Here is a 56,156-nt window from a genome sequence, read left to right on the forward strand (position 1 = left end):
CACATTTTCCTCTTTTGATCAAGATCTTTCGCAGAAGGCATTACTCATCAATTATGCCATTCAGGTGTTTTTGTTAATTTTTGTCTAAGGTATAGTTCTTTAAAAGGTTTAAATGGTTTCTCTTTAAATGGTTTGTAAGCATTAAATTAAAGGCCACTCTGGTGGATTCAATGTCTATAGGGAGTCCAGAATTTTGTTTAAAGACAATTTGGAGTCTGCTGTAGTAATCGTGAACATATTTGGCAGGCTTTTGGGTGCACACCTGAAATTTGTTCTAGTTTAGTAGTTTAGAGAAAGCCCTTGGAATGGCGAGATGCAACCTTTGAGTATGGTATGAGCTTGGTCATATAAAAAAAGCTGGTGGTTGGCTTAATTGGAATTCTAAAGATTGTTTGGGGCTTTCCCAAGTAGCAGTTTTCATCCAATGCTGGACCTGACCTTCTCCAGCAAGCATGTGGACTGACTGATAAAGATTGGAGAAGCCAGGTTGATAAATTTGAATTGTAATACTGAACTCTTCAGCGAATCTGAGGATCCTCAGTTACCTTGGGAAAAATCTTTTATTTTAGCTCTAAATTCAGCTTTGGTCCATGGGATTTAAGAAATCCTCAGGAGGCCTAATTTTATTTATTTATTTTTAATTGAAGTACGGTTGATTTACAATATTGTACTAGTTTCAGGTGTACAGCAAAGTGATTCAGTTATGTATATATTTTCCAGATTATTTTCCATTATAGGTTTTTATGAGATATTGAATATTGTCACCTGTGTTATACAGTAAATCTTTGTTGCTTATCTATTTTATGTATAGTAGTATGTATCTGTTAATCCCATAAGGCCTAATTTTATTTTTTAAAATGAATTTATGTATTTAATGTTTTTTGGCTGCGTTAGTTTTTGTTGCTGCCTGTGGGCATTCTTTAGTTGCAGTGAGGGTGGGGGGAGCTACTCGTCGTTGTGGTGCACGGGCTTCTCATTGTGGTAGCTTCTCATTGTGGTGAATTCTCTTGTTGCAAAGCATGGGCTCTGGGCACACAGGCTTCAGTAGTTGTGGTGCACGGGCTTAGCTGTGGCATGTGGGATGTGGGATCTTCCCGAACCAGGGATAGAACCCGTGTCCCCTGCATTGGCAGGCAGATTCTTAACCACTGTGCTACCAGGGAAGTCCCAGGAGGGCTAATTTTAAAAGGGAATGTTTTAGCAGGCTCAGTTGGTTAGTTTCAGCACTAGAGAAGAAAGGGAGTTAAGATAAAGGAAGGAGATTAGAAGAGGGCAAAGGTGGATATAGAGGAGGCAGAGTAATGGGATTAGGGAAACATTGCCTGGTGCTGCTGAAGAAGAGGCCTCAAATGCTTTTTAAAAATCTGGGCTAAGTGAAATAAGTCAGAGAAAGACAAATTCTGTATATCACTCTTATATGTGGAATGCAAAAAAATACAATAAACTCGTGAATATAACAAAAAGGAAACAGACTCACAGATATAGAGAACAAACTAGTGGCTACCAGCAGGGAGAAGCGTGGAGGGAGGGGCAAGATAAGGGTAGGGGATTAAGAGATACAAACTATTAGGTATAAAATAAATAAGCGACGAAGATATATTGTACAACACAGGGAATATAGCCAATGTTTTATAATAACTATAAATGGAGTATAACCTTTAAAAGTTGTGAATCACTATGTTATACACCTATAACATAATATTGTACATCAACTATATCTCAATAAAAAAAACCAGAAAAAAATTTAAAATCTCCTTATTTATTTGCTTCTGTTAACTTAGAAATAGTATTCTGTAAAGAAACAATTTTAGAATTCTGAATACTTTAAAAGTCTTTAGTTACCAAGTAAAATTCCTTTCATATGTTTAGTTCTATTGACACAGTCTTCTAATTTAGTCCATAGAAAAACAAGTTTGGAGAGATCTAAGGTTCCCCATAATGGCCATTGAAGTTCTAAATTATCTTTAGTAAGGTTGGTCCAGTTAGTCAAAAATGCATCTGAGGAGAGACCATAATTTTTTAACATAAAACCAGCCAGGGTCCTTGAAGGAGGGCCACTCTTAGAGCATTCAGATGACGGGGATCACATATCTCAGAGGTTTTCTTCAGAGCAAAAGAAAATTCCTAAATAGCCTGAAAGGGGTGGTTTCAGAGTTGGGAGTTGTGTTTTGTTTCACAGAGTACCTTTCATAGGATTCTCTCTCTCTCTCTCTCTCTCTCTCTCTTTTTCCCCTGGCAGACAGTCTTTGTCTCAGTTGTTTGTCTCATGACCAGTTATCCCTTGTTACACAGAAATTGTCTTGCAGTTGGCAGGAGACCTAATGTCAATCTGGCCTGTCCACAACCAACTTAGCTCTCATGGGAGTCTTGCTTCAAGATCGAAATCTCTCATAACGAGGAGCGGGGAGTGCTCTCATAGTGTTTATTTGCTTGACCTGTGCCCACTGATTATTTATTTACTTATTCATACATTCATTTTTGCTCTCAAGAATTCCAAAGGAATTATACCAAAATTCTAGTGTGCTTCCAATAAGAAAACAAACAAGTACTCACCAAAAAGGACAAAGCCTTTAAATAGAGCCCAAGTAAAGTCATAAAGTCAGAGAACTCAACCAAAGGGAGGGACCTCAGAATCTTAGCGGAGACTCACCAAACTGAAAGTCATGGGTAACACATGGAAGCGATGAGTACAAGGGGCTCGGTGCAGGCACCTGGCTGGATTCCGAGGGGCTTCATCCTTTAGAGGTCGTTTCCTTTGGATCTTACTTCAGACACCAAGGAATGTTGACCTAAATAAAAAGGTAAATGAGGCAAGCTCAAAATTGTCAAAAAGATGAGTTTATTCCAGAAGAGCAGAAGAATTGCAATTGAGGACACGAAAACTGTAGCAAGCTACAGGCACGTCTGATGAGGATTTGGGGTAGGGACTGTAGAGAGTTGGGGACTCAGTTAGAATTTGCTAAAATAAAAAACAAACAGAGACCAGCTTTGAAAATTCCCCAAGCTGACAAAACCAGTCCAGTCATACAAACGAAGCTCAGTTCAGCTCATTTTGCGAGACCAACCTGACCTGGGTCATTTCTTCTTCATGCCTCTGGAAACTATAAGCATCCTGGGATGCTCCTCAGGCCCTTCTCTGCAATTTCCCTCCTTTCTGAGGCTTCCCTCAGTCAGGACAGTCATTCTGGATTCCAGTCAGGTACCCAAAGGATTTCACCTACATTCCAGGAAATTTGGGTGAGTCAGCTGCGAGTACTTCCCACGTTTTTCATAGTGCCATGCGAGCTGGCAGCACCAAGCTGCTAACACCTTGTAGGAGCCCTGGTTTCACTGCCTCATTTACTCTTATTACCACTCCTTCCACGCCCACACCCGGGCTGCATCCTCAGGGGCTGGACTCCTGATCTGCCTCAGTCAGAACAACCATCTTCCTGCGTTCTGGGGACTCTGCCCACAGTAGCCCTTTCCCCGTGGTTCAGTAGTTCAGGGTCTGGCCTGGATGCCTGAATCAAACCTGTAAATTTGCTCAGCTCTCCCCTTCTGGCCTCCACATTTTCTCCTTGCCTTCCTCACCCGCTGTACTCATCTGATGAAAAGCTGTACTTTAGGTCCTGAGAAGGGAAGAAGAAGTCGTTGTTTTTTGTTTGTTTGTTTTTAATGCGTTAGTCATTTATACAGAAAGGCAGACTCACGGATATGGATAAAAGCACCAGTGAATTTTGATTTTGCCTCTCATTCTTGCCGAGGGCTGGTGGGGAAGGAAGGAGAGGCTCTAACCAAAGAATAAGGGTTTGGGTTTCGCGTTCTTCATTTTTTTGTTTTTTCCTTTGCTTCCAGTTTATTTTGACATCTATAGTGACAAGAGTCATAAAATGGGTTTTAATTATATACCATAAAGCAATTGGAAAGAAACAACTCCCTTAATTGTTTTACTGGTAGAAAACCCTCTGTCAAAAATCTCACCTAAACTCAGACACATATATCTGTTGTCACCCTGATATCTTCACTTGAGTATCTCATCGGTACCTCCTATCTCAATACATCCCCAAACTCGAATGAATGACTGTAGGTCTGATTTGCCAGGTACAGGCTCAGTTTATGTTGTTGTCTCAGTTGCTCCAATGGTGCCTCCTTTCATTTTCAAATGTGTGCTGCTCGGAACAGAAACAATATGGTCACCCTACCGAAAAGAGACTCATGTCTTCCCCTCCTGCAACCTCCCTCCATGCCTCCAACTTACTGCTCCACTGATGTTCCCTTTCTCAGTTACTGGCACCATCCTCCTTCCTGTGGCTCAAAGTGGAGCAGAACATTGACCCTCTCCCATCAAGCCTTGTGGGTTCTATCTCTGAAACCTTTCTCCAGCCAAGCATTTCTCCACCTCCCTGCCACTGTACTTCTCCATACACCATCATCTCTTGCCTGGGCTATTCTATGAGGCCTCCTCTTTCATCTAGTCTCGCTCTTTCACAACTTGATTTCCACCTTTTTGGAACCAAAAGTCGAATCACGTCCCCCCTGCTTAAATCCCTGCAATGGTCTCATTGCCCTTGGATGAGGAGTGCCCAAAGGAGCAGCCTTTTGTGATAGGCCCTAGCGTGATAGTCTAGCGCGATAGGCCCAACGAACCATGAGTTTCATGTTCTTAATCCTTTAGGCAAAGTACAGTGATCTTTACTCCTGATGGCATGGGGTGGGGGGGTGGGGGTGGGGCCTCTGAAAGCCAGGTCCTTGCAGGTGTGTGCCTGCTCTTGGCAGAGGCGCAAACTAACCAAGGGTGGTGGCCTAACTATCTCAAAGGGACCAGGGGTTTGGGGTTTGGCTGCCCAGGACTGTCAAAAGCGATCAGACATTCAGGGGCTCTCCAGGCAATAACAGTCATGAAACCTTTCAAAGCATTTTTTAAATTTTATTTATTTATTTATTCAAAGCATTTTTAGAAAGCCAATCTCACACTTAAATTAGGCTAATACGAGAAGTATAAATTATATATACTAGTAGATCACATATCACAATGATTTAATAATTATACAATATATATTATTTATTATAAGATATTGGAGCCTACATTTGAAGTCCCGACGTACAGGTTGCATCCAGGGCCTGCAGGCTTTCACTACTCTGTGAGATAGTCTAGTGTCAGAATAAGAAAAAAGCCCTCAAAAATATCCTTCCAGGACTGGCTTCTTCCCTGCCCTGGCAGAGTGGTGTGTGGGTGTGTGTGTGCGTGCACGGGGCAGCAGTGGGGGGCGGGGAGTGGGCTGACCAGCCCAGCTGCGGAGCGCCTGATGACAGGGTGGGGTGGCTTATTTTTAAATACATTGTCCTGTCCCTCACCCCTTGCCCACCCTTATTTTCTTCTCCACGTTGAGAAGGAAACCAGGAAGTGTGACACCTTCACTCAGCTGTAGTAAGCCCACATTGGAGAGCAAGTGCAAGGCTGAAATCGCGGTGGGGGCGGGCAGGTGCGGTCGGCTCCAGCTGGGCCCTGCTCTCCTGCTGTCTCCACTTCCCTGGGCAGTGGAGGGTGGTCTCGGCATGGCAGGAGGACTCCAGGCTGGGGGCTCCTGGGTCTGCTGCCTGCCCAGCGTCCCCCACCCCCGGGAAGTTAGATCAGGTGATTAGTCCCGCCCATTTCCCTGGGTCACCCAGCCTGGCTTGTGGCTCAAGGGTGATGAGGGCAGGCGTTTGAGGATTTCCAGGGCCAGCCCGGGGGTAAGTGGGCTCACCTGCCGGGCTTCCCTGCGGAGGCCATCTGTCCTCTACCGTAATGACCCACACGTACCCTTCTCAAGCTTTCTTCAAAGAGGTTTTATTGGGCTGGATGAGTGTCCCCGCAAACTCATGTCACCTCAGAATGTGACTGTATTTGGAAATACAGTCTTCACAGATGTCATCAGCTAAATTAAACTGAGGTCATACTGGATTAGTGTGGGCAGTACTCCAGTGACTTTTGTCCTTATAAGAAGAGAAAAGAGACAGAGACACACAGCGGGAAGATGGCCATGTGGTGACGGAGGCAGAGACTGGAGTGATGCAGCTGCAAGCCAAGAAATGCCAAGGATGCCGTCAACCACCAGACGGTAGAGAAGGCAAGGAAGGATTCTTCCCCGGAGCCTTTGGAGGGAGTGTGCTTTTGCCAACAACTTGATTTAGGATTTCCAGCCTCCAGAGCTGGGAGAGAATACATTTCTGTTGTTTTAAGCCACCAAGTTTGTGGTACTCTGTTACGGCAGCCCTAGGAAACTAATATGAGAGAGATCCTCTTGGACTGCCCTCAGTGAGTCTGTTCCATTGCTCAACGTACACCCAGACCTCAGGACCGCAAACCCAGAGGGCCCATCAGTAGATGCCCCTTCCCCCATGTCTAGATCCCTCTAGATTGTGACCCTGTGAGGGCAGGGGCTATATCTTATTCATCTCAGCATCCCCTGTGCTGGGCACAGTGCCTGGCACACAGGTTCACAGAATAACAGGGCTATTGGAGTGCCAGGCTGACCCTGAGTTTTGTTGCCTCCACTGTACACTGGGGAGCAGGGCTTGCTGGGACTCCCTGGCTCTGCTCCCCTTCCCTCCCCTTGGCTGACCCCTCCAGCTTCAGCTAGTTCCTCTCCCCAGGGAGCTGGGGAGAAGGAGAGGACCTCACTTCCCAGCTAGGTTTTGCTCCAGGACTATTTCCATTTTCTTCTTCTCTGATCCTCTGGTTAAATTCCTCCACCCCATCCTCTTTCAAATTCCTCTGGATTATTTTCTCTAGGATATCACCTGGACTATGTATCAAGTCTCAGGGTTTTTTTTTTGAGGGGTGGAGCTCTCACTGTTGTGGCTTCTCCCGTTGCGGAGCACAGGCTCCGGATGCACAGGCTCAGCGGCCATGGCTCACAGGCCCAGCCGCTCTGCGGCATGTGGGATCTTCCCGGACCGGGGCACGAACCCATGTCCCCAGCATTGGCAGGTGGACTCTCAACCACTGCGCCACCAGGAAAGACCCAAGTCTCAGTTATTCAAATGAGAGTCCTGGCAGCTGGTCCTGGATCAGGGCTGGGAGCTCACCCAGGAAGGCATCCTTGAGGGACTCCACCTGTTTCCCAGTCCACCTGCAGAGTCCTTAATCCACCCATCATTTTAGCTCACCTGACTAATGATCTCATTTTACTGTTGGTTTTGCCTCTACAATTAGACTGTCAGCATTAGACCTCAAGTGTCTGAGAATACGCTCACACCCTGTAGACTTAGCTAATTCATGTTCATTGACTTCCTGCTGTAGGAGAAGGAAGATCAGAGCAGTGTAGCAAAACATACCAGTCCTGATTCTAGCTAAAGGAAATGAACTTAAATAGGAAATCATCTCTGCACTACTAGTAATAGGGACAAGTAAATAGCCCATGTCCAACTTAAATAAATTATATGGCAGTCCACTCAATGGAACATTATACTGATTTCAAAAATGTGTGCGTGAAGTGTTTCATAACAACGAGAGGAAATGTTTAGGTGTAAAGTTATGTGGTAAAATAGAATCCAAATTTATCTGTGATGTGATAGATTAAAACTATGTATATGAGCTATTCCTGGAGAAGTAGCTAGAAATCTATCAGTGTATTAAGAGGGGGTTTTCAAACGTACTGATGATGTTTTTCTCCTCTCTACTTTTAAACATTTTCCATATCTGCTATTGTGAGCATGTATTACTTTCATAAGGGGAAAAAAACAGCAATGGTAAACTTTATTTGAAAAAACTCTTTAAGGCCTGGGCTGGGCTCTCTGCCAGAACCCTGTGTTGGAAGTCTCTGCTGGCCACCCTGTCTGAGAGGGCAGGAGGCCCCATCATGACAGCCCTTACTGAGCATTGCCTGTGGACAGAGGTTTAGGCTAGAGGCAGTGGGTCTGACTGGGGTGCTAGGAGTGCACAAGACAACCTAATAACCTTGGGAGGAAGAGCGCAGAGCAGAATAAACACTGGAGCCGTGGGCGCAAGCCCGTATCTGCCGCTGACCAACCGTGTGACCCGGGACCCTCCCTTCTCTGTGGGCCGGCACCTCTTCCATGGCAGAATGAGCAGTGTGGACTCCACGATTGCTAAGTTTCTTCCCGTTCTAAAATTATGTTGAGACTCTTTTTCTTTCAGAATTTGAGATGGGAAGCCTACCCATAGGTCACAGATGGTGAATCTGAGCCCCTAGGTGCTGGCTTTTTGACCCAGCACTGTTGCTAACTTCCAGGACTGAGTTTTCTTCTCCTTAAAGTGGAGTGAATGGATAAATTTAGACTCCTGGGCCTCAAGTCCGTCTGCACCTTCAGCCCTGCCTGGGCACTCAGCACGGAGCCTCCTTCTTGGGGACCCCAGGCCTGGAAGATGTTGCCTGGGGAGGCATTAGTCCCCCTCTGCCGCAGAGGGAAAATGAGAAATGAACTAACTGGTGTGAGAACGCAGGGCACTTTTAGAGAGAGGGCCTTGAAGCCCAATCCTGGGAGAATGCCAGGGGTCTTTGTGTGGCCCAAACACCAGGGCCCCAGCCTCCACCACGGCCTTGGAACCAAGATCTCATGAGCAGAGCTTCCCCTTTGTCACCTCGGCTCCCTCCTCCGCAGTGGCCTGGCACCAACACATAGCACACTCCCGTGGCAGGTCCAGCCGTGGGGGAGCCCCCGCCCCAACCGGGGTCAATCCCATCGGTCTGTATCTTTTGCAGCCTGGGAATCTTGCCCTCACAAGCAGATCTCCCCCTCCTCTGTGTAGCAGGAGCCACGCCCACCAAGACCATAACCACCACCCCCTCCCCTTGCTGGACTGTTGAGTACAGAGCAGTGGTCAGAGAACTTGGAGTTGTGCAGATCTGGGTTTGAAACCCAGCTCAGATGGTCAGTCTCTATATCATAAAATGGTCATCCTCTTTTAAGTGAGTGTCTCAGGTTGGGTCATGCTGGAAGCAAACGCTGAGATGGAGTGAAATGGAAACGTTTATTGGGAATAACACCTGTGAAAGGAAAAGGCAGTAGGCAGGATTGGGCGGGAGCCAGCACAGCTGACAAAGCCATGAAGTCCCTACAGATTCTGTGGGATGCTCTGGGGCACAGACTGCCTCTTAAAGGAATCCCGTGGGACTGGAACTAGCCAAGTCCTTGCACCACTGCCTTGCTCAGTCATTAACCTGAGGGTCACCATGAGAAGAGAGTGCTCTTGGCTTGAAAGTTGAGGTGCGCCTGAAGGAGCTAACAGCTGGTGCTACCAACTAACCACTCTCCTTGCAGCCAACAGTGTATCCATTCTTAAAGGCGTATCTCTGCGTCTACCTTGGGGAAACAACAGTTCAGCATATAAGCCCCCACCAGCAGAGTATAAGCGCTCAGGGCATGTTAATTCTATTCTTTGGCTTTGGAGCCAGGCAGACCTAGGCTCGAATTCCAGCTTTGTGACTTCCCTGTGTGACCTGGGCAGGAGTGATTCAGGGCAGTTAGCATTCCCCAGTTCCGCCTGATCACACAACCCGGACTGTGACTCAGTCATGATGAGAGTGCGTGTTCACCTCCCTGAACATCAGTTTTCTCAGATGTGAGGTGGGGATCGTGATACGTACCTTGCAGGGTTACGGGGACATACACAGGGCCTGGCACTCTAGTTCAAGTCTTAAGATTGAATAAATCAGGATGAATAAATATCTGACTTCCTGCCCCATCTCAATCTAGGTGTTTTAAGGCTGGCCAGGAGTGACTTTATTAGCAGCATGAGGGTCTATCAGGACATAAATTATATGGAGGTAAGCAATTTTAACCCCACCCCCAGATGAGAGTCTCCCACTTTGGGTAGCCTAGGAGATAAGTCTCCTTTAAAGATTTTGACACGCTGCCCAGAACCCAGGCTGAATCTATTCAAGCCACATCTCTATCTTTCTTCCACGTGAAAATATCATAATCTTATCCTTGCTCCAGTTTACCGATACCCCAAGTCAAGACTGAACTCTCTGGCCCCCCATGGAATATCAACCTCAATTTGGCTTCAGATTCTTGCCCCCAAGTACGCCCAGCAGTCCGCAGGTTTAGGAGGTCTCCACCAGACAGACCTCTGGGAATCTACTCATCTCTTCCCTTCTCACTCACCCCTCTCTGTCCCCATCAGGTGCCTCGGGAGGGGAGAAGGAAGGACAAACAGATAAAGAGGGGCATTTGTCATGGAGACCCAGAAGCATACCAACCCTGGGAAATGGGCAAGCCTAGAGGTAGCTGGGCTCAAAGGGAAATGGGAAGGGAACTGGAGGCGGGCAGGGAGAAGATGAATTAGATTCACATGTGCCAACATCCTAAAACCCAAAAGGGATGCAAGAAAGACTTCAGTATGCAAATGAGCCTGGAATTCTTTTCCAGACTCCTCTTCATGCCCTGCTTCCCTCACTTGTTTCTACCTTCAGGGATGATGTCAGGATGAAATGAGAGGCCAAGTGCCTTCTACAGGTGTCTTCACAACTATAAAGCACTTTTACATGTTTGAGCTCATTTTATTTTCACAACCTTTTGGGTAGGTGTTATTTGACAAAGACTTTTGTTTGACTGAACTTTAGTCAGGTTCCTAAACTTCCTTCTAGGCCCGTCTGTGCACTTCCCTGTAAAATCCAGTTTTAGCAAGAGCTCTGCCAAGTCAGTTTAGCTAGAGTGTCCCATCCTCAATATCTGGAACTCTCAATGTCTGCTCAGGCGCCTCATCCTCCTCCATCCCTCCAAGGTGATGTCTAATCACCCTGGCCTGTCTTTGGCCAAAAGTCTTGTTAGGTTGGTTTAGCCAGAATCCCCTCACCCCTGATGCTTTTTCTTAGTAATTTTCTATCCGCTGACCCTTACTCTGCTTCTTGGCTATAAATTCCCACTTGCTCATGCTATATATGGAGTTGAGCCTGGGTCTATACTGAGGTCTCTTTTCTCATATTGCAAGAGTAGTGAATAAAATCTGTTTTTATGCTTTAACTACACATCCAACTCTCTTTTTTCTTTGACATATTATCCTTTTTTTTTAACATCTTTATTGGAGTATAATTGCTTTACAATGTTGTTAGTTTCTGCTTTACAACAAAGTGAATCAGTTATACATATACATATGTTCCCATATTTCTTCCCTCTTGCATCTCCCTCTCTCCCACCCTCCCTATCCCACCCCTCTAGGTGGTCACAAACCACCTAGCTGATCTCCCTGTGCCATGCGGCTTCTTCCCACTAGCTATCCACCCTACGTTTGGTAGTGTACATATGTCCCTGCCACTCTCTCACATTGTCACCGCTTACCCTTCCCCCGCCCCATATCCTCAAGTCCATGCTCTAGTAGGTCTGTGTTTTATTCCCGTCCTACCCCTAGGCTCTTCATGACATTTTTTTTTTCTTAGATTCCATATATATGTGTTAGCATACGGTATTTGTTTTTCTCCTTTTGACTTACTTCACTCTGTATGACAGACTCCATGTCCATCCACCTCACTACAAATAACTCAATTTCGTTTCTTTTTATGGCTGAGTAATATTCCATTGTATATATGTGCCACATCTTCTTTATCCATTCATCTGTCGATGGACACTTAGGTTGCTTCCATGTCCTGGCGATTGTAAACAGAGCTGCAATGACTATTGTGGTACATGACTCTTTTTGGACATTTAGGTCTTTTCCAGTATTTTGTTATGACAAACAGTGCTGCAGTAAATAGCACATTTTTCACATGTGTGTTATTTTCTGTAGGATAAACTTCTAGGAGTGCAATTGCTGGATCAATTCTAATAGTATTCTAATAGGAAGAAACGACTAAAATGTGGCAGGTAAATGTAGGCAGATTAGGGCTCAAGAAAAGACGGAAGTTGCCTACAAGCTGCTAAGTCAGGAAGGCTGGATTGAAAGACCTCTGCCAACCTGGAGCTGGAAGCACTTCCTGAGTGCATCCCCTCAGAGATCAGCCTCTCTGCAGCCTTCTCCCGGGCTGGCCCCTCTCCCAACAGCCCCATCCGGGCCTCCAGGCCTTGAGAACATTCTAGATCCACTTTCATTTCTCCTTCCTCACACTACTCTTTTGACATCTCCAAATGTGGATGGGGCCTCTAGCCATCATTTCCTTCCCTCTTGTTGGGAAGACTCTACGATGGGTCCAGTTACTGGAGAGAAGGAATCCTTTCTCTTTGCAGTGAATAGAGGTAAGATCCTATGTGAACACAGACTCATTTACACACGAGTGTGAGCACACATATGCAGCATGGGGACAGAGACCGGGTAGCACAGTTCACATCTTGATTCCTGAAATGACTTACCCATATTTTCATCTTCCTACTGTTATCAACTTGCAGGTGAGGATGGAGGCTTCCTCCTCCTGAGGTTGAGCATGGCCTCCTCAGAAGACCTCACCGCCCCCAGAGTGGCAGAGAGGTTGATGCAGCAGGTGAGTGGCACTTTCTGTGCCAGGGTGTAGAGGAGAGTGAGAGGTTCTTGGATACCCTGGAGAAGATCTGCAGGATACAGAAGATGCTGTACACTTGGGAGGGTCTAGTTTCTTACGGAGTATTAGGAGTGAGATCTAAAAATCCCTGCCTGGCTTTGCTTCTGCCTGTTTTTCCTGAGTTATGTAAAAAAAAGATTCTTTCCCTCATCCCAATTTCCTCAGGCTTTAGGAAGATCAGGCTTTCTGGCCCCTGGGAGAAGGTCAATGTTATAAATGAGCAGTTAGGCAGGACTTTAGTTGCAAGTGGCGGCAACCCAACTCATCGTAGCTTATACAATAGGCAAGGTATTGGCTGAGAACCGTAGAAGTGGCTGTCCAGCTTCAGTTATGGCTGGATCCAGAAGCTCAAACAGGATCATCAGGATTTTCTCTTTCTCTCCCCCTCTTAGCTCTGCTCCCTTCATTCCTCAGAGTCTTCATATGTAAGGAAAGGTGGCTGTGAGAGCCCTAGATTCACAAGGCACTTACCTCTCCCAAGATCTGCATATCATACTAGGGAAGGATGAATCTCATTGACCTGGAAGGACCACCATGACTGACAGCCCGACCTGGACCACGTGGAGTGGGAAGGAAAGGCCCCCAAGGAAATAGGGATATTAGACAGAAAACAAAAAACAAACAAAAAAACCTCCCATAGATATACGCTCTAGATGGGGACCAAGATTATATTTGTAGAAGTTGGGAAAATTCTCTTAAAACCCAGATCCCTGGACAAAGCTCCTGGTGGTGGAATTCTAGGGTTAGGGTTTTGGGGGATGGTGTGAGTCATTGGAAGGTTAGAATGAATCAGCTCAGCCTATAGCTCTTGTGCCCCCATCTTGCTGCCAGGACATGATGGGAAGAGGAAGTATTTGGGCCCTAGAAGTTCTCCTAGTGGAAGGGGGGCCCATCAGGACTCCCATAATAAGGAGGTCCCTGAACATGGCATATGGGGTTTTTAAGCGGGAGAGCCAAATAAGTCACAAATTCCCACCACACATGATAATCCAAGTAGCAACTGTGAATTCTGGTTGAAGAAGGAAGCCGAGGATATGTCAGATCTGAGACCCTCAAACTGGAAACTATTTCAGGGGTCAGAAAGAAGCCAGGGAGATAGGAGCAGATCAGGAGCTGAGGTGCAGGAACCAGGCCATGCAGGTGTTGAGTATCAGTTCTTGTTGGGAGCTGGCCACTGGCGAAAGGCTCAGGGGTCAGACAAACAACAAGCATTGGCACCACGTAGACCTGAGTGTGAATTCCAGTTCCTAACTGTGTGACCTTCAATAAGGTACTCCGGATTACTTTCCTTCCTTGTAAAATGAGGCTGGTACTCCCTGCTTTCTAAGGTTACTGTGAGGTTTAAATGGCATGAAGGACCTAGCCTATGCCCAGCCTGCAAGAGGCTCAGAAAGTGCTGCTGGCCTCCTAATATGTTCCCTTTTGCCCACCAGCTCGACCGTAAACTGCATGTGTTTATGTCTTCCATCCAAGTCTCCCTGCTGCGTGTCAGGAGGGGCTGAAGAACATCAGCTGTGACCAGGCACTGCCATGTGCGGAAGCGGGCAGTGCAGCCTGCGGCCTGGGCCCCAGCACGACTGGAGCCAGGTTACCTGGAAGGTTCCCAAGTAGATCAGCAAGCCACGGCCTTACCCAGTCATGGCAGTGGGACCCTGGCTCACATATGCCTGGGTGTACGTGTGTAGGGAGGGGGTGGGGTCTTCGCCTGTTCCAGAGATGTCCTTGGACTGTCCCTGGCATGTGTGTTGTGTTTCAGTAAATAGTGACCTGATCACCCATCTGTTACCTGCTGTGTGCTTCCATCCTACATTAAAATTACACTCAGTGTGGCCCAGGGTCACGTTTTTATGGTACAGGAATTTTGTGCACCCTCACTGCTACCTCCCTCCTTCATGCTCCCCAGATTCTCAGTTTGGACCTTGATTACAGCACTGACGAGGCTGGCCCTAGAGCCTCTTGAACTGTGAGCTCCTTCAGAGCAGGAACCACATCTGTTTATCTCGGTGTCCCTGGAACCTAGCAGAGCACCTGGCCTGTAGTAGGATCACAGAGGATGCTTGTTGAATGGACTTGAATTTCAAGTTTTCGACACAAGCAATACTCAATTATTCCTCCCCCATAGCTCATAAGTCATGTTGTTTTCAAAAATTAAACTTGGCTTATTGTTTTTCTATTGTAGAAGTAAAACTTGCATTTAAATTTTTGAGAAATTCGAAAGAACCAAGGGATGGGGAGAAAGGAAATGAGAAGGGAGGGAAGAGAAAGAAATGTCTAAAATCCCACCTCTAGTTCTCTGGAGTTGTCTAGTTGTATGTAATACAACCATTGTTAATATATATGTTCAGCCTCTCCACGTGGGTGGCTCTGAGTGGATCTCCACCAAGAGGTACCTTACATTCAACATTTCCAAGATCAAAGTACTAACCTTACCCTTAAACCTGCTCTGCCTGCATCTTCCTCATCTCAGTTAATGTCAGTTGCATCCTTCAGTTTGTCGAGCTCGAATCCTTGGAACTATTTCTTATTCCTCTGTTTCTTTTTTTTTTTTCACATGTTATATCCAATTCATGAGGAAATTCTGTTGGCTCTATCGTCATCAAAATATGCCCAGCACATGAGCCCACCTCACCATCTCTACTGACTGCTCTCACCCTGGTCCAAGCTGCCATCATCTCTCACCTGGTTGACTAGTATCTTCTTATCAAGCCTCCCTGTCTCTACCTCCCCTCCCCCCACTCCCTATCTAGTCCCAGTACATCAGCCAGAACTGTCTTTTTATAATGTAAGGCAGACTGTACCACTCCGTTGCTCCAAACCCTCCCATTTCATTCAGAGAAAAAGCCACGTTCCTACAATGCTGCAAAACTGTCCACGATCTGCACCCTCCACCAGCCTCTTGAACTTGCTCACTGCACACGAGCCACACTGACTTCCTTGCTGTTCCTCAAATGTGTCAGGCCCTGAATGCATGCTGCTGCTTCAGGACCTTTGCATGCACTGCTCAGTCTGCTTGAATTCTTCTCCTCCAGATATCCTCTTGGCTAACTCCTCCACCTCCTGCACCTTCTCAGTGGGTCTACCTAACCACTCTCCTCTGCTTTGATTTTCTTCATAACACTGATCACAACCTAACATAATTCATGTTTTATTTGTCTTGTTTATTATCTGTCTTCCTCATCTAGAATGAAAGAGTTTGCACACTGCAGCATCCCTAGCATCTAGGATAGTGCCTGGTACAAAAAGGCTCTAAGTAAATATTTTTTGAGTAAAAGAAGGAAACAACAAGACAACTTGGATATTGCTTTGAATAAGGGGAGTGTGTGTTTTCAGTTGACTCCCTTCCTCTTGCAGAGTGGGGCAGAATGAGTTTTATAAAGTAGATTGGACAAAAATAATTCAAACATTCATCGCGGCATATTTATTCAGCACCTACAACAGAAGAAAGACTATGTTGTGTGCCTTGGGGGATTCAAAGATGTCTCTTCCCACATGGGTTAAAGTTAGTAGGGGGAGGAAAACTCCTACTCATGCTTAGAAGCCCAGGTCATCCACTACTTCCTCATGGTGGCTTTTCTCAAATTCGCTAAAGGGGAGCTAACATGCTATGTCAGTTTGTTAAATCAGGACAGAGCACCATATAGTATCCATCCCTGTAGCCACAGAACCTAGCACAGAGCCACGGAGGGCACTCAAATGTTTGCTGAATGACTTAGAGGACGGGCCGTGTGAGCAGATGACCATAAAATATGGGCACTGAGCTCCGAAAGGTAAGAAAATGACATTCAGCGTAGAAGTAACAGAAGATAAATTTAATGATATAATTATTAAGCTGCACTATAGTCATGAATTGAGAGCAGTTTATATAACACTGCTGTTACAGAAACCCAATTTTTAAATAGTTTTTCTTGTTTTGCACTTATTCAAACAGATGATACCTAATAAAGTGGATAATTTAATCTTAATTACATACCTAAAAGACATACATGTACATACGTTGCTGATTACTGTTATTATTGGAAGCCAAAAAAATCTGTATAATATGGGATACACCAATTAAAAGCATTTAGGAATTAAAGTGTATAATTATGCTTCTGTGTCTGTGTGTGTTTATGTGTGTGTGTGTGTGTGTGTGTGTGTGAGAGAGAGAGAGAGAGAGAGAGAAAATTACGGGAAATGACCGAAGTTAGCAGAAGTAATGTTACCAAACCAGCAAGAACCAGAAGTGCCTGGAGAAAATTCTCCAGTTATTTAAGATTCAAGCGTGTATATATATATGAGATGAAAATGCCACATATTTCATAAAGACAAAGGTGGGCACGGACCTAAACAAGACAACCTGTCTAAAGTCTCCTGTGACTCAGCACAGACTCAGAAGGCAAAAATGCAAGGCCATTATGAGGACAGCGTGAGGTGGAACTTTTCTGACAAGAGGCTTCAACTGAAGCTTCTGCACAGCCCATCCTTCCTTCATCCCTTGTGAGGGGGACTGGCCCCCAGTTAGTGGAAAGCAGTGAATGGTAACTAATCCCGTGGGTGCACCACAAATTGAAGTGAGTGGGCACATTTTTTGGTATCAATAAATAAGTACGTTGGTATATCATACCAGTGATCGATTATGCATCATCCTGGTCATTAAAAGCTGACCCAAGGGTGTTTCTGAAAGGTTCCTTTGAGAGCAGGGAAGGTTGGGCAGGGGAATCTGTGTCTCTGGCCAAGCATCTCCCCAGACAGCTCCCTTCGCTCCCCCAGTGCCCACTGAGGGTGTCTCAGCTGCTTGCCACCAACCAGGGGTAGGGGTGTGTGGTCTCTCCTTCCTCTCTGCTAAGCCAACACGTGCCTGGAACCCTGAAGCAGAGCCCATCAGTTCTTTATTCCAGGTGCATAAGTGACAGAATCACAGAGCCGGGGAGTTGATGAAAATGTGCAGCTGTGTCCTTGGTCTAAACGTACCATTCAGAAGAAGCCTTTCCTTCCCAGCCAGGAGGCCGTCCCCCTCAGGCGCCGTCCTCCTTTCTCATGACTCCCTCTCTCTATATGCCCAGAGCCTCAGCCGTTCTGACCAGGTTGCCAGATAAAATACAGGACACCCAGTTAAATTAGAATCTCAGATAAACAATGAATGCTTTTTAAAAATATATGGATATCCCAAATATTTCATGGGACATTCTTATAGTAAAAAATTGTTTGTGGTTTATCTGAGATTCGAATTTAACTGGGCTTTCTGTATTTTTTTTTTTTTTTTTTTCCGGTACGCGGGCCTCTCACTGCTGTGGCCTCTCCCGCTGCGGAGCACAGGCTCCGGACGCCGCGCAGGCTCAGCGGCCATGGCTCATGGGCCCAGCCGCTCTGCGGTATGTGGGATCCTCCCGGACCGGGGCACGAACCCGTGTCCCCTGCATCGGCAGGCAGACTCTCAACCACTGCGCCACCAGGGAAGCCCATCTGTATTTTTATTGTTAAATCTGACAACCCTACTTTTTATGCCTCCACTTCCACCAGTGTCCCCACCTCTTCCCTTTTCCCAGTCTGTGGGTTTCCTTCTGCTGCGGCAAGCTCCCAACCTTTTCTTAGGCTTACAGACAGCTCCACTGCCTCTGGCAGGATTGTCCATGCCACATATTCTGTCTTTCTGCTCCACCTCCATTTCTCAGTGGGAGGAGAAGGAGCTTAGTGTCTGAACATGGAAGAGGTGAGGAAGGACTTCGGGTTTGGGAGCCTTGCTCCCCATTTCCACCTTGCTTTTGTTCTATCAGGTTTCCCTTTAGCAGGTTTGATGACACAAAGTATCTATAATAATCATGTCTTGCACAGCATGGGTCAATCCCTTGCCAAGGGTCCTCACTGAGTTGAGGATGAGACGTAAATTCTGTACCTTACCCTAAAAGAGAGCCTTCCCCTACCTGACCTCAAGTCACCTTACAAAGTCCTCATCACCTAGCTTAGTTTTGGGATTGCAATGGTCAGGGCACGGCAGTCTCGCCAGTCCACCACGCTTCCGTCATCCCTCCCTCCTTGTTTTACATTCTCTTCTTTCTAACTGTTGGACAACTCCCCACCCCCCCCTGCTGTCTCTCCTCAGTGCCATATGTGCTTAATTCTTTTGATTTACATTTTTATTATTTTTTAAGTTAATAAAATTTATTTTCAGAGTAGTTTACGTTCACAGTAAAATTGAGCCAAAAGTACAGAGAATTCCCACATAGCCCCTTCCCCCCACACACTTACAATCTCCCCCACTATTGACATCCCCCATCGGAGAGCATCTGTTACATCTGTTACAATCAATGAACCTATGTTGGTTGACACATCATTAGCATCCAAAGTCCATAGTTTACGTTAAGGTTCACTCTTGGTGTTGTATGGGTTTTGACAAATGTATTATAACATGCATTTGCCATCGTAGTGACGTACAGAATAATTTTACTGTCCTCAATATCCTCTGTGCTCTGCCAATTCATCCTTCCCTCCCTCTTAAGCCCCTAGAAACCACTGATCTTTTTACTATCTCCATAGTTTTGCCTTTTCCAGAATGTCATATACTTGGAATCATAAGCTATGTTACCTTTTCACATTGGCTTCTTTCATACAATAATATGCATTTAAGTTTCCTTCATGTCTTCTCATGGCTTGACATCTCATATCTTTTTAGTGCTCTGTAGTATTCCATTGTCCAGATGTACCATAGTTTATTTACCTATTCATCTACTGAGAAACATCTTGGTGACTTCCAAATTTTGGCAATTTTGAATCAGGTTACTATAAACATACATGTATAGGTTTTTATGTGGATATAAGTTTTCATTTCTTTTAGGTAAATACCGAGGAGTGCAATCGCTGGATCATATGGTAAGAGTATGTTTAGTTCTGTAAGAAACTGTCAAACTGTCTTCCAAAGTGGCTGCACCATTTTGGAATTCCCAGGAGCAGGGAATGAGAATCGCTTTTGCTCCACATCCTTATAGCATTTGGTGTTGTCAGTGTTCTGGGTTTTGGCCATTCTCATAGGCATGTAGTGGAATCTTGTTTTAATTTGCAATTCCCCAATGATGTATGATGTTGAACATTTTTTCATATGCTTACTTGCCATCTGTATATCTTATTTGGTGAGGTCTATGCTCAGGTCTTTTGCCTATTTTTTAAATCAGGTTGTTTGTTTTCTTGTTGTTGAGTTTTAAGAGTCCTTTGTATATTTTGGATAACAGTCCTTTATCAGATGCATCATTTGCAAATATTTTCCCCCAGGCTTGTCTTCTCATTCTCTTGAAAGAAGTTTTTAATTTTAATGATGTCCAGCTTATCAATTCTTTCTTTCATGGGTCATGACTTTGGTGTTGTATCTGAAAAGTCATTACCATACCCAAGGTCATCTAGGTTTTCTCCTATGCTATCTTTTAGGAGTTTCATAGTTTTGTATTTTACATTTATGTCTTGATCCATTTTGAGTTAGTTTTTGTGAGGGGTGTAAAGTCTGTATCTAGAGTCATATTTTTGCATGTGGATGTTCAGTTGTTCTAGTACCATTTGTTGAAAAAGCTGTCTTTGTTTCATTGTGTTGCCTTTGCTCCTTGGTCAAAGATCAGTTGACTATATTTATGTGAGTCTATTTCTGGGCTCTTTATTCCATTCCACTGATCTATTTGTGTATTCTTTTAATAACACCACACTGTCTTGATTACTATAGCTTATAAAGTACTTAGCTTAAAAGTAAGTCTTGAATTAGGTAGTATAGGTCTCCTGACTTTGTTCTTCTCCTTTCATATTGAATTGACTATTCTAGGTCTTTTGCCTCTCCACAGAAACTTTAGAATCAGTTTGTGAATATCTATAAAAAACCTTGCTGGGGTTTTGATTGGGATTGCATTGAATCTGTAGATCAAGCTGGGAAGAACTAACTTCTTGACAGTATTGAGTCTTCCTATCCATGGACATGGAATATGTCTCCATTTATTTAGTTCTATGATATCTTTCATCAGAGTTTTGTGGTTTTCCATATATAGACCTTATATATATTTTGTTAGATTTATACCTAAGTATTTAATTCAATTGGTTAGTTGCTAATGGACATGGTAACGTGCTTTTAATTTCAAATTCTATTTGTTAATTGCTGGTATATAGGAAAACAATTGATTTTTGTACATTAACCTTGTATCCTACAACCTTGTTATAATTGCTTAATAGTTTCAGGAGGGTTTTTTAGAATCAATTCTTTCAGATTTTCTACATAGACAATCATGTCATTTGTGAAAAATGACAGTTTCATTTCTTCCTTCCCAATCTTTATACCTTAAAAAGAATTTTTTGTGTGTCTTATTGAATTAGTTAGGACTTGCAGTGCAATGTTGAAAAGCAGTGGTAATAGGGGACATCCTTGACTTATTCCTGATCTTAGCTGGAAGGCTTTGAGTTTCTCACCATTAAGTATGATGTTAGCTGTAGGATTTTTTTGTAGAGTGTGTGTGGGGGGTAAGGGGTGTGTTTTATCAGGCTAAGGAAGTTCCCCTCTATTCCTAGTCTGTTGAGAGTTTTCATCATAAAATGGTGTTGAATTGTGTCAAATGCTTTTTCTGCATCTATGGATATGATCATGTGATTTCTTCTTCAGTCTGTTGATGTGATAGATTACATTAATTTATTTAAAAATGTAGAACCAGACTTGCATACCTGGGATAAATGCCACTTTATTGTGGTGTATAACTCCTTTTATTCATTGTTGGATTCGATTTGCCAATATTTTGTTGAGGATTTTTGCATCTATATTAATGAGAGATTGGTGTATAGTTTTATTTTCTTGTGATGTGTTTTTCTGGTTTTATTATTAGGAAAATGCTGGCCTTACAGAATGAGTTAGGAAGCTTCCTTCTGCTTCAGTCTCCTGAAAGAGAGTATAGAGTTGGTAGAATTTCTTCCTGAAATGTTAGGTATCAATAGAATTCACCAGTGAACGTATTTGGGCTATGCTTAATTCTTTTTTTTTTTTTTTTTTGCCATGCCACCCAGCATGTGGAATCTTAGTTCTTCGACCAGGGATCGAACCCTTATCCCCTGCAGTGGAAGTGCAGAGTCCTAACCACTGGACCACCAGAGAATTCCCATGTGTTTAATTCTTGATAAATAAATGCTGGGATTAAATGAATGTGGTTCTATATGGAGACTTGATTACACTTGGGGGCATTTGAGGGGAAAACGACAGACTTGTACATATTGGGAGGCGCTTCACCTGCTGGGAGAAGTCGTTCTCTACGTAAAGCAGACAGTTTGGAGTCTCTGCTCAGATCAGAAATCATGTTTCTCTTGGAACTTCTTCCAACACCACTTACTCACCTACAAGTCTGAGCCTTAATCACCAGGTTTGTATCATGTGACCTCTTTTCCTACTCTGTGGTTACACTTGATTGGATCAGGGATGGACAACTGACATAAGCTGGACCAATCAGATTCTCTCTTCATGGATTTGGGATATAGGACCAAAAGGCAACTACCCAGCTTCTGCACAGGATTGAAACTGAGGTGCTCTGAACACAGGAGGTGTGGACCAGTTGTCGCTGGAGTTGTTATACCAGATATGTGTAAAGTTCTGCCTGCTAAGAGAGAAGGATGAGGTGGAAACTGATCAGGTTCCTGGGAAAAGCAGAGAGAGTGGGGCTGAGGGACTATGGGGTGGAGCAGCTCAAAAGACTCCAACTGGGGCCTAGGAAAGGACAGAGAAAATGTATCAGGGGTTGGGTACCCTAGATCTAAGGATGGGCTGGCTACTGGAAAGAGAGCTGAAATGATTTAATCCTCCCTCCAGGGAGCACTCCAGATAGGAAAAGGCACTGCATACTTATCCTCTTGAAACTGATGGGCAGAGACCAGCAAGGCAGGGAGGGGTCCTGGGAGAGAGTTGGGGATACTCCATATGGGAGTATCCTTACCATCCTCCTCAGAGGGCCAGGCCTTGGCTTGTGTTGGGGGGAGGGGAAGAAAGGGATGTGGAGACTGTAGCAAAGATCCAAGTCTGGGCTGGAGTAACCAAGCTTCCCAACATGGAGTAACTGAGGGCTGAAGCAGGACTAGGTCCAACCGACCTCTGCTCCCTCCACCCTCTGTATCAGGCCCTTTAGCCACCAGAGGAAAATCATGAATGAAATCCATGGCTTTGGGAACACAAAAAGTCAGAGGGATTTTACTTAAATAGACTTTAATTAGAAGTAAACAGGAGACTTTTGTGTGCAAATGTATTTTGGTTTTTAATTTAGAGCCATCACCCCATCAACTCTGGTGTGTGCACTTAGTGTTTCTGGTAGGTCAGTGTCCTCTGTGTGGGTATGTCTGTGTGAGAATCCATCTATTTATATAGTAGGCCTTTATGGCCTCTTCCTGTCAGCCTCTGTGTCTCCTGTACTGACAAGGTGTGGTCTTCATTATTCATTCCCATTATTCATTCTTCTTAAAGAATCCTGAATCCTCATCAGTCACCTTACTTTGTCCAGTCTCCCTAAACCACGACGCCTGGGAGTGTGTGCAGGTGAGGCTGGGGTAGCTCCTGAGGTATCAGAGGCCACCGCAGCCCGTTCGGGGCAAGGCCTCAGCTTTCGGAGCCCAGCAGGTAGGAGAAACGGCTCCCGTAGCAGCCCCAGATGCGCAGGAACACAAACAGCACGACCCCCAGCAGCAGGAGGGCGCCCAGGGCCCCGAAAAGGATCCCGAAGAAGGCGCCGAGTTTCAAACTCAGGTGCTCACAGCGCTTGCCCCAGGGCGCGTAGATGGAGAAGGGCTCACAGCTGGGGACAGAGAGAGGGGACACGGTCAGCAGGGTGCTCAGCCTCCCCATCCCTCCTCTCTGTCGGGCCAGAGGAGGTTTTCCACGACAGGCTCGACTCCCCTCTAGCGAAGGGGCGGAGTCAGCCCAGACTTGGAGAGGAGGGGAGGCCACTGGGCTACCAAGGTGGGTGGAGATGGGTGGGGGGTGAATTCATCTAAGGTCGCCTCCACAGGGACTTCGGGGAGGGGGAGGGGCTGGCAGCAGGTGAGCATGCGCAGTCACAAACCCTGCCTGCACCCGGAGACCTGGGGTCCAGTGCTAGGCTCCTCCCTCCCCCTCCTCGGACCCGGGAGCGGAGAGGGCTGGGCCCATCTGCAACTGCAGTGGGAACAAGCGTAGGCAGAGGGCACTGATGTGACAAGAGGGCCCAGGTGGCGCTGCCCCTCTCCATGGCAGGCCTGCGACCTAGTGCACTCCCCTCACGGGAGCCCCTCAGACTGCTGATGAACCGGTGGGACAGAGGGCGCCAGTTTGGGAGGGCCTCCCCTGACTGTTACTCTTAAGGAGGGGCAGGGCCAGGCCTAGACACAAGACAATGGGTTCCTTTTCCACAATGAGGCAGCAGGCTATCCACCCAAGAAGCAAAATCAGGTGGGAGAGTCTGGCTTTGGAAACCCGATCCTGTTACTTAACTTGCTGGGTACCTTAGGCAGATTCTTTATCGTCTCTAAGCTGCAGTTTTCTCATCTTTAAAGTGGTCATAATATCTACCCAGTAGCTGGTTTGAGTTACATAGGTAATATAGCAACTTTTTCATCCGCACAGTTTAGGCATGCACACATCTTCTTTTCCATTGTCCCTTTTCCCTCTGATCCCCTTTCTCTTAAATTACAAACGGAGCCATCCTAAATTTTCAGACACCATGAGGTACCACGGCATTTCCGGACCCCTTGCAGCTTGGATTCCCAGCACTTCCCTCCGCCTCCTGCCCCCAGCCCCGCCCACCTGCAGCGGGGTCCATCGGGTAGGTGCTGGCACTGGCCTCCGTGCTCACAGTAGCCCTCACTGCAGGGGGACACGCAGGTGAAGCCGCTCTTGGGGCGGAAGACCAGATGGTAGCCCTTGTATCCACTGCATTGGAAGTAAGTTTCCAGCGTGCTCACATTCACTGTCAGGTAGGATAAAAGTGAATATAGAAAGCAACCGATTAACACCAGATCCATACCTTTTGGATCAAGAATTCCATTTTCAGGCACTTATCCTGAGAAATAATTGGAAACACACATGAAAACTACATATGTTCATGGAAGACCAGAGCAGCATGGTTAATAAGAGCAATAATGTTCAACAGGAGTGGTTTTGTTAAATATTGTGGAACTGATAAGCACCGTGGTATGAAAAATGCATTGGTTAAGAGCATATGCTTTGGAATCAGCCAGACCTGAGTTGAAATTCAAACTCTACTACTAACTGGTTGTATGATTTAGGGGAAATTTCTTAACTCTTTCAGCCTCAGTTTCCTTATCTTTAAAAGGAAACTACCTTGCTGTAAATTTTAAATGAGATAATATATGCAGAGTATTCAGTACAGTGCCTGACACAGGAAGCCCTCATTAAATGGTCACTATTAGTATAACATTCTTTTAAAAATCTATTATAGCACACTATATTAAGACATATTGTAAAATAATATATGAAATTGGAATGTGTATACAATATACAAGATAATATGTTCACAGTTATTTCAGTAATGAGGAGGTTAACAAACATTAGGCATGATTTGATCCCTTTACTGTAAACAAATTTATATGTGTGAAGGTTCCTATGCATAAAAGAAAATTCAGAAAAATAGGTGCAAAATGGATTTGTCTCTGGGGACTGGGATTACAAGTGATATTTTTTCTTTTTTGTTAATTTGTGTTTCCTAAAGTTTCTACAATAAACGCATTGTACTTGTATAATAAAAATTGTGGGATGTTTGTTTGTTTGTTTGTTTTCTCTAACAAAAGGCACAATCAGGTCTGAGGTGTCCTCTTAACCCCAACCCTACCCCCCTACCACCCATATGCATAATAGTTTGGAGAATTTCACATCGTTGCCCCTGGGATGGAGGAGGCTTAGCCTGGATTCTAAAAGAAGCTCTGGCTTGGTCCTGGACCCAAGTAACACAGCAGCTTCTGTTGGGTTTGACATACTCACTGCCCTGTTCTCTGCCTGACTCACAAAATATGGTGGGCTATTCCTTTCCTTCCCTGGCAAGCTTGTCAACCTATCTCATTCCTGTTCCAGGATAATTAGGGGCTGTCAGAGTTGAAAGGGACCTCAGAAATCCCATCTCATTTTCCAGATGGGAGTGTGGAGGCCTAGATTGGGGATGGCTTTTGCATGGGGTCACACTCTTTCAGAGAGGAGATATCTCTGCCCCTGGGCCAGGTCTCCAGACTTCAACTTAATATCTCCAGCTGGAGGGCAAAGACAAAAAGAATGTCCTTGTTTATGTTTATAAAGTACAATGGTCTTTTAACCAAATCATCAACTTTTTTTTTTTTTTTTGGTATGCGGGCCTCTCACTGCTGTGGCCTCTCCTGTTGCAGAGCACAGGCTCCGGACGCGCAGGCTCAGCGGCCATGGCTCACTTCCTGGACCGGGGCAGGAATCCGTGTCCCGTGCATCGGCAGGAGGATTCTCAACCACTGTGCTACCAGGGAAGCCCAAATCATTAACAATTTTGTGGAAAGAAAACCGTTAGCAGTGATGGTCAGGAAAGCAGCAGTTGGAGTAATTGCTCTGTGAAACTGTACACGTGGGGATTCATCAAGCAGTATTTTGTGCGCCTGTTCTTGAATTTAGAAGGCTGGTGGGTAAAATGTTCATAATTTCTCTCAAAACTTACAAACGAAAAAACCTAAATTGACTTAATTTTTGTCTGTGGCTTGCTGTAGAACACACTTCAGCCATAGATTTGTGTGGGCTGCAGATCTGTGACAGGTTTCCTCTGCTTACCTCCCCCCTCAGCTATCCCAGTAGCTGTCCCCAAGACAGTGACTCACGAGCCATAATACTGTACACGTCCCCCCTGGAGATGGGGTGGAAGGTCACGTTGTTTCTGGGCCCCGCACTTCTCTTCCACCTCCTCCACGGAGTCAAGAACGCCTCCACCACTGCGTCTAGCAGCTGGGTATTCAGGAAGTCGATGACAGGGCCCCCAGGGCGGTACTGGAACTCCGAGATGATGTTCCAGCGGTGAAGGGAGCTTCCTGAGGCCAGTGCTATTGGGGGTTCACTGTATGGGAGGGGCACAGTGAGGGGCCAAGGGGTGAGGAGTTTGGGGGAGGACCCGGCGAACAGGTGGGGACAGTCCCACTTACATTCGATCCACTAGTCTGTTCCAGAGAAAGGCCCGCACATCCAGGTTCCTCAGTCTATAGGCCACCTAGGGCAGAGGATGGGAGTCGGGGTGGGAGGGTGGAAGTGAGGGTGAGGCCCAGTCCAGAGAGGAGACCCTTCCCACTTTAATGCACATATTCATCCCTTTCTGTTTCCTTCTCCCCCCCCCCCTTTTTTTTTCCTGGACACACCCCACGGCTTGTGGGATCTCAGTTCCCTGACCAGGGATTGAACCTGGGCCACAGCAGTGAAAGCCTGGAATCCTAACCACTAGGCAACCAGGGAACTCCCTGTTTCCTTCTTTGAAGATGAGGACCCAAGACACCAGAATGTTTCCTATGCATTTCTGCAACCCCACAACCCAGCCTAGCCTGGTGACTGGCACAGGTCCCTGCTTAATAGAAATTTGCTGGTGAGTGAAGGACTTTACATATCCTCACCCTCACTTCCTATTACAAGGGGAGAATCTGAAATGAACGACCTCTACCTTGCCTCTGATCCCCGATTTACCCACTCACTCTCTCCCCACGTGTATATTGAACAGAGATTATATTTAGCCAGTCCTCAGGGATGGTCAGGTGCGAGGGATGTCAGTGTGACTTGGGAACAGTCTGTTAAGACCCATAGTCTGGCGCAGTAGACAAATGTCAACAGATTTTACCATACAGAGTGTGGAGTGCTGTAGTAGTAGTAGTAGCAACAGTAGTAATAATCATTTGTATATATTTTTTAATACATTGTGTTTTAGGCACCGTGCTGAGTGCTTTACCTACATTATCATTTAAACCTTGACACAAACCATCGACATAAGTACTGTTATTACTTTTATTTTTACAGGTGGGAGTTCAAATAATTTGTCTAATTATTACACCTGCTCTAGTGAGTGGTAGTGTCAGGATTTGAACCTGGGTAGGATTCTAGAGCCTCAATAACTCAACTACTGTGCTACTTTGCCTGTGACTGGGGAATGGACAAGGGCATGGGAGCCAAGAAGAGGGAGGCCCAGTTCCCTCGGTGAAGTCAGGGAAGGCTTCCTGGAGGTGAAATGCCCTCTTGTGTTTCCTCCATATAATATCCAAGGGCAGGTCTTGAGGGATGCTCGGAAGGAGAGGTTGCATTGACTTGGCCACCCTGGACTCTATTCTTCGTGAGTTGGTCATTCTAACCCCCTTGGAGGTCTCTGTCCTAAGCCTTCCTGTTTTCCTCACCCTCAGCCTTCCCTGGGGCAGGAGGCTCCAGCCTCCTCTGGCAGTTGAATCTAGATGGATTATGAGATGCAGAACGCACAAGCCATGGCTAAGACCCCTCCCTGAACCTGCCAAGACCCGCCTCCCCACCCAGAGCTGGCCTGCAGCACTCACCGAGGCGTTGACATCTGCTTGGGAGGCACCTTCATCTTCAATGAGCGAGAGATGGATGATCCTTAAGGGAAGCTCTGGAGATGGGAGAAGGAGGTTCATAATCACCTCACAGGTTTACCAGAAGGATCAGCAGAAGTGGCCAAGTCTGCTGACCCTCACACAGATGCATGTTGGACTTCGGTCAAGGCTTCCCTGACTCTTGTCTTGCTGAGCTGTGAGGTCACCTTCGGTCTTTCCTCAGCAGACTGCTCAGGCCCATGGTTCATGCTGTGACAGCTGCCCCCCACTTGCTCCCATAGCCTACAACTTACCACCACCTGAGGGAAATTTGGAGTTGTGTCCTGTGAGTTTGAGGGACTTAGCCTGGGCCCCAGAGCCCCATATCGTCCCCCAAGGAGAGAGAAGTGGAGATGGTGGAGTATCTGGTCGTACCTAGACGGACGGTTGGAGTGAAATTGTTCCCAGCCAGGAAGCAGTGGGTGTCGGTGAAGGCTGGGGGGCAGGTGCAGGCGGGCTGGCAGGCCAGAGCCTGGGAGATGTAGCAGTGGCCGTTGTTGTAGCAGTAATTCTCAGGGCAGGACTTGTTCTGACAGAGGAAAGGGTTCTCCAGAGCTGCAGGGGAAGCAGAGAGGTCAGCAATACCTCACTCAGCTGCAAGGGGTGGCCCCCGGCCCAGGGAAAGCCGCTCCCAGGACAGGCTTGATTTCTTTCCCGCAAAGCCCACTTAAACTGCATTCTGCTTGTGGGCCACTCTGAACCCCAAACTATCCTTCTTCCTTTTCCAGACATTTCTTTGCCGGGCAACACTTTTTCCCCTGCCCGGTAAGGGTTCTCCCAATTCTGCTGAGGGAATGGAGTCTTTATCAGACCCTTCCCATCAGGAAAGGACCCTCTTTCATGAAAACCCACCAGCCTGTTTTCTTCACTTCCATCCCCTTTTCTGCCTTTAGAAGGCTGTGGTTCTACCTCTCTGGTGTCTGCTCAGAAGATGCAGTGGTCTCTAGATTTCACTGGGGCGCTTCAGGGGGCTTAGTGGAGGCCTCACCGTCATGCCCTCATGACTCTGATGGCTCAAAGGTCGAGCAACAGACGGTGGAAGGAGGACTCAAAGGGAAGACGAGGCACCCCTGCCACCAGATGCCCATGGCAGCACCCCTGCCCCCCATCACCCCCTCACACAATGTCCTGACTAGGGAAATGCAGAGACCCTGGGCCTTGCATCTCTGAAAACCCCCGGGAGCCTGAGCACCCCACCCCAGCTTACTTCTGGCTCCCTGGCTGCTGTTAAAAGTTCCCTCCCCTCTCCAGGCCATCTTCAGTCTTTTGCCCTGGGTTTCCCCCAACAGTGCCTCAGGGCTGCTCAGCTCTGGCCCCTCCTCCACGCCCGTACAATCTCTTCTCCTTCAGCCTCACACCCTGCCATACCCACCTTACATCCTTACCATACCCACCTGTATTGAACATTCTAAAGACTTGCTGGAAAGGGGGGAGAAATGGTTCGCCCAGTGTCTTAGGCCCTCGAGATGTCACCTGTCCCCAGAACCTCCTCCTGCCGAGGCCCTGTCCCCAGCTCACGTGCACAGTGACGTCCATCCCCAGTCAGGTTCGGGGGGCAGGCCTCGCAGCCCTTCCCGGAAATGCACTTCACATTCGGGAAGCACTGCTCGTCACAGGGGTCCTTGGAGAGGTTGCAGTAGCGGCCTAAGGTGTTCCCGTCACACTTGCAGTCGGCCACCTGGAATGGGTTGCTGATCACTGGGCAGCCAGGAGGCTGAACCATTAAGTGTTTCTGGGGTGTTGCTGTACCAACCTCTCTGGTCTGAGAACCCATGGACCCTGAGTCCTTGTCTTAATTCTGCCAGTATCCACTGAGCAGCTTCTTGAACAGGCCCTGGGCCTGCACGTCCCTGTCAAAGGCAGACCGTCCTCCAGGCCACGTGGCCTCCCTGGGCCATCCTTTTCCTGAGCCCTCTGCCTGGCCCCTGCCCCGGGATCCCAGCCTCTTCCCTCTCACAGCAAATCTCCTTGCCTGAAACCCTTCCTAGAGTAAGACAGGGACTAAATAAATAAATATTCTACTATCCCTGGAAAACTGGATCCTACGTAAGCTGCAGTTTCCTGCTTTCTCTTCCCTTGCTGACTCCCAACCAAGAAGAAGGAGGCTCATTGCTGAGCACAGTGAGAGCGCGTAACAACCAGAACAAGGGCACAGGGAGGGGAATCGTCCAGATCCTCATCAAGTTTCTCATCTCTCTTTTCCATCTCGCCTACTGAGATGACGCTGGAAAGCTCCCTGAAATGCAACCCTTTAACACTTTGTACTGCCAAGACTGGATATCTTGGGATATCTAAAATAGTATATTGATTTTAATCCCTTTTTCCCCAACTCTGTATTATTTTTTTCCTTTTCTGCCTCCTGGACTCCTCCACCTCTCTCCCTTTCAAGTAGGAATTCTCTGCTCATGCTTCAGGAGAAAGGTGTGTGTGTGTGTGTAAGAGGTGAAGGAGGTAGTGGGGTATTGCCAGCCGAACACTTTTCTTTCTGACTCCCCCCAAAAAGTAAAAAAAAAAAAAAAAAAAATAGCAGATGGGGCCAGATTCATGGACTTAGGCCAAGTATCTTGGCTAGAAACTTGAATGGAGAAGGATTTTCTTCAAACTGCAAAAGAGATGCTTCTTTTAGTTGGAGGAAGAGAGTAAAAGTGGATAAAAAAGGTTTTGGGGGGACCAAGATCAGAGGGATCTGTACTTCTCTTCCCAACACCATGAAGACGAAGCCCCAGAGAAATGTCTACGCAGTGCTTCCAGGCAGATGGGACCCTAAGCCACTCTGCACAAGGTTTCCTGTGTCTGAGCAAGGCACAGAAGCCACAGAGCACTCCCCTATGTCTGAAGGGAGGGTGCATGGAGCTGTGATCCGTGTAGACTCAGGCCCAGGGACCACACGGGCACCTTCCTACCCACATCTTACTGTCTTACTTCACTGTCTTACTCCAGAACCATGGAGCTGGGAACCACTGGGCAACTCTAAGAAAGACTGAGGTGGAAGTTTCCTGCCAGCCTGGCTAAATGGAAGCTGGGAGATAAAAATTCAGTTGAGCTATAAGCAGTAAAGAAAGTTCTATTTCTTACACTTGTAAGTTTGTGGCCCGAGATTGGTATCTGCTGTCCTCACCTACCACAGCTCCACCCGCCTCCCATTGCACACATTAGCACAGAGGAGCTGAAGGACGACATCCTTTCGGTTCGCACTTCCTTTCCCTCAACTTGGAAACCTCCCCCCAACCCTCTTCACCACTCACCTCCAGGTAGGAATCACCCACCCTGCTGGTCTGGTTGTATAAACACTGGCTCTCTGCCTTGCACGCACAGACCACCGTCTTTGGCTTGAGTACAGATGACAAGTTGTCCTTGGCACTTCTTGCTAGAATCTCCAGAGTAAATGGTCCCAGCAACTTTGGTATCCATAGCAATGTCCCATTCTCTGCCCCAGGGAAGAGGAGACTGTTGAGAGCTGGAGGCCTCAACTGCTGTGCTCTCCGCCACCCCAACTGCTGATGCTGAACTTCCCCATCCCCTCTCAGAACACCCCTCCAATTTTTTCCAGTATTTCGTTGAGCAAGGCTGGCTTCCTGGAGTGATCCTGATCACGCTCTGAGCTGGAGGTGGCACCAGCCCAACTCAGTGATCGTAGGGTAGAACCTCACAGAGGGGGAGGCAGCTGTTCCCCCTGAAAAGACCCCAAAAGGCCACGCTGCCTAGGCCTGCACCAGGACGGGACATCCAGTGGGGATGGAGGATGAAGGCCAGGATCCTCCCAACACTTCCCCAGGCTACACTGCAGGCCAAACTGACTTCAGCTTCATGGCATCCTCATCCCTCGCCCTGATTTCTCACCCACTGCTCTCATTGCCTGGACTTCTGACCAGCCACCTTCAGATACCAGACTACAGTGAAACACTACTACCTATCAATAAGGACTCTTCTGATCCAACCTGTCTTATGTTTTTCAAGAAAATAAGAACATCTCCTTAAAACAGTAGATTGAGAAGAGCTGATAGTAGGGAACAAACGAGCATAACTTCCAGGCCAACACTCTTCAGGATAGGAGCCCAGTGGAGGAGAAAATCTCCTGATACTATTAATTTGGCACCTGGGAGGATGCTATATGGAGCAACAAGGTACAGCCAAAGCAGTCCCTTCTTATGCACAGAGAAAGAAAATGAGTCAGAGAGGTGCTCAGAGCTCAGAATAAGGTCCCTAAGGGCTTTGGTTTAGCAAAGAATAGTCACCAGCTTAATTAGTTCTGGCAACAGAAGGCAAGCTACATCCTGTGGGCTTTGACTCTTTTTTTTTTTTTTTTTGCACTTTATCTTTTTTTTTGTCCGTGCCTCATGGTTTGTAGGATCTTAGTTCCCCAACCGGGGATTGAGCCCGGGCCCACGGCAGTGAAAGTGCTGAGTCCTAACGACTGGACTGCCAGGGAATTCCCTGGACTTTGACTCTTGACCCAGATCATGGTTACAGGCCTGAAACGTGGTCTTCACACCATTACTGGGAGGGAAAGATGAAGCTTTGCTTGGTCCCAGCGCAGAAAAGCAGATAAAGAGAGGCAAAGTGAGGTAAACATGGTTGACAAACATAAAAATAGTGAGAAAGGTACCAAATGAAGTTATTTGCATTTCTTTAAATCTCGTTCCATATGATATCCTTCTTTTAATAGATATGAAAATGTTTTAAATTAGTATTTGTTAATTGTTATATTTATTCTAATAATTTGTTGATTGCATAAGGATGATTGCATATTATAAGACTGAGATGAAATGATCTTTGAATCAGTTGTACATGCCCAGAGGCAGTCTAGCTAGCCAGCCAAATCTCCATAAGCCCATCACTACTATTCACTGGTGGCACTTATTTGAATTATAGGGATTATTCCCAAGAAATGTTGGTCCTGGATATTCCAATGGAAAAGTGACATGAAGTTGCACAGGGTATAATAATGCAAAATTACCCAGAGCTTGACTCTGACCTCATCTGCTACAGCCCCAGCCAAGGATTCTTACCAAAGAGCTTGAAGTCAGTGTAGTTGTTTCTGAGAGTGAATGTGACGTCCTTAGTGCTGCTGGTGTAATTAACCAGCTTGGCCTGTCTCATGTAGGCTTCTATCACATCAGGACCCTCAATAGAGGGCGGGTACTGATCTGAGACACAAAGAAGGAATGCAAGGTGTGAGGCAAGATACTCTTTTGCCTTCTGGGCCTCCTGTTTCTTCAGTCCTCTCTCTTGTGTGAGGCGTTGCCCGGGCTGTGACCTACCTCCAGAAGCAGGAATTATTCTGTGTACCTGCTCTCAGACACGTGCAGAGAAGGCTGTGGTTGTATTGCCCACACACCCAAATCTTTATTCTCTCTTTTATCTTCTCCTCAAACAGGATTCAAGTTCTTTCCTGATCAGAATGCTATTCTGGGCATGGTATGAAGTGAATCAGAGGTCAGCGTTGCTCAGACCATTGTGGAGTTTTACCTTTGGAAGAGGGCTGTAAACCATGAGGGTAACATCTGATGGGCTTTGCATGTGTCAGGAAATGGAGAGGGAGTAAAACCTTTGCACTGGTCTCTGTGTTTTGGAGCCCTGCTATTTCCATACAATTGTTTATTCATTCATTCAGTCAGTCAGTCATAACAAGTATTTACTGAGCATCTAATCTATGGCTGGAACTGTTCTAGGTAGTAAGGATGCAGCAATGAACAAATAATAAAAAAGATACCTATGAAAATTAGAAAATATGTTAGATAGTTATAGATAACAAGAAGAAAAAATAAAGCGGGGAAGGCAAATAGGCAGTGGGGGTGAATGTGAAATTTTAGGCAGGCTAGCCAAGAAAGGCACTGCTGAGAAGGTGACATTTGAATAGAGACTGGAAGGAGGCGAGGGACGAGCTTGTGGCTCTCTGGGGGAAGGGCATTCCAGACAAAGAGAAGAGCACGTGCAGTGTCTCGGAGTCGGGCGTGAGCCTTGCATGTTTGAAGAACACAAAGAAGCCAGTGGGGCTGGAGTGGAATGAGTGAAGTGGGAAGTCCTAGGAAAAGAGTTTGGAAAGGCAATGGGGCCAGATTGGATAGGGCTTTGAAGGTTACCATAAGGACAGGGCTGGGGAATCATGGGACGGTTTGAGCAGAGGAATAACATGAGCAAAAGAATCTGTTAAGTTTTTAAAATGTGTAGCTTAAAGGAGTGTCATGGAAGAGGGTCACCTCATCTGCCCCCTAACTCTGCACATGCCTCCCTGGGCCTCATACCACTTACTCAGGGTGGTGTTCATCTCCTGGTATCTTCTAAACAGCATCCCAGTGGACAGTCCAAGGCTTTTGTTTCCTGTGGCCAGGGCATCGTAGATGCATTGTTTATCTCCATTACACTTCGAGGTCAAATTTTCATTCAAAGATTTGTTTCCCGACAGTTGTGAAAAGAAGACAGGGGTGAAGTTGGAAGGCAAATGGTCGTCCCTCTTGCCAAAAAGGCTTGTTCCGTTGATTTCCCCTAAAACACACGAGGTGCAATGGTGGTGGCACTAGGGTGGGACTCCAGCTATATTTCTGCTGTGTCCACCCCTTACCCTTACTTTATATGGTTTGGGTGGGGGAGGGGTATGTGGAAGGATAGAGTGGCTTCCAGCTTCTGAGTCTGGAAGTCCCTGCCCTCGTGAGTGAGGGCCACCCAACTTCCTTGTCCTCTCTTCCAGGTAGAGAGACGCAGGTGGGACAGAAGTGGAGGGGACAAATCTGGGGTGGAGGGGACAAATCTGAGGTGGCACCAGCATCCTCAGGTCTCTTCCTTCCTACTCCCCTCTCTAGAGGACAGAGGTCTGGTCCCCCCAGGCCTGAGGGAGACAGTGCGGCAGCTTCCTTCACCCTGGCCTTACCCCATCTGCCTGAGGACCCTGAGGCTCAGACTCACAGGCCATTCCATAGTGAAAAAGCATCTCCTCGGAGCTCCCCGGGGGAAGGGTGGAGCCATTGGGCATCCTGAAGTCGTCATCTGGGTTGCCGTTCCAAAAGCCTGAGGGACAGAGCAGGAGTCAGCCACCCTGGGACTGTGGCCCTCCCCTTCCCTGGGGAGCATCCAACAGGTCACATGGAGATGTGGGGAGTAGAGGGCTTGTGAAGCCTCTTTCAGTTGCATCTGTTGTTGGTTCGGTCCTCCAGGAGGCCAGGAGAGGACTATAGCCTCAGAGCCTGCCCCTCTGCTTCAGGGAAGAAGGAAATGAAGGAGGAAGTGGGGAAAGAAGGGAGGGAATGTGGGGGATGGGGGAGGGTGGGAAGGTGTGAAGCCGGAGGGAGGGAGGGGAATGGTGGCTGCTGGCCCCATGCTCCTCAGAGCCCATCCTCGATGCCCCCTCCGCTGCCCTGGACCCAGAGCTTCAGGAGGATGGGAAGTGAGCCTCAGAGGTAGCTGAAGAGCTACCTCCCTCCTCCTTCCCTGCTGCTCTGTACCCTCAGGCTCTGTTCCAAGGAGGCTGAGAAAGGAAACTCCACCTGTGATGTCCACAGGCCCACTGGAGGTGGAGCTGCTTACGGGCTGCGGGGTCTGAGCTCCTACTGCAGAGGCAGGCTCCTGCCTGCTCCTTACCCATGAGGCCCTCTGTGTGGTTCTGATACTCCTCCGGGAGGCTGCAGGAGGCGTGGAGGATGTTGGAGAGAGCAATCACTGAGATGGTCACTGCCCCATCAAAGTTGGCTGATACCATGGAGCCATTGCGGATCATTACAACTCCAGAGGTGTTGAACATCTCCTGGCCTGGAATGTTGGGAGACAAATGAGGAAAAAGCCAGCGTTGGAGCCCTGGAGGCCCAAGACTTGGCAGTAGTGAAGTTTCAAGATGCAGAGAGGAGGCTAAGAGCATCTGGGAGATGCCCTGCAGGGTCCTACTCCAATGGCCCCAAACCACACTCACAGGACACCTTCACGGCCCACCCCACCCCCTTCTCCCTGGGGACTGAGGACGGGGCTGTCGTAGAGAGGCTGTCATGGCCTCAGGGGAAGGAGAGAAGTGAGGAGGGAAAGTTTAAGGCCCAGCTCTGGTGAAGAAACTGCTCAGGCACAGCTGCTGGACGGACAGCAGGGGTGGTGACCATGCTGCTCTGCCCTGATGCCACTGCCTCTCCGCCCCAGCTCCCTTCTCCCTGGTGCTGGGCACCCTGCTGATCCTGACCCAGGGTAGCAGGAGAGGGCAGCTGATGGCTGTCCCCAGCCTACCTTTTGCACCTTCACGGTTAGTCTCAAATGTTACAATCTGGTTGTTGAGCCGAACGTGGATTGTGTCACTGGGCTTAAGGAACCATTGAACCTGGAAGGGAATTGGCAGAGGCCTAAGCCCGACCTGCAGGTGGGCCCAGAAACTGAGGAAGGAGGCTGCAGAGAGCTCAGAGCCTGGGGCTTGGATGAAGGTGAAGGTGATGAGGAGTGTGACCCTGAGGTGATGCTAGCTACCATGTGTGAGGCGCTTGGCATGGGCCACGCTCTTGAGAGAGGCACGTTTCATAGATTAGCTTTTAAATCTCACAACGGCCCTGTGAGGTAGGTAATATTATCATCCCCATCTTACTCTAAGGAAAAAGAGGCACTGGAGTTAAGTTGTTTTTTCAATCTCACAGCCAGGACCTTAATCCTGTGTCTCCCGGGTGGACTCTTTTTTTTAAAAAATTATTTATTTATTTTTATTGAAGTATAGTTGATTTACAATACCATGTTAGTTTCAGGTGTACAGCACAGCAATTCAGACATATATGTATATGAAGAATATATATATACATATAATTCTTCAGATTCTCTTCCCTTATAGGTTATTACAAAATATTGAGTATAGTTCCCTGGGCTATATAGTAGGTCCTTGTTGGTGATCTATTTTATATACAGTAGTGTGTATGTGTGTTAATCCCAAACTCTTATCTGAACCACTATGCTGGCAGGATGCGTCCTCCCTCCCTCCTCCTCCCTTCCCTTCTTCTTTCTCTTTCTCCTCCGGGGCCTCAGTCTCCAGCTGAAGGTCCCTGAGCTAAAGGCTCCCTGCGAGGGGAGCGCCCCGGCCCCACTCACCGTGATGGGGTCCAGGCTGCTGGAGTTGTATTCAGCGGCGAAGGCAATGAAGTTGGTGGCCTGGGCCGAGCCGGTCTGGGCAGTGCGGCCCTGCAGCAGGAAGGAGGAGTTTCTATCCCAGGTCCGGACCAGCAGGAAGTCTCCCAGCCCATTGAAGGTGTAATTGGCACCATCCAAGGTGGTGATGTGAGGGTCCCCAAACATCCAGGCTGGAACAAAGGAGGTACCAGGTTGGCAGGGCAGACCAGGGAAAGACCTGGGAGGCTTCAGCCTGGAGAGCTGCTCATAGAGCATTTAACCCTCCCTGCAAGCCCTCTTGTGCTTGTGTGCCCCCTCACGTCCTCTCATTACCTCCCCACCTACCACACCTCCCCCTCCCACAGGGCCGTGTGTGAAGTCCCTCCTCTGCCACACTGCACACACCTCCACATTCCCTTGTGGTCACAGCGCTGCCCCAGGAAGCTTGTGCCGCCCTGGTCCAGACCCCGAGAGGCTACCCCTCCCCAGATCTTCCACTTCAGCCCTGCCCCAGGGTTGGGCTCCGGCAGCCTCACCTGGCCTCGGGGGCTGGTACCCAGCGCAGCTGACGGGGGGCCTCCTGAGATGGTACAGGGTGCAGAAGTAGGGCTTGTCGTTGAAACGGCAACACCAGTTCTGCGGCTCCAGTTCTTGGTCTGTGGGGAAGAGCAGCGGGTTGGGGGAGATGAGGGACCTGCAGGACCCAGCTGGGAGGTTTGGTCAGGATGATGCGGGTGGCAAGGGCATGGTTGGCAAATCAGGCCCACATGAGTTCAGATCCCACCCTGCTTAATGACCTTAGGCCATTGACCAGTTATTATCTCCCTGTGGGCTTGTTAGAGCCACGTGGAGCAAAGCCCCTGGTGGGCAGGCACCGGGTCCTTCCTTTCTTGGAGGTGGGGGGACGCTGAGTCCCACCGCTCTCCAAGCGCTGGGAGTGGAAGGCTGTGGCTGGTTGTCTGGGGACTAAGGAGGCTGCTGAGATTGCAGGGAGGAGGTGGGGAGCACATGCTTACCCTGGGTCCCCAACTCTGTCCTCTCTAGCTCCTTTGGAAGGTCTCTGTGGGAAACAACTCCACGTCTTCCCCCAGACAGCCTGCTAATCTGGGTCGGACCAGGCCCCTCCCCTTCCCTAGAAAGATATCCCTACTCTGGGCTGGGGCTATGGGCCAAGTGGAGATGGGGCAAGAGGAACTTAGTCAGAAGTCCCTAGGATGCCATCTGGAAGGGATGTCGGAAACTTCCTAATGTTACAAGATCAGGAAATTGAGGGGAAGTAGCTGGGAGGAAATGGAAACAAGAGACTTCATTCTGTGGGTCCCACTGCTGATGTGGAGCCCAAGCTGGTCTCTGACAGTGAAGAACAGAAAGCTCCAGAAAAGGCGGGGTTGAGTTTTCCGTGGACACACTTACCGAACTGCCAAGGACTCTGCACTCTCCAGCCTTGGAGAAGCTCTCCCCAGGGTCCGTAACTGCAGCACACACCCCCTCGCCAGGAGGAGAAGCTGCACAGCTGCCTGCTGCCAAGGCCCGACCAGGCTGCAACAAGCCCAGAGACACTCAGGCCAAGGATGCCTGTGGTGGTGGCGGCAGTGGGGTCGGGGTGCTTCCAGGGAGGAACTGAGGGTGCCCCGGAAGGGAAAGGTCAGCCATGGCCAGAGGGAGGGGTGGGCTTGTGGGGACCCTGGGGGTGCCTTGAGAGACAGAAAGGGGGCGTCACCTATGTTGATGGGCTGGAATCTAAAGTCCCTTAGTCCCTGCCTCCAGGAACATGGGCAAGAGATCTGGTTCCAGCCCCAGCTGGGCCGCTGAGACTGTCTATTCAACCACTGCAGGCACTGGAGACGGTAGTTGGGCTTTTCTTCCTTGTGTAGCTTGTAGATTTGCAGCCCTCGGAGGCCTGGGAGAGCAGAGGAAGAAAGGGTTATCCCAGGGCCTGGGGCCACAAGCTCTGATTTAGCTTTAGGGACAAGCAAAACTCATAAATGCACCCTCTGTATGTCATTCCCCCAACTCTGGACAACTCTTCCAAAGATGAACCCAACTGAGACTGGCAGGGATTCCTCGCCAAAGGCCCCTTTGATGTGATGTTCAAAATCCCAAAGCTTGGATCTTAGGGTGAAACCCTGGGACAAGTGCTGGGCAGGGAGAGCTCACCTATACCCAACTCAGAGCCAACCCCTGGCCCTGAGCTTCAGTCCACCCCATTCTCTACCCTCATGTCTGCTACGCTAAGCTCCAATACCTGCCAATCCCCCTCATGCACCCTATATCTCAGTGAGTGATGCCACCAGCCACCAGCCACATGCTCAGACACTTGCACAGACATGTCAGTGGCCAAAGCAGCCAGGATAGAGGCTGAGGCTCAGAGGCCAGCTGGGGAGCCACAGGGAAGGAGGCACATGAAGCAGACGCTTGCTCCAACAATACAAGGCTGAGGAAGCTTCCTCTGTGCCCAGATGCCATCCTTGGAAACGAGAAGTAATTGGGAGAAGAAATCCTGAAGGGGGTTTGAACTTTAAATAGACCTTTAATTAACTGTAAATCACTTACCACCCACCCCAGCTGCATGAGTGAGAAATGGGGCTCCAGAGTACAAAAAAATGCAATAGGACATAATGTATTAGATTTTGATCCTGTTCCCACACAAAAGAAGAAATTATCAAGATAACTACAGTTTGATAAGGTTTTGAAAAGGATAATCATTGTTCATGATTACCTGTTGGTGTATCTTCTTCACAATGGCCTGGTATCAAGGGAAACACACCAGATACTCTCCCCCAAAACACACACACATACTATCACATTGCGCCCCTACATCACACGCAGATGCACCTGGATAGAAGGGACTTAATCTGATAGGATAGCTTTCTCCACAAGATGGCACTCATGATTTGATTCAGCTTCTGTTTACCAGAATTTCTTGCCACAGAACAAATAGAACTGGATTTATGCTTCACAGTTTACATGGCTAATTTCTAATGCCAAAGTATCTTTTGTTCTATCACATTTTGGAAACTGTAATTTCTTTCCTTTGGGGCCACCAGACAGTACAAGTCATGGAGGAGGCCCATGGGACCTAAAGTACCGGCCTTCTTACCAGAGTGAGAGCTCTCTGAGACCAACATAGTTGGTCTTTAATTTTTTCATACTTGTAGCTCTTAGCACTGTGTCCAGCACACAGCAGGTACTCAATAAATGATGTCTGAATGGATGTCAGATCCCCTGGAACTCCTTTTTGGTAGATCCATTAAGGGATCTCATCTGGGTTCTCACCCCAGCTCTGGGACAGGACACTTGTAGAATTGTCCTAACTGCTCATTCATGTCCCCACCTCCTGCTGTACCCCGTCCTCGCTTTCAGGATCTGGGCCCCCTCTCATAGCCCTCCTGGGTTTGGCTCATTCCAGGGAGGAGACTCTGTACTGCATGAGGGTGCAGGAGGTACGCTGATCCCTGGGCAGTGCCAAGTCTGGATTCCACCTGTGGGAGGTCAGATTGTGCTGGAAACACCCTTTGGGATGGTGGAGATACAAGGGAGCTTGCTCCTCTAGGACTGTCATGGCACACGGAGTGCGAGACAGAAGAGGACTTGAATCCCTCCAGTGTGCTAAGGTGGCGCTTTTACCTGAGTTGGAATCCAGGAATTGGTCTGGACGGTACTTCTCCCACACTGGCTGGAATGTCAACGGGCTATTTTTGAAATACCCATCTCCGCTGCAGGCAAAGGAAAGAATCTCTGGCCTCTGTCACACACACAGTCTTTCCCCTCAGTCAGCAAGTTACTCATTCATCCGGCTGGCCAGTCAGCCAGTCACCCACTCGGTCCAGCCAGTCATTAGTTATCAGCTGGTTTCAGTCAGTTGGTCAGCCAGGCAGCCAGAATCACTGACTCCCAGCGCTAAGCAGGAGAGGGAAGGAGGCGGATGGGGCAGGGGTAGGAGGCCCTAATTTATTCCACATCAGATGGAGAACTGCAGCAAACTGGTCCTGAGACAGGGGTGTGAAAGAAACAGCTCTGGCCTCCTTCCTGTTAGTTTCCCTTCTACTAGGGGTTGGAGAGGGGGCGCTGTAGGGGACAGTTGGTTGTGAGGGTTAAGAGCAGTCTCTGAGTTAGGAGGACCTGGGCAATGGGTGCTCCGCCCCTCCACACACACCCTGGGGTGGTGTTTAAGCTCTGCTCCAGGAAGGAGGAAACCCTGGAGCAGAACCTGCAGCCTCTCTGGGTGGACACCTCAGAGCAGCGACTCCGGATCCTTTCTCCCCTTTGACACAGGACAGATGAGGCACATGGGCGTGACACCTTCCATGGGTGCACTCAGAATGGTGTGAAATTCCTAGCTAAGTTGGATAATTCCGCTACTTTCTCCTCCAGGGCACATCAAAAAGCAAGTGAAAGCAATGTAATTATAGGGGTGATCCTGAACACACTCTCGGAGAAAAACCCTTGCAGCAATTACCAGTAACAAATTACATGTGACCTTCACAACTGATTGCACACACACCATGGTTCAGAACTGTTGTGTCAGAGAATGAGCCATCTCCACACTTGGGAACCCACGGCCGCATCCACGCACCATCCATCTCTCTGCTCTCCATCTTTGCCACTGACCCCACACAAGCTGTTGGTGCCCCTGGGCGAGAAGTTAATTCTCAGCCCATCAGAAGTCAGGAAGGCAGATTTCAGCATTATATTTTGGATTCAACTTCCTGCTTTGCCACTTCCCAGCTCTGTGACTTTGGGCAATGACTTGTCTATTTGTACCTCAGTTTCCTTACCTGCAGAATGAGTAGTAAATAGTATCTCCTTCATGAGGTTGTTGTGATAGTCAAATGAAATAATGCCTATTAAGTACTTGGTGTAATAAATGTTGGCTGTTATTGTGATGATATTTGAGAAGTCAAGGGAGGTCAGCTAATGTCAGTGGAAATCCTAGAAGTCAAAGCTCTGGGAATTATTATCACTGTGCACGGGGACTGGGGTAGGAAAGAGAATGGCAGGGTGAATAGGGATCTTTTAATCTGAAACAGCATAGGGATCTTTTAATCTGAAACAGCAAGAAGTGGGAACTGGAGTCCGTGTGAGTCAAAAGCATTGGTAAGGAGGAATCCTGCCTTGTCCTGGGGGTATGGAGTGTGTGTGCAGCGCAAGCCCTGCTCTGCGGGGCTCCAATTATCTGCTCAGTGCTGACAGCCCCTCCCTGTCCTACCTGGAGAAGCCCATCAGAACGGGGTTGCCTGGGCGCTGGGTCACATCCCACTGCATACCACCACTTTGGTAGAGAAACAGGGCGTAGGACCTGCTCCCGTCTGTGGAAAGGATGGCCTGGTAGGTGTTGGTCTGGGGGTTGGTAGGAGACAGACATAGGGATGCCTGTGAGAGATCTGGGATGTCCCACCATCCATCCCACCCCACCCCCGACACCCATGTCACCTTTTCCTGGCCTACCCAGAGCAAAGGCATGGGCTTAAAATATAAGCAAGTTTGGAATTATGCACAGATTTCACCCTAACTTTCAAAGCACCTGCCATCGTGGATTTGCCTTCTTTGTGACTTCTTTCCAGGGAGGGAAGGTAAAGGACTCTGGGTTAGAATCCAGTTAGAAGATGGTCTGTATGAGAAAGCTTCAGCAACCTGAGAGGTTAGCCAAGACACTCGAGAGCTGGGAGAGGCCTGAGGAACTTCCTCTGGGATATTTAAGGATATTGTCCCAATGTCCCCTCAACCTAAATAGCGTGGAGGACCACGCAGGTGAGACTGAAGGTTCTCTGAAGGTAGGTGTCAAGCACTGGGCTTGTACAAAGTAGGTAAGCAATGAACTTGTTGAGCCAATGAAGAAATGAGTGACTTTTTAGACCAGACACAAGGAATAGCTTTGTGACTGTCCAAGCAGTGAGGCCCCAGAGAGAAGATTAAGGAGAGCCTGTGGTGTGCCCCCTTCCACTGGATGCATTTCGGTTGAGAGCCAGAGTGTGGAGTCAGAAAAACCTCAGTTCCAGGCCTGGCTTTGTCATTTGCTAGCTGGGTGACCATGAGCAAGTTGCTTAACCTCTCTAGCCATCATCTTCCTCATCTCTAATATGTGGATAATAATATTAGGTTGAGCCATATAAAATTGCCAATAGGCAGCCACTTTTGACTAACAGAAATTTCATGTCCCATGTTTCAACTCCTAATATCCAGTGCTCTGGGCTGGTGTGATGTCATGTAAGCGAAGCCCTGAGGCACAACTTGCACATGGTAAGTGCTCAGGAAACAGGGTGGGGGGGTGGTTGGAGGTGGAGAGATGGGGGATGGGGAGGCGGGAAGGTGGGCCGGGAGGGGAGTGCTATAATCAGCCACCTGTCCTTGAGTCAGAGAGGAGATTAGAAGAGTGGGGCCTGCCTAGGATTCTAGGATATCTGACTTCCAGATGGTTCACAGGGAAGTGCCCATTGGTCCACTCACCCCAATGGTCCACCGGGCAGGATAGGCGGGGGCATGGACCCACGTGACCTTGAGCGTCCACTTGGCTTTGTAGTTCCAGGTGTTTGTTAACATTTTAATCCAAGACTCCACCTCCCTCACTAGCAGGTTGTATTCATCATAGAGAGTCTCGTATTCCTAGGAAAAGAAGGCAGATACAGACAAGGAAATGAGGGTCCCAGCTCAATACTCCTGAGGGACCCCCCACTTTCTGCTCACTTTAGTCCACCTGTGTCTCCCATCCTTCCCCCTCCCAGGCTTACATTTTCACAGTTAGTGCCTGTGACCTTAAGATAGATCCAAATTCAGGCCACGGGGAATCCTGGGGTGTGTGGAGTGGAGAGTTGAGGCCCAGAAACCCAAGTCTTCTGGACTTGAACTTGTGCATCTCTTAGCATAAACTGGCTCTGACTGTGCAACCACCTGCGCCCATTTGTACCTCCCTATGTCCAGCTGAAGGCTCCTTGAAGACAGCCATGTATTTCTTCACCTTTGGACCTTCTACAGTGCCTTGTCCATGGCAGGGGCACGATCCACATTCGCCTGGGGTAGCTTTCATTGTGCTGGTAGTTCCCACTGATTGGAGTCATAAACCCCACCCAGGAGCACACGCAGGGTCCCTGCTTGATTCAGCCTCGTTCGGATGGACCCCTACAACCTCATTCTAAAATCAAACCATGGATCGCTGCACCCCATCTCTGTCACCTGCTGTCTTCCCGTGGTTGTGTCCTAGTCCGTTTCCTTCCCGCCCTCATATTTAAGCTTCAATCCCTGCCCACACTGAGCCCGGGCTCTGACAGCTGGAGCACTTTCAAGGCCCTCCACACAGCCCTTTGTCTCTCCTTGACTGATGCAGGACCCTGAGTGCTGAGCTTTGAAAGGCCCACCTGGTAAAATATGGTTCCCTGGCTGTTGGAGAAATCAGCATCGTCCCAGAATGGAGCCACCAGGGCCACAGGATCCCAGGCTGTGAAACCTCTAAGGAGAGGGTTGGGGTAGGAGAAAATCTGGTACTCTGACTCCGGAAAAATGATTTGGCCATTATCTGTGAACTGAGCACAAAGGTTCTTCTGGTTAGCATTCAGGGAGGGAGCATCCCAGCCTTGAGTCAGCTCCTGGGATGCATGAGGGTAGAACTTCAGAGATTTCAACAACCTCTGGAAGGTCTCATCCATCTCCCTGCCTGCTGGGAGAGGCCCTGTACATAGTTCTCCCACAAATACTCTTCATCCTTAGTCCATTCCTCATGTCCTAAGTCCTTCCTAAGGTGGTAGGTTTTGTCCTGTTTCAGTGGTAGACCCACCTATAGACCAGCCCATCATCATAGAGCAGACTTTTCCAAGTAAATCCCCTTAGCCCCACCCCTGAAGCTTGTGCTATATCTGTTAGAGCTAAAAGAATGGATACCCTCACCCCATCTCTGTGTCACCCTTTCACAGTGTGTTCTGACTCAGCCCCCTCACTGAGGGCCACAACTGCCATTCAGCTCTCCTCTGGGAGACATGGAGTATCAATACGTGGACCAGGGAACCAGGAAATAATTATAGAAAATGTGAACAGCATCAAAGAGTCAATTTTCCCAAGCAGAGAGTCCTACTCAATAAAAGGGCCTGTGAAAACGGTGGAGAGCTTACTGGGCCCCGGCACCTCTCTACTGAGGTGCCAACACTTCTGTGCACCTGGGTGGGGAGGTCTTGCCTAGTTCCCTGTCTTCCTCAGCTGGTGCCTTATCATTAAAGATGGTGCATGCAAACTGAGCTAGTGGCAGGGACACAGGAGGTGCCTGACGAGTGCTGCTTCCATTCTCCTGCTCTGTCATGGTCATGGTTGGTCATGGTCACAGGGGTGTCTCTGAGGCTTGGAGGGAGAAGCAAGGCCAGTGGAATGCAGATCATGGGTCCTGCCCTTTGAGCTTCAGTTGGGGACTCACGTAGAGGGAATCCCGGAGAGAGGAGCCGAGGGGGAAGCCAATCTGGGGTTTGAAGAGTGGTGAGGTGAAGTCCACAGTCCTCTTGACAAACTCCTGGTCTCCAGCGCGCAGCCCGTAGGGGAAGAGGGAAACGCCTGGGTCGGTACAAAGAGGAGCAGGAAGTTCTCATGGGCCCTGATGTCATCAGGGCTTGTAGGGGCCCCCAAGAGTGTCCCCAAGCTGCTCCTCCACCCTTGTCCCCTGTTCCCCTAATTGGGAGCCATCAAGCACTCCTCTCTCCACTTGCATTCAACCCATCTCCTCATTTTACCCCTGAAATGGTACGCTCAGCCTTCCCCAGTTTGAAGAAAAACATATTCTGCTGCCAGAATACCAACAAATTATTCTGTACCAGTTATGGTACTCAGAATTCTTTTAAGGGTGAAAAGACAAAATTCCTCCAATGTAGTGAAGATGAGTAATTGAAAGATCATTTCATAGAATGAGACTTGTTCCCCAAGATGGTATTTCTCTAGATAAACTTAAAATCCCCATAGAATTTGTCATCAGATCCCCCATGGAAGTCCTTGGGCTCCAATTTGAGAAACCTTGTCCTAAACATTTCTCAAATGGGCCTCCTCCTTTCCATACTGGCAGCCCTCACATGGTGTTGCTTGGAATACTGCAGAAGTCTCTACACTGCTCTCCTGGCCTCCAGCAAATTTATCCCCCACCCCAGCCACCATGGCACTGTTCATAAATGTAAATCACGTCACATCCTCCCTGGTGCCTGTTACCTACAAGATTCCCTCACATGACAGCCTTGCTTCTCAACACCCTTCCCCTCACTTCTGGTAACCCCAAATGCTTTACAGATCTCCTCCTCATGCAACACTAGGACTGCTTTTCCTGTCCATGCCTTTATTTCAGCTGTTCAGGCCTTCCTGCCTGCCTGGGGCACTTCTGCTACTCCAGCTCCTATTCACTAAGCCTCCTCTTCAACCTGACCCCACCCCCCACCCCTGACATTCCCTCGGGCCTTCCAGTGTGTGCACCTAATATCCTGGGCTATTCCTCTAATGGCAGGTACTGAGGCAGCAGCTCTGTCCCTTGCTAAACAGCACCTTGATCATTTCTGTATCTCTAGCTCCTAGCCCAGCACCATGTGCAAAGCCAGCCCTCAGCACCCAACTCTTATGCTCTTGCATTGCCCCTGTAAGGCCCTTCTGATTCAAAACAACAGTCTATGAGCAAGCAGGCTGAGACTAAGCACTCAGTTACCCACTCCTATCAAGGGGGTATGGAGAGCAGCTGGACTTCCAATGGCCCATGTGGGCCAGTGGAGAGATCCACAGAACTGGTTCTCCCAACGACCCATGAGGGACCTCGCTGGTAGATCCAATCCAGCTGCCACAGCTACAACCTCCACATCTAACTCCATCCTCTCCCTCCCAGGGTGGAGAGGCTCCAGCTCTATGGAATCACTTGCCTTTCTCGGGCTTGATAGAGACTGGGGCAGCTGTTGAGTGGGTGCCTCTAGAATTGCCAGCAGTGGATGTGGTAAGGGTCTGGGAGGTTGCTGAGGGTAGTGATGTTGCTGTGCTTCTCCCACTGTCTGTCTTCTGTGAGGTTATGATTGTTCCTGGGCAGGCAGGGAAAGAAGACTGGTGTGGGCTTTACAGAGAAAATAGCAGAGTTAAAGAGAGTCAGAGACTTTAGGAGCTGGGAGAGACAGCTAGAAACCTGTCTGCCTTCTGTTCACACCCAAATCACTCCCTGCAGAAAAGCAGTTATCTCCTGGGGTAGAAGGGATGATGAGCCTGTCACCTACCATACCCACCACTGACTTCATCTTCTCGTGGACCTGACCTCCAGCCTGGCAGTGCTAACTCACCTTCCTCTCTCAAGCACTCCTTGAGGCTGAACTGAGCCAATTGGGCCACTGTAAGAGACCAAGACCCCAGAGTCCCCACCTACCTGATGTCTCAGGCTTCACGGTGGAGCTTAAGGATGCTGTGGATGGTGGAGAAGTGCTGGTAACAGACAGATGAGTGGGGTGACCTGTGAATAGGGTGGTGGAGCTCCAGGTGACTGCAGGGCCAGGGGCTGATTGAGAGAATGAAGAATTACTGGTTGAAGTATAGAAACTCGATATGGTCTGAGCTGTGCCCACATTACCAGAAGAAGTAGAGTCAGAGAAAGAATAGTCTATGGATGGCTGTAGAGTAAGCAATGGACCCTTAGAATACTTACATGCTGAAGAAGTATCAGGAGTGGTCTTGATTGAAAGGTAGCTTGTCAGTGGAAATGGTGAAGTCATTGTGGATCCAGCTACACTGTTATAATTACTTGTAGAAATCATATCTGTTTGCTTTGTAATAGGATGCATAGTAGAAGCTACTGTCTGAACAGTTGCAAGATGCTCCGAGGTGGGTGTGCTTGACTCACCCACTGAGGAAGTAGGGACTTGTGTGGTATTTGTCAAGGAGTTATTGTCAGAACCTACAGGGGGAATGACCCCAGCATTTGTAATTTCATGGGTGAATGAGCCTGGGGTTGTTGTCAGAACTTCTCCACTTGTGGACAAAATTGTGGAAGGAGAACGAGAGGCTACATTGCTCAGGGTGATAGAAGTGGCTGTAGCTGTCCCTTTAGTTGCCCCAGATGACATGGTTGGCATTGTTGTTTGCGTCCTGTGGCTGTCGCTGATTGAGTCTGAGATAAAGGTTGTGCTGGTACCTGAAGGTGACAGTGTATGGGTAACAGTTTGTGGAGATGTGTGTACATTTGATGTGGATGAAGGAGGTGGAGATGTGACTTCTGAGAAGGTTTCAGTCACCTGGGAGACTGAACTGACAGTTTCAGATCCTTTGGTGGTTCCTGTACTTTGAGCCTGAGCCATCTGGGAAATGGCTGATGTTTCCTGCGGAGAGGTGCTGGGAGAAGCTGGGCTTGACTGTCCTGTAGATCTCCCTGTTGTTGAGACCTCAGAGATGATGGTTGAAATGGTGCTAGAGACAATAACGGACCCCAGTCCTGTGGTTCCTGGAGTAGTGTCAGGACTGGTTGCAGTGGACAGTTTGGTCGTTGACAGAGTTGGATGGCTTTCCCTGGAGGAAGTTGGTGAGAAACTCTTGATCTTACTTGAGGTAGATGTTTCTGAGGGAGCACTTCCTGAAGTTGTTTGGCTGCTTCCTGTTGATGACAAAGCAGGAGCTGTGCCCCCCAAGGCGGTGTCCGTCACCAAGGAGGCCAACATACTGCTGTGTGGTTCTCCAGTGGTCGCTGTGCCTTGAGTCTGATGGGTTTGGGAAATGGCTGATGTTGTGTCAAGTGAGGCGCTGGTAGCAGGGGATGTTGATTGTCCTCCTTGGCCTCCCGAGGTTGAGACTACAGAGGTGGCCTGACGAATGGTGCTTGTTATGGAAAGTGATGAGCCGCCTGAGGTTCCCAGGGTGGTGTCGGGGTACGTTGGTGCTGTCCACAGTCCTGTGGTAGTGGTAGTGGCCTGAGTTGTGTGGTTCTCCCTGGAGGGTGCTGGGATGAAGGTTGTCACTTCACCTGTGGTGGATGTATCCTGGGGCACACTTTCTGAGAGTGAGTATCCACTTGGTTTGAATGAAGAAGTTGCAGATGTGACTGTTTTGATTGTGTTCATCACGGGGGAGAATAAACTCATGGTTTGGGATTCTTGTGTGGTCTGTGTGCCTTGAGTGGGACCTATTTGGGAAATAGCTGATGATTCTTGAGGAGAGATGCTGGCCGAGAGTGGTGTTGACTGCCTTGCTGGGCCTGCTGTTACAGTTTGTTGAGATGTGTGTCCATTTAGTATGGATGAAGGAGATGTGGATGTGACTGTTTCAATGGTCTGAGTCATATTGGAGCTTGTGCTGTTGACATGAGTACCTCTAGTGCTCTTTGTCCCTTGTGTCCAGTGAGGCTGGGAAAACGCCGCTGTTGTTTGCTGAGAAGATGTGCTCAGAGAACGGTGTGTGGTAGGCTCTTTCTGTTTGCCTATTGTTGAGACCTTAGATGAAACCCAAGAAGTACTAGCTTGGGAAGTATATGTTCTTTCTGCAATTAATGTAGTGGCAGCTACTGGTGTTGACAATGGATCCTTTTGTGACTGAGTTGTGTGGCTGTCACTGAAGGATGAGGAAGTGACTGTTGTTGTTTTACCTGGAGTAAATGTTTCATGAGAAACACCTGTAGAGATTGTGCTTATGGCATAGGACCACCCCGTGGTCTCTGTGCCTTTGCTCTGCTGGGTGTGAAAAACGATAGATGTTTCTGGAGTTGAAGAACTGGTAGACAGCGGAGTTGATTGTACTACTGACTGCCATGTTGTAGAAAATTTAGAAGTGAATGGAGGAAAATTGCTAGTTACAGAAGGTGATGTGTCTATTGTGCTTCTTACAGTGGTGTCTGTTGAGGTTGGAGCTGTCAACGTTTCTGACGTTGTCGCAGGTGTATGGCTCACACTGGCTGGGGATGAAGAGGTTGTTTCACCTGAAGAGGATGCCTCCTGGGGAGTGCCTTCTGTAAGAGTGTGTCCACGTGGCGATGATGAGGAAGTGGATGTGGTCACGTCTGTGATGGTGGAGGTTTGAGTTTCTCTGGTGGTTTCTATGCTCTGAGTCTGGTGGTCCTGAGAAGGTGCTGATGTTTCCTCAGTAGAAGTGCTGGAAGAGGGTAAGGTTGACTGGTCCCCTAGTCCAGGTTTAACTGAGACTGTTGAGGCTACTGGAGTGATACTTCTCGTTACAGTTGTTGATATGTCCCTTGTGTTTTTTACAGTGGTGTGTGTTGAAGCTGGTGATGTGATCATCTCTGATGTTCTAGGAGACGTGTTGCTTCCAGTAGATGGGGAGAAATTTCTGTCTGTTGAGGTTTGCATGGTCAACGTTTCTGACGTTGTCGCAGGTGTATGGCTCACACTGGCTGGGGATGAAGAGGTTGTTTCACCTGAAGAGGATGCCTCCTGGGGAGTGCCTTCTGTAAGAGTGTGTCCACGTGGCGATGATGAGGGAGTGGATGTGGTCACGTCTGTGATGGTGGAGGTTTGAGTTTCTCTGGTGGTTTCTATGCTTTGAGTCTGGTGGTCCTGAGAAGGTGCTGATGTTTCCTCAGTAGAAGTGCTGGAAGAGGGTAAGGTTGACTGGTCCCCTAGTCCAGGTTTAACTGAGACTGTTGAGGCTACTGGAGTGATACTTCTCGTTACAGTTGTTGATATGTCCCTTGTGTTTTTTACAGTGGTGTGTGTTGAAGCTGGTGATGTGATCATCTCTGATGTTCTAGGAGACGTGTTGCTTCCAGTAGATGGGGAGAAATTTCTGTCTGTTGAGGTTTGCATGGTCAACGTTTCTGACGTTGTCGCAGGTGTATGGCTCACACTGGCTGGGGATGAAGAGGTTGTTTCACCTGAAGAGGATGTCTCCTGGGTAGTGTCTTCTGTAAGAGTGTGTCCACGTGGCGATGATGAGGGAGTGGATGTGGTCACGTCTGTGATGGTGGAGGTTTGAGTTTCTCTGGTGGTTTCTATGCTCTGAGTCTGGTGGTCCTGAGAAGGTGCTGATGTTTCCTCAGTAGAAGTGCTGGAAGAGGGTAAGGTTGACTGGTCCCCTAGTCCAGGTTTAACTGAGACTGTTGAGGCTACTGGAGTGATACTTCTCGTTACAGTTGTTGATATGTCCCTTGTGTTTTTTACAGTGGTGTGTGTTGAAGCTGGTGATGTGATCATCTCTGATGTTCTAGGAGACGTGTTGCTTCCAGTAGATGGGGAGAAATTTCTGTCTGTTGAGGTTTGCATGGTCAACGTTTCTGACGTTGTCGCAGGTGTATGGCTCACACTGGCTGGGGATGAAGAGGTTGTTTCACCTGAAGAGGATGTCTCCTGGGTAGTGTCTTCTGTAAGAGTGTGTCCACGTGGCGATGATGAGGGAGTGGATGTGGTCACGTCTGTGATGGTGGAGGTTTGAGTTTCTCTGGTGGTTTCTATGCTCTGAGTCTGGTGGTCCTGAGAAGGTGCTGATGTTTCCTCAGTAGAAGTGGTGGAAGAGGGTAAGTTTGACTGGTCCTCTAGTCCAGGTTTAACTGAGACTGTTGAGGCTACTGGAGTGATACTTCTCGTTACAGTTGTTGATATGTCCCTTGTGTTTTTTACGGTGGTGTGTGTTGAAGCTGGTGATGTGATCATCTCTGATGTTGTAGATGTGTTGCTTCCAGTAGATGGGGAGAAATTTCTGTCTGTTGACCTTGGTGTGGTCAACGTTTCTGATGTGCCTTCTGTTTGGTATACAGTGGACTTTGTTGAGGTTGTTACTGTGGACATGTCTGATGCTGAGAGAGTTGGTTGGCTGATAGTGGAAAAGGACAGTTCTGTAGTAACAGTAGTTGTCAGATTGTGTGCAGTTGTGTCAGGTGAATTTCCAGCTGTGCTTGTTTGGGCACTGCCTTTAAATATAAGATACAAGGACTCATGAGACAAGAGAGGTTCCTTCTGTGAAGGTGGAAAGTTTATAACACAATCATTTTGCACATGTATCACTCTATATCACAGGGCTTCAGAATAAATGGCTGCAGGATTATTTAACCATGTGTAAGATTTCTACCAACAATGTGGCACCTAGTCATAAATAATATTTCCATGAATGTCTTTGTGCTAACATTTTCTCCATTACCATTAATTTTGGGTATGGTAATTGAAACTGGCCCAGTATACTCCTACCTTCCCTATATAAGGCTTATATGGAAGCCAAGATCCATGAGCTGCAGTCTCAGAACAGTGTTTTAATTAAAATACACACATTGTTCATTCACTGAAAAACATTCAAATTTTTGCATATCCTATATAAACATTTCTCAAACATGAAAAAGGAGATGAGTAGCCTTCTGCCTTTTTCATAGCCTCTTTTCCTTTTCCTTAACCTAGTGTTTATCTCTCAGTTGTCCTTCTCACCTGTCTCCTAATTCTATTTCTAAAAATCCTTCAGTTTTCTCTCCCACTGATAATCTTCTGATCTTCTTTTCCTCCTTCATTTCTCTCTTGTACCCCATCTCAAATACCTAAGAATTTTGCTGACTCATCAGGACCTTCTTTGAAGAGCAAGGAAAGGGAAATATTATGAACTTGTGTATTTGAATGTCTGACATGAATAGATACATGTACTGTTGACAGTAAATGTCAACTACTTTTACTGTCTTAAACAACTTTGTTTATTCAGTATAAAGCATTTGGGAGTAGCCCGAATAATACAAGAGAATTTATGAGGACTCAAGTATAAAAGTGACTCCCTCTTCTCTGGAATATTGTGGGTGGTTTTTGGGTGGACGCTCTCTCTCTCTCTCTCTCTCTCTCTCTCTCTCTTTTGGCTGCATTGGGTCTTCATTGCTGCACGCTGGCTTTTCTGTAGTCGCAGCAAGTGGGTGCTACTCTTCGTTGTTGTGTGTGCATTTCTCGTTGCGGTGTGTGGGCTTCTCATTGCGGTGGCTTCTCCTGTTGCGGAGCACGGGGTCTAGGCACGGGGCTTCAGTAATTGTGGCTCTAGAGCGCAGGCTCTGTAGTTGTGGCTCACGGGCTTAGTTGCTCCACGACATGTGAGATCTTCCCAGATGAGGGATCGAACCCGTTTCCCCTGCATTGGCAGGCGGATTCTTAACCACTGCACCACCATGGAAGCCCTGGACTCTCTCTTATATTCAGATATACGGTTATTTTTATTTCATTTTACTGTCTCTGAGGACCATTTCTGTGGCTGGTCCCTCTACCTACAATCCAGAGCTTTCCCTTTCTACCTTTCTTTTTCTTTTTAAATGGGAGTAGCATGAATTCTGTTGGTTTTTAGAACCATGTGGGAGGTCCTGAGAACAGACCGACCCCCTTTTAACAAACCTCAGCAAGCTGCTTCTCAAGGCACCACTGCCTTCGAGTTGCCAGCAAGCCCCCAAGTAGGTGAGGCATAGAACCACAGGGCCTGGGGCCCAAGCGACTTTTAGGATGAATAAAACTGTTTTCATGTTAATTTCCTTTACAATCAGAAGGAAAAAAAATCAATGTAATTATAATGAATATGTAGTAATGAATCCAGCCTTGATTGCATTAGTCCAACACAGTCATGAAGTATAGTTTTTAATTTTTTTTTAATCAGAGAAAGAAGCCCAGGAAGACAAAAGTGCCTAGTGCCCATGAAAGTCATTGTGTGGCCCTTTTTCTAGACGGTCTCAACAGAAGTTTTGACCCAGTGATAAAGAGATAGGCATAATAGTGGCAGTTCATTGATGACAATCTAACTTCATTTTATATTTTACATTAGTTCAGATACCTTGTCTGATTTCTCCCCCCAAACTATCTTTAACTTCCAAAAAAATTTATTGAAAAAACTGCAGAACTAACTTCTTTTTGATTCAACCCTTATGTTGACACTAATTTTTTTCCAGTAGTTATTGAGTACAACAATGAATCCAGTTTAAAACAAATTTGCAGTATTTGGTTCTATATAGAAGTACCTTTTCCATTTATCAAGAGACGTTGTTCTCTTAAGTAATATGAACATCAAGGCTAAGACACTACTCTTTCCTGGAAAAGAGCTCTTTTCTCCAAGGTGATGACAATAGCCAGTTTCAAAATACTTAATTGAAGGGGGAGATTTTTCCTAAATAGTCAAATTCAAAACACTCAGAGCATTAATAAGGTTAGTATCTAGAAGAAAGTGCTTCTCTAGGTGGTTGAGGCCTCTGACATATACATTCAGGACCTCAAAAGTAAATTTGTCAACTACATACACTAATTTTTTTAAAAATCGTATAAAGTGAATGTGTTTTTGAAATGAAAAAGCATCATCAATATTTTTCAAGGAATTTAGAATAAGATTAAATTTTAATATTTTTTATTTGATTTGAAATTGCCAGTCTTCCTGCTAAAGTTACCAAATACTCCTTCCCTTAAGACCACCCTGAGAGGTACAAAAGATGAAGACAAGTTCCTTCACTGTGGATAATAAGCAGTATCTGTGCAGAAGGAGATAACTCAGTCCCAAGTGTGTGCTTTCCTGGGTTGCCAGGCAGTACCGAGGCTAAATGAGCCCAGGTTAGGTCTGGTGGATAAAACTTGTGCCAGGTCGGAAGTTTAGACATGCCTGGAGGGAAGCTTTAAAAAATGATACAATAAAGGCTAAGAGATGGAGAAACAGGATTCCCACAGAATGAGGCAGCCTGATTAGGGCTGCTTCAAATTGTTTAGAAAAAAATCTCAGGAATATAGCAACTCATCTTCCTTATGAGAAAGAAGGCAGCATTAGACTAGAATAGTGACCAGACTATTTTAAACTCCATAATGGGAGGGAGTGTTAACTCTTTCAACCTGAATTATAGCATTTTTTTAAAAAGCAAATTAAATTTCTACCTTTTTAAATTTTAATTTTAATTTTTAACATTTGTCCCAATCTAGCAGAAACCTAATGAGTAAGTACACATACTCTAGCCCTGACCACATCATAACATGATTAATTTAATTGATCATGCCTAATATTTTTTTCAATTTATTGGCCTGGCAAAATTTTTAAATATCAACCTATTTTATTTAAAATAGTTGACTGCACTCACACTAGCCACAGACAAACCCTGTCAGCCAGGAGAGCATAAAATCCTCCTGAACTTTAAGGCCCATGAGTCTTCTAAACCAAGAAGAAACCAAGAAAACGTGAGTCTTTCCCCCTCTTAGGAACTTACTCTTTTTGGTTTTTGTTAGGTCCCTTGCTGTTCTCAAAAAAAAATTTAACCTCTTTGCTCACAACTAGTTGGAGGGATATAGTTCACAGTGAGACAAACTCCTAGAGAAGAATTTAGGTTTGAGTGCTGTTCCTGGAGGTGACTGCAATTTCACCACTTTCTCTTCTTAAGAAAGCAGTTTAATGGATAAACAAGGTCCTACCGTGTAGTAAAGGGAACTATATTCAATATCCTGTGATAAACCATAATGGAAAAGAATATGAAAAAGAATATGTATATATATGTATAACTGAGTCACTTTGCTGTACAGCAGAAATTAATACATCATAAATCAACTATACTTCCATAAAATTTTTTTAAAAAGAAAGCAATTTAGACTTTCGAGTGAGAATGACTATGAATCAGCTCTAATTTGTTAAAAAGAAAGTGACTTACCTACTATTTATTAATAGTAACTAATTACAGGTGACACGCTTCTAAGCTGGTATGGACAAATGCATGGATTGAGCTGCAGAGCTGTGTTGGAAAGTCCTTGGGTTCCTATTTAACCCAAAATGACTCTGCTTAGACTTTAAAAGGGGACTTCCTTTATTCAGAATTATGAGTAGATTTGTTTGTAGGACTCCATATTCTACACCTGCTCTCTCCTCAGTAAAGTTCCAAAACTTGGTTTCTCTAGATAAGGTTTGGATTGGAAAACATACACTATGCAATTATTATTAGGCTTATTTTACTTTCCTAAAAACATAAATAAAAGCAACTCTCTGTCATCTGGCTTTGAGTCACCAGAAAGAAGCTATTTACATGCCAAACTTACTAAACTTATTATAGATTCTTGGCAATTAAATCTTGTCAGAGCCTGCATCACCTCTGCTAAAATCAGCATCAGCAGCAAAAGTTTCATGACTGCACAGCCCAATTTTTGAAGTAAAGATTTTTCTGTTTATAAAAGTAGTACAGCTCCATTTCCAGCAACACGGCAGAAGAGA

General features: G+C 47.3%; 2 protein-coding genes across 2 annotated transcripts; both read right to left on the reverse strand.

Annotated features, from left to right (window-relative positions):
- Positions 1-22,661: 22,661 nt before the first annotated feature.
- On the reverse strand, positions 22,662-46,882 carry MUC4 (mucin 4, cell surface associated). Its single transcript, XM_067033507.1, has 23 exons — positions 46,723-46,882; positions 45,463-45,626; positions 44,420-44,584; positions 43,515-43,670; positions 42,277-42,407; positions 40,695-40,783; positions 38,788-38,967; positions 38,481-38,606; positions 37,604-37,723; positions 37,050-37,258; positions 36,225-36,300; positions 35,583-35,750; positions 34,911-35,012; positions 34,260-34,493; positions 33,017-33,154; positions 31,253-31,434; positions 29,526-29,685; positions 28,383-28,562; positions 27,951-28,024; positions 26,571-26,635; positions 26,253-26,485; positions 24,208-24,370; positions 22,662-23,221 (listed from the first exon to the last, which is right to left on the reverse strand). The coding sequence occupies exons 1-23, from the start codon at positions 46,880-46,882 to the stop codon at positions 23,026-23,028; spliced, it is 3,471 nt and encodes a 1,156-aa protein (XP_066889608.1). The 3' UTR covers positions 22,662-23,025.
- Positions 46,883-47,071: 189 nt separating this feature from the next.
- LOC136794208 (mucin-4-like) lies at positions 47,072-51,772 on the reverse strand. The gene is made up of 4 exons (XM_067033508.1): positions 51,231-51,772; positions 47,695-51,152; positions 47,419-47,547; positions 47,072-47,115 (listed from the first exon to the last, which is right to left on the reverse strand). Exons 1-4 carry the CDS (start codon positions 51,770-51,772, stop codon positions 47,072-47,074), a joined length of 4,173 nt encoding a protein of 1,390 aa, XP_066889609.1.
- Positions 51,773-56,156: the final 4,384 nt, after the last annotated feature.

Source organism: Kogia breviceps, chromosome 5 (genome assembly GCF_026419965.1).
Source record: "Kogia breviceps isolate mKogBre1 chromosome 5, mKogBre1 haplotype 1, whole genome shotgun sequence".
NCBI lineage: Eukaryota > Metazoa > Chordata > Mammalia > Artiodactyla > Physeteridae > Kogia > Kogia breviceps.

Bases quoted from the DNA above. Each gene is read 5' to 3' on its own strand.
- LOC136794208 (XM_067033508.1), bottom strand. From the start codon at position 51,772: ATGTCCACAGTAACAACCTCAACAAAGTCCACTGTATACCAAACAGAA. The intron at 51,153-51,230 runs AAATTTCTCCCC...TTCAACACACAC, and splicing joins ATGCAAACCTCAACAGACAG to CACTGTAAAAAACACAAGGG. The intron at 47,548-47,694 runs GTAAGTATTCTA...TCTCTCAATCAG, and splicing joins TCCTGATACTTCTTCAGCAT to CCCCTGGCCCTGCAGTCACC.
- MUC4 (XM_067033507.1), bottom strand. From the start codon at position 46,882: ATGGAGTTAGATGTGGAGGTTGTAGCTGTGGCAGCTGGATTGGATCTA. The intron at 24,371-26,252 runs GTGAGTCACTGT...CCTACCTGACAG, and splicing joins CGTGTACAGTATTATGGCTC to TGAATGTGAGCACGCTGGAA. The intron at 23,222-24,207 runs GTGGGCGGGGCT...CTCTGTCCCCAG, and splicing joins CCCGATGGACCCCGCTGCAG to CTGTGAGCCCTTCTCCATCT.